This window comes from Lynx rufus, unplaced genomic scaffold (assembly GCF_022079265.1).
Source record: "Lynx rufus isolate CCGP_SWC_20201006 ecotype Redwood Valley unplaced genomic scaffold, mLynRuf1.p SCAF_2, whole genome shotgun sequence".
Lineage (NCBI taxonomy): Eukaryota > Metazoa > Chordata > Mammalia > Carnivora > Felidae > Lynx > Lynx rufus.
In genome coordinates this window covers 170,319,729-170,391,817 of record NW_025814834.1, presented here as the reverse complement: position 1 = coordinate 170,391,817, position 72,089 = coordinate 170,319,729, and the positions used below count along the sequence as shown (strand labels likewise).

Below are 72,089 nucleotides of genomic sequence, written 5' to 3'. Positions count from 1 at the left end.
TTACATGCTCTGAGCTTCTCTTGAAAACACTAAATATCATTTTGAGTAGCAGAGCTGAGAGATTGTATGTGTGGGGAAAGAGATAAACTTAGTAAAGCAGATAAGACTCAGAGAGACTTGATGTTATGCCAAATTCCTCCCCTAAGTTTGGGCAAATCACATAATCTCACTAAGCTTCATAAAGTTGATAATAATACTGGCCTGTAAACTAGTAGGAAATTTCTGAATGGAAGATAAAAATATCACTTACTATGCCAGTGCTTCCATTTACTTCTCACTATAATGTGATGATAATATTGCAAGAGCATTTAAAGGATTATTGAGTATGCTTATGAGATGCTTAGAAATCTTTTGATGAAAGGCATTGGCCAAATTCACATCCCATGTGACTCCTTTCGTGTAAATTGATATATGTGAAATGATTTATTTTCCATTCTATATATGAGAATGAAAAAAGAAGGGAGAAGAATCTCCTATATCCTTTTTATATTATTCCTTTCATTCAGGCCTGTGTTGTGTTCAACATTCATGGTGGTGATACAATAATTCACTATCACATATGGGTGAGCAGAGGGAAATATTACTCTATTACATGTAGAAATATGGTCACCATGTGAGAGCACCTAAATAAATGATTAATTCTGTATCCTTCATGAATAACGGGTCAAAACCATAACCAGTTATTGGGCGACATATTTGTGTGTGTGTGTGTGTGTGTGTGTGTGTCAACATCTTCCTTATTAAAAGATTAATAGTGAATTAGCTAAAGGATTCTTACAAAAGTAAAAGGATATATACGGGAATATTGATCCCAGAAGATAAATAGAGATGAGATCGTTATTGAGCTAAATAAAGTGAGAAACGCCATAACTTCATTCTTAAATGAGTATTCTCAGAAATGAACATTAATAAAATATTCATTACTATTTCTGCTTGTGAGAAACTTATATATACATATGTGTGTATTACCACACATACATACATATAAAGGACATAAGTTTAATCCTTTTAAAATCTATTGAAAGGGGCCAAATAGGTTTACCAGAATTAAATATGGAAAATGGGTAATCTTTTAATATTTTTGTATGTATTATATGTTACAGCATAAAACTTAATGACACATTGATGTCTACCCTTCCCCTGAGATTCTAGCACAATCATCTCTAAGTTTTCCCTGACACTGTCCACTTTGCATTAAGGACCTTTCTACTCTACAGCACTCTAGCAGTTCCTCTCACTAAGCTTATCATGTTGAAATAGTCCATTTCTATGTTTGTCTTTTCTCCCTGTACTAGCACCTCTCTGGTAACTGGTAGGTTAAACACTCTTGTTAAACTATCCTTCTCAAAAATTAAAATTCCTAGGGGCGCCTGGGTGGCGCAGTCGGTTAAGCGTCCGACTTCAGCCAGGTCACGATCTCGCGGTCCCTGAGTTCGAGCCCCGCGTCGGGCTCTGGGCTGATGGCTCAGAGCCTGGAGCCTGTTTCCGATTCTGTGTCTCCCTCTCTCTCTGCCCCTCCCCTGTTCATGCTCTGTCTCTCTCTGTCCCAAAAATAAATAAATGTTGAAAAAAAAAATTAAAAAAAAAATTAAAATTCCTAGCAAACACAATATCTGTTCATATTTGAATCCCCAAAGCCTGACGCAGTGATGGGCACAAAAGAGTTATATAATGATTTAATTCACTGTATTTATTTTGAACTTAAAGCTTCAATCTCAAATATTTAAGTCCTTTAATTGTTTATGATTCTTCAATCCTGTTTAAGGTAGTTAAATACAGGTTCCTAAAAGATGTCATATTGACAGTCTTATCTCTAAGGTAGTCTCTTGTATGGATCTGTCTTAAGAGTTCTGGAAAAATCTAAACCATAATCTCTTCAAATATTGACTTTCCTTCATTCTTCCTTTATATACTTCATCTAGAAGTAATTTTAGACTTTCTAGTTCCATTTCCCATATCTCTACACTCTTATTTCTTAGATTTCTTGCCTGTATAGTGAATTTGGGCAATTTCTTCAGATCTTTCTTTCAGTTGTCTAATTCTTTCTTCAATTGTATCTAACTTACTGTTTAATCCACCCATTGGTGTGCGTGTGTGTGTGTTTAAAAACAACTTGATGAGGTTTTTGCAGGTAACTTTTAATTTTTACCTAATTTTAAACAAAAAAAGTCTAGGAAGAAGAGTTCTTGTTATCCTTTACCCAGACTTGTCACTTATTTACATTTTGTCCTATTTGTTTTAATCATTCTCTCTCTATACATATATATAAACCTTTCTTGACTTATAGTAGGTTATGCCCTGATAAACCCATCTAAGTTGAATGTATCTCAAGTTGAAAATGCAATTAATACACCTAACCTAACAAATACAATAGCTTAGTTCAGCCTAAGCTTACATTAACCTAGAGTTGCCCCCCACCCTCAGGCTTGCTCTCTCTCCAAATAAATAAACTAAAAAAAAAAATTTTTTTTTAATAAATAAAGGGGCAGGTTTTAATAGGTCCCAGAGAGTAGGGGGTGGGGAGGTTCAGAGGAAAAGGGAAGTTTGGTGAAAGGATTACCATGGGGGAACAATAGATGAGGTGGGGATGGTGAAAGAAAAATGGCACCAGAGGTGGAACCTGAGCACAGGACAGCTGCCACATGTTCAGAGTCAAAGAAGATGGGGAAGGCAGAAAAGAGGCTTTAGAAGCCTTTGTTTCTCTCTTTAATTGTTTGTTTGCCTCATTTAGAAACTGTATTTTGCAGAGAGGCAATTTTAGATTCCCAATAACTTTCAGAAGCTTCAAAATACTAATCCAAACAGGTATCCCATTCAGTTTTTATTTATTTATTTTAATTTTAGATATAGAAAGAGCACAGACATGCAATAGGCAGGGGGGCGGGGAGGGAAGAGAGAGAATCTTAAACAGGTTCCACACTCAGGTGGATCCCAATGAGGGGCTCAATCCCACAATCCTGGGATCATGACCTGAGCTGAAATCAAGAGTCGGACACTCAACAGACTGAGCCACCCATGCACCCCCCCATTCAGTTTTGACAATTTTATTTATTTTTTAAGTGTTTATTTGTTTTTGAAAGAGAAAGAAAGCATGAGCAGGGGAGGGGCAGGAAAGGGGGGAGGGGGGGAGAGAGAGAGAGAGAGAGAGAGAGAGAGAGAGAGAGAGAATCCTAAGCAGGCTCCATGCTGTCAGCATAGAGCCAACATGGGTCTCAATCCTATGTACTCTGAGATCATGACCTGAGCTGAAATCAACAGTCAGATGCTTAACTGACTGAGCTACCCAGGCACCCCCAGTTTTGACAATTTTAGAGCGATGGCTGTCCAATTCAGTTATGAGAAAAGTAATTTTGGAGAGATAGAAAGTTTCCCATAATGGCCACTGAAGTTCTTAATTACTGTTGTTAAGTCATTCCATTTAGTTAGAAAGGTACTTAAGGAAAGACCACAGTTTTTATTTTTTTTTAATTTTTTTTTTTAATGTTTATTTATTTTTGAGACAGAGAGAGAGACAGAGCATGAATGGGGGAAGGTCAGAGAGACAGGGAGACACAGAATCGGAAGCAGGCTCCAGGCTCCAAGCCATCAGCCCAGAGCCCGAAGGCCCACAGTTTTTCCTTTTTTTTTTTTTTTTTTAAGAGACTCTTTTAATTTTTTTTTTTTCAACGTTTATTTATTTTTGGGACAGAGAGAGACAGAGCATGAACGGGGGAGGGGCAGAGAGAGAGGGAGATACAGAATCGGAAACAGGCTCCAGGCTCTGAGCCATCAGCCCAGAGCCTGATGTGGGGCTCGAACTCACGGACCGCGAGATCGTGACCTGGCTGAAGTCGGACGCTTAACCGACTGCGCCACCCAGGCGCCCCAGGCCCACAGTTTTTAAACATAAAACCAACTGGGGTCCTAGAAGTCAGGGCGAAGGGTACTCTCAAATCATTTTGATCACCAGGATCCCATTTCTTAAAAGATTTTTTTTTCCCTAGAGCAAAAAAGAAAAATTCCTGAACAGAACAGTTTTCAACTGGAATAGTGTAATTCCAAAATAGTAGCTTTAAATCGAAGTGCAGTAAAGACTACAGTGAAAAGGTAGAGAATATCAGAATAAAGTGTACATACACACACACACACACACACACAAAATCTTAAGTGTATACACAAACACACACACACACACATACACATACACGTATTCCAATTCATTCAATCCTCACAACATTGATACTACCTAACCTGATACCAAAATATGGTAAAAGAATTGTTAAAAATTTACTGACCAATATATTTCATATTTAGGTCCTTAATCCATTTTCATGAACATGGAATCAAAGATCCTTAGCAAAAGATTAGCAAATCTAATTCAGCAACATATGAAAGCAACAAAACATATGTCCAAGAGGGGCTTATACCAAGAATTTAAATTGTTTTGATATTTTAAAATCAATTAATGTTTTCAAAAAGAGAATAAAGGAGGTCATATTAGTAGTTGCACAAAGAATACACCCATTCATGATAAAACAAAAACTCAGCACACTTGGAGTAGAAAGGGAAATATTCCTATGAAAAACCTACACATATTGTACTCAGTACTGAACACTTATTCTAAGATCAGGACTATAAGATAAGATGTGCCCTCCCACCACTTCTATTTAACAAAGCTCTAAAAAAGAAAGGAAATGTGTAAGTGTTGGAAAGGAAAAAGTAAAATTGATAATCTGCCAGTGATGTGTCACGAACATGGAAAATCCTAAGGAATTTATAAAACAGCAATTAGAACTATTTAGCAAAGGTGCAGATCATAAGGTGAATATACAAAAATAAATTACATTTCTATGTTATAGCTAGAAACACCTGGAAACTGAAGCTTAAATTTTTCCATATACAATCACATTTAAAAACTACATAAAATAAGGGGCACCTGGGTGGTTCAGTCGGTTAAGTATTCAACTTTGGCTCAGGTCATGATCTCGCGGTTCATGACTTTGAGTCCCATGTCAGCTCTGTGCTGACAGCTTAGGGCCTGGAGCCTGGTTCAGATTCTGTGTCTCCCTCTCTCTCTGCCCCTCTCCCACGCACACTCTGTGTCTATCTCTCTCTCAAAAATAAATAAACATTAAAAAATGATAATTTTTAAAAATAATATAAAAACAGGGAGGGGGACAAAAACATAAGAGGCTCTTAAATATGGAGAACAAACAGGGTTACTGGAGGAGTTGTGGGAGGGGGCATGGGCTAAATGGGTAAGGGGCATCAAGGAATCTGCTTCTGAAATCATTGTTGCACTATATGCTAACTAACTTAGATATAAATTTAAAAAATAAATAAATATTCTTAAACTACGTAAAATAAGTTTAACAGAAGACACTCAAGATTTCTACAGTGAAGACTACAAAATGTTGCTTAGAGAAAAGAAAGATCTAACTAGGAGCAAGTTTATGGATTTGAAGTCTTGATAACTTTAAAAATGTTAGTTCTCCCGAGTTGATCTTTACATACATTGCATTGCCTGTCAATCCCAGCAAACATTTATTTTCCTATTGGAAAACCAAATTCAAAATCTTTACACAAAGGCAAAGGACTTATAACAGCCAAAATATTCTTGAAAAAGAATAAAGTTGGAGTACATACACTAACTAGACTTACTATAAAGTGGTTCTGAATACAGTGTGGTTTGGGCATAAGAACAGATAAAATGAAGAGAATAGAAAGTCCAGAAATGGAACCATAAAGGTGCCAAAGCAATTTAATGACGAAAGAGAAATCTTTCCAAATTGTTCTGGAATACCATATGGAAAAATAAACCAAACAACCTTGACTTCTACCTTATACTATATACAAATATTGATTTGAGATATAACATAGAGATATGTGGAAAAGGCAAAGTTTCTAAAGGAAGCATATGAGAATATTGTTACAACTGGGGTAGATAAAATTTCAGGTAAGAAACAAAAACAATACCCATAAAAGAGAAAAAAATGACAAATTAGACTTTATCTAAATTTTAATCTTCTGCTTATTGAAGGACACCATTAAGAAAATGGATTGTCAAAAGCTGCAGGTATCACAGTTCCAGATTTCAAGTTATATTGCAAAGCTGTAATAATCAAAACAGTGTGGCACTGGCACAAAAAAATAGACACACAGATCAATGGAATAGGATAGAAAGCCCAGAAACAAGTCCATGATTTTATGGTCAATTAATCTTTGACAAAAGAGGCAAGAATATGCAATGGGAAAAAGACAGTGTCTTCAATAAGTGGTGCTGGAGAGCTACATGCAAAAAAAATGAAGCTGGAACACTTTCTTACACCATACATACTAGAAAAAAGACTGTTACAAACTGAAGGGCTCCAGGTGCCTTCACGCCTTTAGCCAGACTTTCCAATGTCCTCCTAATTCTCAGTGGGGCTCCAAGGCTCAATGGGGCTTTTTCTAATCCTCCCTCTTAATCAACTTGGAGAAACCGCTCTCCAGATTAGGAATGAATCTCTCTACCCTTATTGATGTTGGAGCTATACTCTCAATGGTGAACTCCACTGCCATGAAACAGCCCCTGCCTCCAGGTACTAAAGCAGTTCAAACAGTGGGGGGTCTTTAATAAACCTCAACAGGTTCTTGTCTCTGAACCTATTTCCTTTTGTTTAGGTGCTTTAGAGCTACTGACCCTTTTCTTATTTCCTCTGCCCCTATTCATTTATTGGGCTGAGATTTCTTAGAAAAATATTATGCTGGAATTTCTTTCTCCCAAAAGGGGGAAATAATTCTAAAATTTGATAGTAGTAACCAAAATAGCCAATCAGTCAAATTAAATGACCCTTTGACATCTTTAATTTGCTCCATTTCTGATGGCACTATAGCTGAGTCTGGGGACAATGATCACTCATCCCTGTTGGATCAGCTACCATCCTCTTTATGGGCAAAATCTTCAACTGGTGTTGGTAGAATCTATATTGCACCTCCCATCGAGATTCAAACTGATCTCTCAAAACCTTTCCCCAGAATTAATCAATACCCTACAGTCTTCCAAGGCATCAAGTCTGTAAGATTACAAGCCTCAGTGCCTTATTATCCCTTGCACTAGTTCCCTGCAATACTCCTAGTTTACCTGTGAGAAAACCCAATGTCCAAGCATACAGGTTTGTTCAGGACCTCTGAGCAATAAACAACACTGTTATTCCTCAGCACCCTGTTTTTCCTAACCCCCATATGCTGTTCACATCTATTCCCACTGAAAGCAAAGTTTTTACTGTTACTCAGCTTTGCAGTGCATTTTTTTTAGTATTCTAGTTGATAAAGATATTTTTGCTTCCACTTGGGAAGAATGGTAATACACCTGGACAGTTATGCTCCAGGGTTACACAGACAGTCATTCTTACTTTTCACAAACCTTAGTTTGCTCAAACCCAGGTTTGATACTTAGGACACCTGATCCTGAAATTAAGGACTACATTTGGATCCAGGAGGTCTTCAGGGCACCCTGAACTTCCCCAAACCTAAAACAAAGCACCAATTATGAGACTTTCTTGGACAGGCTGGTTGCTGTTGGAATTGGACCCCAAATTCTTCTTATGACTCAGTCTCTATATGCTTTACTAAAAAATGACAAATTTGACCCTCTTATTTGGAAAGATTGGGAAGACAAGTTTTGGGGACTTTAAAGAAAAGTGTAATAAAGCCCCTGCCTTCAGACATCCTATTACCAACTTCCCTTTTTCCATTTTGTGTATGAGAGGGAAGGGAATACCCTTATTCACCCTAAAACATGGAGACCCTCACCAACTCAAAGGGTATTATAGCTAACAAGTAGACCCTGTAGCACAGGGCTATCTTCCTTGCCTCAGAGCCATTGCTGCCACTGCCTTTTGGTTAAAGCCACTGAAGGAATAGGGATTCCCCTTTAATCATCTTTGTGCCCTGTGCACAAGAAGCCCTCCTTAATTTTCATTACACTCAACACTTTTTAGTCATCTCATCTCCTATGAAATCCTCCTGTGACTGCTCCGTATATAATTTTCTCACTGTAGTAACTTTAATCTTGCTATTCTCCCCTCCTTCACTGACAAGACCCCTCACGATTGCTGAATGCTGACAGATCATCTTCTGACTCCGCGTGACAATTTATAGGAAACTCCCCTAACCAATACAGACTTTTCGTGGTTTCCTGATGGTTATTTAAAGGATGAAAATGGTAAGTATGCCGGGTATTGTTATTGCAACTCCCTCAAAGTCACTGAGTTAGCACCTTTACCTCTGGTACTTTGGCCCGACAGGCTGAGTTATACACCCTTACTCGAGCTTGTACCTTAGCCAAGGGTAGAACTGCAAATATTTATACCAATAGCCCGTATGCCATCAGAGTAGCTAATGACTTTGGAAGGTTATGGAAACAAGGTTGCCTTACCTCCAATAGGGATAAAATTAAAAATGGTTCCTATGTCTGAAATTTATTAGATGCCATACTTTTGTTGGCTTCTCTGCCTATTAAGGTCCTGGGCATTCTAAACTTGACTCCCTGGAGGCCAAAGGAAGCCATCTCGCTGATATTTCTGCCAAAAATGCTGCTCTCAAGGAAACCAATAGTCAAATCTCTGTCATGGTCCAAAGGGACGTTCTCTTAAATGATAATTTTGAAAAACTGACCAAAGATATCCAACAGTGGGCCCCAGAACAGGAAAACAATTGGAAATCTAACAATTCTTGGTTTGATAAAAAGAGAAAACTCTGGCCTGAACCAATTAGCAACCTGGCCTTACCAGAAATCCTAAAGTTTCCACTACTTACCACTGTGCACACATGAAATCATTGGTCTACTAATGAAATAGTAGTGTTAATGAACCAATATTGGTGGGGATATACCAATAAGGTCACAAAAAGTGCCTACCCTCACTTGTCTCACCTGCCTAAAACACAATGCAGGGAAATCTGTTTGCATGGCTCTCAAACACTTTAAATTACCTCACAGGCCATTCAATTTTCACAAATGGATTTCATACAGCTTCCCCATCTCATATCTATAAATATGCTTTAGTCATGGTTTGTATGTTTTCTCACTGGACTAAAATTTTCCTTTGTAGACTGGCCACTGACTCTTCTCTGGCCAAAATTCTGTTAGAAAAAAATTATCCCTACCTGGGGAACCCCTGTTGAACTTCATAGCGATTAGGGAACCCATTTTATCATTTAGGTACTTCAACAAGTCTGTGTTGTGTGGTCAGTTTTACACCACTTTTATTGTGCATACCATCATCAATCCTCAAGCTTAGTGAGACACACTAATGGCACTATTAAGACTCAACTGGCAAAATTTGTAGAAATCCTTTAAATACCTTGGCCTAAACCACTGCCTTTGTTCCTTCTAAAGTTCAGACTCACTCCCTGGGGAACTCATAGACTTTCACCCTTTCAGATAGTCACAGAACATCCAATGCACTTGGCTCATGATTCTTTTGATCCACAGTTGACAAAAGGAGATATACTTCAATATCGTAAAGTCTGTTTCTATTAAAACTAACCATGCTTTGGTACAGCAATCTTTTCACAGTGCACTCACTCCCAGGAGATGAGAAACTTAAGCATCACACCTTGGAGCTTGGAGATTTCATCTACTGGAAAAAAACAGCTCCAGAAAGACTCTCTTCAACCTTGCTGGAAAGGACCCCTATCAGGGAGTGTTAGCCAACCCTTCAGCTGCCAAACCTGAGGGAATGGACTCTTGAATTCATGTGATACATCTAAAGGAAGTATCAAACCCTGACTGGACTTGCATACCATATGATCAGAAAGATTTCCTGGAATTGAAGTAGACAACATCCGATGTGACAGTTTTCCCAAAATGTCTGGACCAGGCCTGTTAGAAGATTCAGGATTCACAGAAGAAACTCTTTTTCATTGGGACTATTAACCGACTCTGGATTCTTGTCCAAAATTCATGGCTTCTGAATTTTCAACTTGACTGTATTAATAACACATTTGGTTCCAACAGTTCTTCTGAGATAATAATACTTTTTAAAGGTCTTTAAAGTTTTGCTGTTTTGCCACCAGCTATTGTTTCACATTTACACCTGCACTGTATCTCCCCAAATGCATTAGGTTAATTCTTTCATGTGCTCTTGCAGTAATCACCATTCTGCTTTCATAACCACTTTGAGTAGGGACTTTCAGGAGGTATATATGACTCTGGGCTTGCCTCCGTATGGGGAACTCTTCTCCCCTACGTTGGAACAAGTGCCAATAAATATTTCTGGTTGCCTACTTTCAGATCGAGGATCCTGGTTTAGAACCATCACACAATTTGGCATTGTCATTTTGATTCTGTACTTACTGCCTATCAAATCTTTGTGAAAACAATGTACCCAATAAGATTATCTCCAGTGCTTACAATCTTGATAAATATGGACTACAGACAGTAAATGCCTGAGAGTGCTCCCTACTACCCCTCCCTGTCACTCAAATTTGACCTCAATAGGTTTCCAATCTATATAATTCCCCTCCAGAGTGTGACATCACCCAGGAAAGATCTTTCCTGGCACTAAGGGTCAAAAGTCCAGCAAATTAAGAAAACCTCTTTTTAATTTTTTTAACGTTTATTCATTTTTTGATAGAGAGAGACAGAGTGTAAGTTGGGGAGGGGTGGAGAGAGAGGGAGACACAGAATCCGAAGCAGGCTCCAGGCCCCGAGCTGTCAGCACAGAGCCCGATGCGGAGCTCGAACTCATGGATGGTGAGATCATGACCTGAGCTGAAGTCGGACGCCCAACCAACTGAGCCACCCAGGCACCCCTTTTTTAAAATTTTTAAATGTTTATTTATTCTTGAGAGAGAGAGACAAAGTGTGAGCAGGGGAGGGGCAGAGAGAGGAGGAGACACAGAATCCAAAAGCAGGCTCAAAGCTCTGAGCTGTCAGCACAGAGCCCGACATGGACCTTGAACCCATGAACTGTGAGATCATGACCTGAGTTGAAGTCGGATGTTTAACCGACTGAGCCACCCAGGCACCCCAAAAAACCTGACTCTTGATCAGCGATGACTTTGGAGAAGGATCTTGACCAAAAGGAAGAAAAGTGAAAATTAATAAAGGGAAAGCCAACTAAAGTTGAATACAGAGGACATAAGGGGAGGCTACAAGGGGTACTCAAACCCTGAACATTGGTTATAGGAAGAACTGTCAACTACAGTGTTACAGCAAATAATCAGCACACAGAAAGAGACAAGTGACATACACTCGGGAGAATCAGAAAAGACTGTTTATTTTGCACTGATGCCAGCCCAGTGGAGTCACCTTCAAGGGTTGAGCCCTGAGCGCTGGCACTGGCCTTCTTTTATGCCTGGCTAGCTTCTGGGTACTTGGAAACTTTCTATCAGCTGCACAGGTGGGCAGGAATGCAGGGGGCTCAAGGAAAAACAGGGGGTGGGGGAGGGGCACTATCGATTGTGCTATGTGGGCAGTTGGCTGATGCAAGAGGCAAGCAAGATTACAGAAACCAAAAGCATGCAAGGGGGGTATCCGGCCACGGACATCTGGCTAGCCTTCTTTATGTGCTCTTGTCGGCTTTCCTTCTCATTCCCCCCTCTTGATTCTTAAGCTGCTGTAGCACTCTTAGAGAAATTCAGTTTGTGGGGGCCGGGGAACCCCTTGCTGCCATGGGAGGAGGGGCAAAGACCGTTCTGGTTCCTTTCTGCTGGACAGGGATGTCAAAGGGAGGAATGCGATAGCTAGGGTTCTTCACCATCCAAAGGAATACCAGAAGAAATCTGTACACTCCACTGGGTCTTATTTCAGTATCTACCTCCAAATCTTCGAAGGGTGCCTGACCAGTGTTGGATTCCCATGGGCTCAGTAGAGCCTTATTTGGTGTTATTTTGAGTGCAGAGTAGGCACCTTGAGAGACTGAGGCACAGAGAGACGGGAGCCAAGCAATTACACAGTAACAGCTCAATAAGGTTTCAAGGGCAGTTTTTCCTTCGTGGATGAGCTAGCTCATGCTGTTGGAGACGCACCTGGTGGGCTAGTTGCTCCAGTATATGGACCACTTGGTCTGGAAGTACGCACCATCCTTTTTTGGTCTGGCTTCCTTTTTCCTGTTGTACCCATTTTGTTTCTTGGATTGTGTACCTTGGGGAAGTTGGCAGTTCTAGGACCACCATGATTTTTGAGGGTGTTGTTTGTTCTCCCACTGTTTGTTTAGCTGCAGCATCTGCCTGTTGGTTATCTTCCGACACTGAGTCTTTTTCTCATTGGCGTCCTTTGCAGTGGATGACTGCTATCTCCCTTGTTCCCAGGCTGCCCTCAATAGTTTTAGGATTTCTTCCCAATTTTTTCTTTTCCTCCTGCAGTCAAAAGTCCTCTTTCCTTGTATAGAGCCCCATGTATATGTAGAGTGGTGAAGGCATAGTGCAAGTCAGTATATACGTTGGCCTGTTTGTCTTTACTGAGTTCTAGTGCTCTCATTAGGGCCCACAGTTCTGCTCTTGGGGCTGACCATCCTTGTGGAAGGGGCTTTGCCTCTATGACCTCAAAATCAGAGATGAAGCTGCTGCTGTCCGTAAACCAGATGAGTTCAGGATTTTGTAAGGGACTGTCTGATAGATTGGGTCAGCTAGAATAGACCTCATCAAGTACCTCTAGGCAATCATGCTCTTGGGGCCTGCCACAGTGGGCAAGAAAGTGGTAGGATTTAGGGTTTTTATGGCTTCTAATTTTACTCATGGGTTTTCACATAGTAGTCCCTGATATTGTATCATCCGAGCATGAGTTAACTAACCAGTGTTGCCCCCTGGCATCCATCAGGGTAATTAATAACTGAATGGGGAACTTTAACATTTAGATTTTGCCCCAACGTGAGTTTGTCTGCTTCCTTGATTAAAAGTGTGGTGGCTGCCGGGACCCTCAAACAAGGTGGCCATCCTGCTGCAACTGAGTCAATCTGTTTTGAAAGGTATGCCACTGGTTTCTGCCAAGGTCCAAATTCCTGGATTAGAACCTGCAAGGCCACCCCATTGTTTTTATGGTTGTGAATGCCTTTTCTTGATTAGGGCTCCAGACACTCTGGAAAACAGTGTGGAGTTTCCTCAAAAAATTAAAAATAGACCTACCCTATGACCAAGCAATAGCACTGCTAGGAATTGACCCAAGGGATACAGGAATACTGATGCATAGGGGCACTTGTACCCCAATGTTTATAGCAGCACTCTCAACAATAGCCAAATTATGGAAAGAGCCTAAATGTCCAGCAACTGATGAATGGATAAAGAAATTGTGGTTTATATACACAATGGAGTACTACGTGGCAATGAGAAAGAATGAAATGTGGCCCTTTGTAGCAACGTGGATGGAACTAGAGAGTGTTATGCTAAGTGAAATAAGCCATACAGAGAAAGACAGATACCATATGTTTTCACTCTTATGTGGATCCTGAGAAACTTAACAGAAACCCATGAGGGAGGGGAAGGAAAAAAAAAAAAAGAGGTCATAGTGGGAGAGAGAGCCAAAGCATAAGACACTCTTAAAAACTGAGAACTGAGGGTTGATGGGGGGTGGGTGATGGGTATTGAGGAGGGCACCTTTTGGGATGAGCACTGGGTGTTGTATGGAAGCCAATTTGACAATAAATTTCATATATTGGAAAAAAAAAAAAGATCCCCAGAAAAGGGATGACCTTTCTTACTCCTTCAAGTTTTTTTATTTATTTTTGAGAGAGACTGAGACAGCGTGTGAGTGGGGGAGGGGCAGAGACAGAGGGAGACCCAGAAGCTGAAAAGGGCTCCAGGCTCCGAGCTGTCAGCACAGGCCCAGATGCAGGGCTCGAACTCATGGATCGTGAGATCATAACCTGAGCCGAAGTCAGATGCCCAATCGAGCCACCCAGGCGCCCCCTTTTCTTACGCCTTTAATGTCTCGTATAGAGGTCTGGCCAACTCTGAGAAGCCTGGGATTCATATCCAACAGAATCCTTCTGCTCCCAGAAACTGGGAGCGGACCTGCCCGCAGGTAGTGGGAACCAGAATGGCACAGACTTCCTGTTTCCTTTCGGCTCCCAGCATCCGTTTGCCTTGGGTAATTTTGAAGCCTAAATATTTAATTTCCTGTTGGCAAATCTGTGCCTTTTTCTTTGACACCTGGTATCCTGCCTCTGCTAGTAGCCTGAGAAGGGCCCTAGTTCCCTCCCAGCATTGGGTCCATGTGGGACTGGCTAGCAGGAGATCATTCACATATTGGAGGAGGACACATCCTGGGTCCTGTCCCAGAAACCTGGCTAAGTCAGATGCCAGCGTCCCACTGAATATGGTTGGTGAATTTTTGAATCCTTGTGGCAATCTAGTCCAAGTGAATTGTTCTTTTGTCCCTGTGGTAGGGTTTTCCCATTCAAAAGCAAATAGGGATTGGCTGTTAGGTGCTAGCTGGAGATAGAAGAAGGCGTCCTTTAAATCTAGACATGTGATCCATCCTGCCTTAGAGGGTATGAGTTTTATTTTTATTTATTTTTTTTTTAATTTTTTTTTCAACGTTTTTTATTTATTTTTGGGACAGAGAGAGACAGAGCATGAACGGGGGAGGGGCAGAGAGAGAGGGAGACACAGAATCGGAAACAGGCTCCAGGCTCCGAGCCATCAGCCCAGAGCCTGACACGGGGCTCGAACTCACGGACTGCGAGATCGTGACCTGGCTGAAGTCGGACGCTTAACCGACTGCGCCACCCAGGTGCCCCGAGGGTATGAGTTTTAGAAGAGTGTATGGGTTAGGCAACCCTGAATGCAGCCTGATGACTGCTTCTTTAATGGCTCTTAGATCCTGTACAGGGCCGTAATCATTTGTCTCAGGCTTTTTCACCAGCAGCAAGGGAATATTCCATGGGGACTGGCATCATTTTAGAAGTCCCATTTGAGTAGCCTGTCCAAGTGTGTCTGGATCCCCAGACGTGCCTTCCGTGGGACCATTTATTGGCGTATTTTGACAGGTTGGGCCCCAGGCATTAGGTCAATTAATATTGGGGGTGGTTTTTTGACCAGTACATTCTTCCCATGGTATCGTCAGGGACAAAGTCATGGGTTGGGCCTTTTCATTTAGGTGCAATTGCATCTGTCCATCCAAAGTGAAGGCTATTTTTGCACCCATCTTGGCTAGGAGGTCTCTACCTAACAATGAGACCAGGAAGTCGGGTGATACAGGAACTCATGAACTATTTGGTGACCTTCCAGCTGGCATTGTTGGGGACCACAAAATAGCCTCTGGGTTTGCATCCCAGTGGCTCCTATGATGGTGACTTCTTGACCCAATAGAGGTGCCACCTTGTCACCACAGAGTGTTCAGCTCCAGTGTTGATGATGAAGTCTATTGTCTGGTCCCTTACCTTCATTTTGACCATGGGCTCATGGGGGCCCAGTTGGACAGAGCCTGGTCTTTGATAATCAGAGTCTGCTCCTGCCAGTCCGATCTGGTCAGCTGAGGCTGACCAAGCTGGGATGTCCATCTCAGATGTCTAGTTGTCCATCTGGTGCCTGAGACTGGAGCTATTTTCTGGTTTTGGTGACAATTTTTCGGCTCTTCTGTGTTGAAAAGGGTGAGCAGAAGTTGCTTACAGTTGACTCAGGCAGGGTGGTGAGTCTGGAATATAGATTCTAGGAGATCTATCATTGCCTGTGGGTTCTCAGAGTAGGGCAGCATGTGGTGTCCCCAGTTGAGGAGTCAGTAGTACAGACCAGTTGGTTGCAGAAAACTGATCCCCCCCTCTTGTAGGGTCCCATTGCAGCCTATTCTCGGTGACCCCTAGTCTCCTGCAATGGCATCTGCATTGCCATTGGGGCCTTGGACCTGGAGCGGCAGACCTAAGGTGTCTCTACCAGTTCAGGTATCCCTGGTTGAAGCAGACTGGCTGCTGGTAGAAGCAAGACTGACAGGGGGTGACTGTCAGGCAGGTGAGGTTCCCCTCCCTTGATTGATGGGGCACTGGGGGCATATGGTGGCAGAAATGGAAGGACTTCTGAATTTTCTTGGAGGATGGGGGGGTGGGTTTTTTTTTTCCTGCAAAGTCTTCTTTCCGGCCTGTGCCACTAAGACCTTACATTGTCCCTTACTATTAATGCAGAAACGGACCCAAAGAGGTTTGACCTGGGCTATTTCCAGCCATTGGTCAATGAATGGGAATTGATTCGGATGGCCAGGGTCCCCTGTAATTACCTTATAAACAGCTCAGATTGTGGGGACATCTACGGTGCCCTCAGGGGGCCAGCTTACACTGAACATAGGCCATCTGATTCACAGAGCGTGCGTAATTTCCCGGGGATGGGGTGGGGTGGGGTGTCAATTTGACCCCATAGTCACCTGAAAATCCCTTTTTAAAATTCTTAATCATACAATCCAGAACAGTTGGTTTTGAGGAATTTTCCCCCATCCTGGTATCCAAAATGGGTCCCTCCCAACGTATGATGTAGCAGGACAAATATGAGGGAAGAGGTTGTTTCCTTCACCTGGCTGCTCCCCTCAGGGGTATTAGATGCCTCTTAACATTGGCAAGTCAGTATAAACACCTGACTTGGATCAGGCCCCTGTGGACCTGATTCTGCCTCCAGTCATTTATGAGGTCTTCACAGAATGGCACGGTAGGACACACTCAGGCTCCGTAGCCAAAACCGTGGAGCACGGGCACTCACACATACATTCAAACAGATTGCACACTTCCACCCAGGGCTTCCCTGTTCTATGCGGGGTGATCAAGTTCCCCTTCTGCCTCAGGGTCTGGCCTGAACTCAGTCTGAAGTCCCTGGGGACACTTACCGATCCGACGTCCTGGGACAGGCCTTTTTGTTCCACCTGGAGTCCGTTTGAGGGCAGCGGTGGCCGACTATTGTCGGGCCCAGCGAGGGCAGGGGTCCAGTGAAACCACCTGCGGCTCCCCCTTCCTTTCCATCGCAGGGGCCCGATATGAGTGGCTTCTCCGCTGGCCTTCGACAACGGTGGCTCAAGAGGCCAGTGCGGCTGTCGGCTTCCAGGCCAACACTTGGCACAAGTGACAAGCGACACGCACTTACACCGGTGCCGGCCTAGGGGAGGCACTTCCAAAAGCTGAGCGCGAGCTCTGGCACTGGCCTTCTTTTATGATTGGCTAACTTCCGAGTACTTTGAAACTTTCTATCAGCTGCACAGGTGGGTGGGACTGCAGGGGCTCAAGGAAAAAGGTTGGGGCTGGGGTGGGGGGGGGCACTACCAGTTGTGCTACGTGGGCAGTTGGCTGATGCAAGGGGCAAGCAAGATTACAGAAGCCAAAAGCATGCAAGGGGGGTTATCCGGCCTCGCACATCTGGCTTTCCTTCTCACAGACCCCAATAGAATAACTTCAACACGAAAATCATTAATTACAGGTCTTAACAAAGAAAGATGTACACTGCGTCTCCTACAAGATACAGACCACTCCTGCAACTAAGCCAACGAGAAACCGTCATCATCACCTTGAACCTGAATTGGCTGTTCTCCAGTAGACTTTGGGTCAAAATAACCCCTCCCACCTTCCTCCTCCTTCTCCATAAAAGAACTTCTCTCCTTTGTTGGACTTACCTATGGTTTTGCCATAGTTTGCGTGCAGCGAATTGCAATGCTTTGTTGCTTTAGAATAAACCCATTTTTTGGTAGTAAAATAACAGACTTTTATTTTTAACAACATAATATCTACTCTTCTTACTCATAGAGGGGCCCAAGAAAACAACCATGGGTTGGCTCAGGGTAGATACCTACGGCATTTCGACATTCAGGAGAGCACCACTGCGGGATAAAAGGAACTAAGCAACGCCTTCCTAAAGCAGTTTCTCCGGAGGGAAACGCTGGAGTCCGAAAAGCGCGGGCCTACGGGCGCCAGACGCTGTGTCACACACAAGGTGGACCGCTGGAAACACCCTCCCTCTCTACGAGGGATCCGAGTGTTTGAGGGAAGCGGGGGGTGGGGGGAGTCTAGCTATGGACCTAGGACCTCATCCAGTCCCTGTCAGTGCAGCAGAGAACCCTCTCTCTCCACTCTGGCCATTCCAGACCCCGACAGATGAGCGGCACAGCCGTCTCTGTCCTCTCCGGATTTACCGCCCTAGATTTCTACCCGGACTGTTTGGGGAGGTGCTCTGGTTCTTATTTCCGGTGGCGGAGAGGTGCCGTTGCCATGGCAATTAAAGTAAAGGCCGAGGTCTGTTGAGCTGCAGTGAGAGGATCGCGGAATCCGTGGAGAGAATTGCCTGCGCTTCCTCGTTTGTGAGCTGGAGTTAGGTAGCGAACAGCTCGCGGTCTCTGTCCCTGCAACGCGCCCTGCCTCGCTGTCCGGCTTCCTTTTCTGTCACCTTTTATTTCTCTGTCCTACTAACGCTTGGTCCGTGTGTACCTCAAATGTACCCCGATACGCAGTTTTGTCGTCGTGAAATACAAAAACAGAGAGGTTGCCCGCGATCATCTGTGAAATGTATTTCACGGTGTAGGGCCGGCAACTGGGCGGCTCTGTTTTCACTTGGCCCTTTAGAAGCCTTAGGCGCTTGTTAACAGTTTATTTTTCTTGGTATTGTGTGGCGGGTTATTTATGGAGCCGTTTGCTACAGTGTGCTCTCTAGGCCCCTGTGTTGGTCTCGCGCTGGAGTTTTAAATGAGGGAGGTTTCTAAGCCTGAGGGGTGCAGTTATATATTTATTTAAGCTTCCGTTTCGTCTCTCGTCACAGAAAGGGAAAGAATAGAATTCTGGAACATTTGTACTGTGGGATTTCCACGTGAGGGAGTCACCTTATTTGGAAAGAGTATTCGAGGACGAGCCTAAAAAAATACTTAAATTTTAAAATTGCTTGCTGCAAAATGAACATTCATTCTTCCTTTCTTATTGGAACAGTTTTTCACCCCCCACATTTGTGAGGAGATGTGTGCACGCATATGTGTTTAAAACTGATGCTTAATTATAGTGATATCAATTTGCAGTAACCAGACTGTGACACCACATCCCTATGGGGTCCTTCTAAATCTGGTGTAATATGAAAGTGTCAGGCAGGCAGTCTGTGTATTATAAATAGGGTACTTCATCCATGATAAGCGATTATTATCTTTCTTTCCCAAGTGTAAAAGACCTATATAATTCAAGAAGGTGCAAGTGATTTAGGCCTCCTGAGTAAGAATCCAATGAGTCCTGAAGGGGACCCTACCTGTGTCGTCTTATTGTTGAACTTGAAATATTCAATTTATTAGGTTGGAATGTATTTTTAGAAGTCAAAGCTGGGTAAAATAATGTTGGAAGCTGTTAGACCACCAGCACGATTTAGCGCCTCACAGTAACTGTTGTACAAGAAGCCTTCATTCACGTTAATAAAGAAGAAACTGTTATCAGAATTTACTGCCTCTTGTTACTGCTAGCTGGGTGACATCTCTGTCCCTCAATTTCCTTATCTGTAAAAGGGGCAAAAAAATACTTGACCACTGTAATAAGGATAAATTGAGATGTATGATAGTTCTTTAAGCCTTATGAGCAGAGGTGCTATATAATGCCACAACGTTATTATTAGGGATGAATGCAGTAAAATCTCACAATAATGCTATAAATGGGATCTTAAAAATTGAGTTATTCAAAATGTGGGCCTACATTATTGAGATGTTGGTGGAATGACCTCGTTGATCCTGCTGAGGGGAGGGATGCCAACTGCCAATCACATGACATCCGAATTCTCCGTGTTGTGGAGTTCACTCTTTCTACAGTTTATTTAGCACTTATTATGTGGAAGGCACTGTTCTGTATGTTCCCCGTGTATTATTCAGTCCTCATGACAACCCTATGAAGACTTAACTTCAGCTATCTTATTTTGAGAGAATAGATGTGTGCTTTTCCTTTGCTGTATGATACTTATTTTGCATTTATATTACATCTTTGCTTTGGCTTTTTCTTTTGGCTCCCTCATATACATATATATATTTTTCTTTATATAAATTTTCTTATATATAGTTGATTTCTAAATATACATGTATGTATAGCTCATATATATGTATGTATACATGTTTATTTACATGCATATAATTTGTATATATGTGTGTGTATATACAAATATACATACACACACACACATATATAAATTGCTGAAGGCTTGTTCTAGTTTAGCATGTGATAATACAAGCATATGCATATTATATTATTGGACTTTTCCCTGGATATGAAACCTTTAATGGCTTGATTTCCTCTCCTCCACCCCCACCCAATTTGAGAGGCAAGGTTACATTTGCATTTTAGGGAATTAACACTGACTAAAATTTTAAAATTATTTTCTAATAGAATGGCCATCAGTCCAGGAAGAGATGCAGCTTTCTCCTGTCAGAAGTCAGCACTTTCAGAGAGTCTGCGAACAAAGAAATTTCCACTAACTGAAGAAGAAATATTTTATATGAATTGTAGAGCTGCCTACTTAACTGTTTTTAAAAGCAGCTTAGAAAACATTATTTCTAAAGAACAACTTTACTTGGGTAATTTTTTCTTTAAAATTTAAGTATTTTGCCTTATTTGTTGAAAGGTAATAGATCAGAAAGACAGGAATAAGAATTACATTGCTGAATCATTCCAGTTTCTTAGGGAAGCTTGAACAGTGAAACTACATTACGCTATTGTGTGATTTTATATATTTATATATTCTAGTAGCTTCCAAATAAAAGCATTCAATGTTTATACAGACTAGATTAGTATTTTTTTTAAGTTTTTAAATTTATTTTGAGAGGCAGGGAGAGAATTCCAAGCAGGTTCCAAGCTGTCAGAGCAGAGCCTGACATGGGGCTCGAACTCACGGACCATCAGATCATGACCTGAGTTGAAAACAGGAAACACGAGTTGGATGCTTAACCGACTGAGCCACCCAGGTCTCCTTATATTAGTATTTTTAAGGCTTCCATCAATTACTTGCATATTACTTATGATATAATATATTATATATATATATATATTTATTTTTGAGAGAGTGCATGAGCAGGGGAGGAGCAGAGAGAGGGAAGGAGAATCTCAAGCAGGCTCCACACTATCAGCACAGAGCCCAGTGTGGGGCTTGATCCCACAAATTCTGAGATCATGACCTGAGCCGAAATCAAGAGCAGAGTACTTAACTGACTGAGCCACCCGGGCACCCCTTAAAAATATATTTTTAAAAATTCTTATTTGGTACTTTAAGATTTATAATAATAGAATTTAAAACATTTTGGTATCTGAATCACTAGGCTGAATTTGACCTCTACTGAGGAAAATGTAAAGAATATATAAAGATGGGTTGAATGATTACAAAAAAGAAATATTAGGAAACAGGTAAAATTTTAAATTTTTTTTTTCAACGTTTATTTATTTTTGGGACAGAGAGAGACGGAGCATGAATGGGGGAGGGGCAGAGAGAGGGAGACACAGAATTGGAAACAGGCTCCAGGCTCTGAGCCATCAGCCCAGAGCCCGACGTGGGGCTCGAACTCACGGACCGCGAGATCGTGACCTGGCTGAAGTCGGACGCTTAACCGACTGCGCCACCCAGGCGCCCCTAAAATTTTAAAAGAGAAGTGTGCTGTTTTTATTTTTTGGGGAGGGAGGGAGAGTTGGTCTTTTTTTGCTTCTTTCCATTATATGTAAAATTTCTCTGGTTGCAAATATCCATCAGACCAATGAATTTTATCCTTGCCAGATATGTCAAATAATTTGGAATTCTTTACTCTTGAGTGGTAAACAATAGCCGATAACACTGAATACTCCTGTAAGTTTCATCAAGGCTAATAACTTTATGGGTAGAGAAACAGAGTTATCTTGCCAACTTTAGAAGAGGTTTCCTTAAATAAAAATTCTGACATTTTTGCAACAGTGTCTTGGGTTTGTATGCAATAAGATCTCTATTTGAGGAAATCCACATTGGGGAATATGAAAATTGAAAAGATTAAATTTATATTTTATTATAAGCTATAATTTTAGGTTTTTTCCTTTATTCTTTTGGATGTCTCTTTGTAATGTTGTAATGATTGAGTTCAGATAATCTAGATTTTTGAAAAGTCGTGTGAACCAGTGATATCTCTTTCTTACTATGTCTTTCATCTATATCTTTCTGTCATTTATGCATATAACATGTGCTATGACATTCCATTTCAAGGTTGGACAGTGCAGTACCATTGCCAGAGCTATAGAGTTCCTTTTTTCCCCAACTTATAAATAATATAGGTATTATAGATTCATGTCACAGCTTAAAATAAACTCTGGCAAAAGATCGGTATTTTGGTGTTAACCTTTAAACATTTACAGTTACGTGTTCTTATTGCTATCAGACATAATAATGGGCTCCAACTAATTCTAAACTTAGAAAGTAAATTAGATTAGTAACTACTAAATTATACCTATTTCTTAGATATGAGAATATCTACTTACTGAGTGCATGTTTAGGCACAATTAATTTTATTCTGAGAAAGTTTTTTTTTGTAATTAATAGTACATCAAAAAACCATTTTGTTATTGAAGATAGCAACAAGTGTGTGCTGACCTGCCACTTGTGGCAAAGAGTTACACACCTGTTTTCCCAAAGCTGTACAGAAAATAGCATTTTCTTTCTTTCTTCCTTTCTTTCTTTCTTTCTTTCTTTCTTTCTTTCTTTCTTTCTTTCTTTCTTTCTCTCAAGTATTCTCTACTCCCACAGTGGGGCTCCAACTCCCTGAGATCAAGAGTTGCATGCTCTACCCACTGAGCCACTCAAGCACCCCAGCATTTTCTTTCACATGGACTTTTGACTTCAAATCACAACTTCATTTAGGTCCTGTTTATAGTCTTACCTTTTAAAGGGTGGACATTGGCTGGGGATGGAATCCTAAAACACATGTACCTTTTTCCTGACTCTCTTTATAGATGAGTTATAAAATGGTCTATTTTTATGCTAGGCAAAATACTTGAGAAGTGTGCATGCAAGTAGGGAAGGGGCAGAGAGAGAGAAAGGGAGAGAATCCCAAGCAGGCCCCACTCTTAGCATGGAGCCTGATGTAAATCTTATTCCTACGGCTGTGAGATTATGAGCTGAGCTGAAATCAAGAGTGGGATGTTCATCCCACTAAGCCAGATAGGTGCCTACAGCTGCAACTTCTGTTAACTCTACAAGTCACCCTGGATGATGATCTTGTTTCCATTTCTGTCTCAAAGTTTAAATTATCTAGGTATGATTCACTGTCATAATCTGGAGGATGGGAACATTTCTTAGTCTGTGGACTTCTAATATGTTACTAACTGTGAATCATAACCACAGGTAGCAATTTTACCCTTCAGGTGTGGACTTCCTAGTTGTATTATAAACCTTAGGAACCAAGAAGTTTGAATCTCTGAAAAAAACAAAACCCTGTATTATGCTCACGCACAATGAATGTTCAAAATAAGGGACTCATAAATGTCTACATTTACTGCCCTGATCTGGTTTTTATTTCCTTGCAGATTTTTTTTTTAGTTAAATTATTTTATATGTATTAGTCCTTTTTCATTAAATTGTAGACCATCCAGATTATCATTTTTTTAATGTTTATTTTTTTTAAATTAATTTTTTTTCAACGTTTACTTATTTTTGGGACAGAGAGAGAGGGAGACACAGAATCAGAAACAGGCTCCAGGCTCTGAGCCGTCAGCCCAGAGCCCGACGCGGGGCTCGAACTCACGGACCGCGAGATCGTGACCTGGCTGAAGTCGGACGCTTAACCGACTGCGCCACCCAGGCGCCCCTAATGTTTATTTTTAAGAGAGAGCATGCAGGCAGGGAAGAGGCAGAGCAAGGGGTACAGAGGATCCAAAGTGGGCTCTGTGCTGACACCAGTGAGCCTGATGTGGGCTCAAATTCACGAACTGCGAGATCATGACCTGAGCTGAAGTTGGACACTCAATCGACTGAGCCACTTAGGAGCCCCCAGATTATCATTTTTTATAGTGCTAAGTGTAATGCAAGATCTTGTGAAATTTCACCTATGATTGTTAGAAATATCCAATATAAGGTTTTATAATAGAAGTTGTAGCACGATTCAAGACAGTTATACGTTTTAAAATTCTATTAATTCCTTCTCTAGTGTTTAGGAAACTTACCATGGGTTCATTTTAGATAGTGTTAGGTCTTAATATGCAGAGATTTGTTTATGTGCAAATTACCCATTTGCTGCTTTTAAACTGTACAAAGTACAATTGTTTAAAGCCATTATGTTTTAATGTGTATGGCATATGCAAATACAAAAGCCTTTCTCACATTGTAATTTGTTGCCTTTCATAGATATAAGAGCATACCTTTTAAAACAAGAATGTCTCTAAAATAACCAGTTAAAGGACTGTTTGTAAAAATTCTGGTTAAAAATCGAGTGATTTGACCATTGCGTCTCTATAATGCATACTTCTCTCAAAGTATGTTGACATTCTTGGGGCGCCTGGGTGGCTCACTTGGTTGGGTGACTGACTTCAGCTCAGGTCATGATCTCACACTTTGTGAGTTTGAGCCCCGTGTCGGGCTCTGTGCTAACAGCTCAGAGCCTGAAGCCTGTTTCAGATTCTGTGTCCCCCTCTGTCTCTGCTCCTCCCCTGCTCATGCTCTGTGTCTCTCTGTCTCTCAATAGTAAATAAATGTTAAAAAAAAATTTTAAAAAGTATGTTGACATTCTTGATCTTTAGCAAGGCTATAACTGTAAATAGATACTTTTTGTGTATATATTTGACATTTGTGACTTGATTAATGATTAACAACTAATGTTCTTGAAGCCCTAATGTTTAGTAGTGATGAACATTTTAGATAGATACATGCCTTGTTGACAATAGTTTTCTCAGATTAATGATTTCCTCATTTCATTAAGGTATTTGTTGGGCCAGAAAAAGTAATAATTTATACTTTTTGTGGTTATTCTTATGTCCTCAAAATAAGTGGATGGTTGTCTTTAATCTTTTTTTTTTCCTCCAGGCACTTTTACAAAGTAAATCGATGTTTTCAGTTAGTTAAACTATGTAGGTTGAGAACCAACTGTCAGAATAGGAAAAATGAGTTTAATTCTGGCATTAAATGATAACATATGTATTTTTTTCATTTTTATAAGTCAGGCATACATTGATATCACTAGATTATCAACCCCAAAGGTGTATGTGTACTTGTGTATAATAGTGTAGTGTATAATGATTTTAAAAAATATATACTTAGGTACCAATTCCAAATGTTACTATAATAACACTTGTTTAATTGGGCAGCTCTACAGCATGCAGGAAGAAATCCATCCCAAAAGACCATTAATAAGTATTGGACTCCTCAAACTGCCAAACTGAATTTTGATGATTTTTGTATAATTTTAAGGAAGGAAAAACCTACTTCAAAAGCAGAACTACTAAAATCATTTAAGCAATTAGATGTAAATGATGATGGCTGTATTTTGCACACTGATCTTTATAAACTTCTAACAAAGGTAAGATTTGTGAAATAGTTTTGTAATATGCATTGCTGGCCAAACTATTTGGAATCTAACTTTGGCTACCAAGGCCACATTAAAAATAGCTATTTCATTGGCAGGTGAAGTGAATCACATATAGGTTGTTTATAAAGTACTTAAGGATCCTTCTGGATGAAAAGTGCTCTGTAAATAAAACATAAAGTATAAAATTGAACCCATGTTGCAGTCCCCTTGTGTGCCTTTGCAATTATTTGCTGCTCAGAACTTTTTGTAATTTAGGAATAGGTTCATATGTGATAAATAAAAGAGAAACAAAGTATAAATGGGATTGGGAATCCATTTTGATTATTGGTATCATGGGAGAATTATCATTACTCTAAATTCAGTGGTAGTATTATTACTGGATCTATAATATATATTGTTGAAATTTAGTAAACTGAAATTGATACTTTTACAAAATTTGATAAAATTTTGAAATTTTAATTTAGATGAATTTCATTATTGCTTGACATAATACTCGTTCTGAGGTTTATAATGAAACCATATATTCAAGTTGACTTGTAGAAAAGATTAAAATAAATTTTCACTCTCCTCCTGTCCCTCGCATAACAAAGTGATAGTCATGTTGCTTTAAAATAAATCTTGTTTTCTCAGAGAGGGGAGAAGATGACTCGAGAAGAAGTAAATGCTGTAACAAGTTTGGCAGATGTAAATGCTGATGGCAAATTTGATTACATCAAGGTACGTAAGTTCATGCTAATGTAAATTTGTGTACTGTGTAGAAGAATTTTTAAAGGGCACATCTTTTTGATATTGGCAATGATGTATTTGATATGTTGTGTACAAAGTGTACTTGACATTTAATCTGAAGAGTATTGTAACCTGATGACTACATTAGAAATAAGCAAGGTAAAATACATGCATGTGCTCACACATTACAGATATGCACTCAAACATAGAGACTCTTCTCAGAAATATGCCGTTTCTGGGGTGGAAGAATCATAAAAATTATTTAGAACAAACTCAAGTCTACACATGTCTTATAAAAAAATAATAAATCACTTCTCTTTGTGTAACATTTTATTTTCACTCAGAGTATGACCTCCTCATTGAATCATGGCTACATTTCACTAGGTCACTTGAGAGTGGTCAATCTGATTCAAGAAAATAAAATGAGTAACCTAGTTCAATAGGAAATATATTCCATCTATCAGTCTATCCCTTGCCTACTAATGTGCATTTGCCTTCTCCCAAATGTATGATTGAAGGTTTTACCCACTGGACTACTTTTTTGTTTCCTGTAGTTTTGTAAATTATATGTGACAACCAATGAGCAATGTCTCAAAACTACTGTAGAAAAACTGGAAGTTGACAGTAAACTGAGACGTCAACAGTTTGGAAACCACATTGAAGAACCTCCTGAAAGGGACCCATCATCAGTACCAAAACCATCGCCTAGAATCATAAGAAAAACTGAGCAGGAAACATTCTCAAATAAAGGTATTTACTTTTGATACTAAAGATTTCTTGAATAAGAATGAAGGGTCATAATCAGATAAGTTTTTCTTTCTATCTTAGCTTAACAATGATAAATGAGAATCCAACTTTTTGTTAGCTACGTTTCTAGACTCTCTCAGATGTAAAAATCTATTGAAGTAAAATTTTATTATGGAACTTGATTTGGCTGTGCTCATTATATTTTATTAAAACTAAAATTTCAGAGTAAAGAGTGACTGACATATTGAAATAAAGAATCTTATTAATAGAACCTACATTAGGGACCACTAAAGCCTGATAAATATGAAACTTCTGACTTTATTTCAATAGGAAGGAAAAAAAGAAGGAAATTAATACTTATGCCTTTTATGCTACACTATGTTTAGAAACAGACTTCCTATTGATGACTTTTGATAATGTGAGACCAAGTAATTAACTCTTACTTATTACAGGCGATACCAGGAGTTCTTCACTGGCAACAACTAGAAAGTTCAAAACATCTATTTCCTTCACAATTACCATGGGTGCTAATAGTAACAGAAACTCAAAGTTAACCGAGCCAAATTCAATAAAGGTATAGTATTTTAAATTAATAGGTAAGACTTTTTCTGCAAATATTTGACATTAGGTTTATTAATAACTATTTGGTGTCTACAGAGAACCAATAAAGTTTGTGAAGTAATTCTTTGAGATTTTTCTGTGGATTACAGTATTTCTACCAATAAGCCAGTTTTAATGATTTTAAAGTAAAAATGATGAATAAGAATATTATTAAAAGATCTTCAATTTGAAAGTCATGTCTTTTCAATTTTTGAACTTGATGAATTGATTGATTATGAACTTTGCATAGCAATTTTTTGGTTTTGTTTAACATGTTTTCCATAGGTATTTCCTATAAATACATCATTCATTCAATATCAATTCCTATGAGAGAGAGACAACAAAATCACCTTGCTAAGTCAATATTTGTGGAGTGTTAATATTGATCTTCTTCCTTTGTTTTCCCTTTTTAGACTCAACCTTTACTAGTTTTCTTTCAACAGAAAATAATAGCTACAGAAATATAAAACATTAACTGGAAACTGCTAGGATACATTAAAAATGTGTACCTAGAGACCTCTGTAAAAGGGGGAAAAATGGTTATGACCACATACTATAACTGCTGTTAGAAAACTGAACTGATTGTTCTCAAGGGCTACATTTTTGTTTCAAATAACAACTCTGTATTTGTTATTGAACTCTGAAGTCCCTTATATCTTTAAATTGCTAGAGAGTGACATTTGTTCTATATTAAAATTTTAAAACATTATCTCCAAGGAATTTTGTTCAGACTGTTTAGGAATCTCTACACCCTAAGCAATTTGGTGTGCATGTCCAACATGTTCACACACAATATTTAGTGTTCCAACAATATTATTTTCTACCAATGGTAGCTTTCTCTATTTTGCAACTAAATTAAAAGCTAATAAAATTAACTTAGTTAAATAATTGTGGTTTATCTAATTCAAAAGTGTAAATAATTTTAGCCAGTATATATAGAGAAAAATATTAATATGGATTATATTAAAACCATAATAAGACTTTTTCTCAGTGTCATGCTCCTGTTAATTGGGCCCTTACCAATACAATTTCTTTCTTTCTTTCCTTCTTTCTTTCTTTCTTTCTTTCTTTCTTTCTTTCTTTTCTTTCTTTCTTTCTTTCTTTCTTTTTTTCTTTCTTTCTTTCTTTCTTTCTCAATGTTTATTTATTTATTTTGGGAGAGAGAGAGAGACAACTAGTAGGAGAGGGGCAGAGAAAGAGGAAGAGAGAATCCCAAGTAGGCTCTGTGCTGATAGTGATAGATGCAAGGGTTCCAGCTCACAAACTGTGAGATTGTAACCTGAAATCAAGAGTCAGACACATCCGACTGAGCCACCCATGCGCACCACCAATACAATTTCTTTTTTTTTTAATGTTTATTTTTGAGAGAGAGATAGAGAGAGAGCGAGCAGGGGAGGGAGAGAGAGAGAGGGAGACACAGAATCTGAAGCAGGCTCCAGGCTCTGAGCTGTCAGCACAGAGCCCGATGCAGGGCTCGAATTCACCGAACTCTGAGATCATGACCAGAGCCAAGTCAGATGTTCAATGAACTGAGCCACCCAGGCACCCCAATAACATTTCTTAATGTAGTTCAACTCAACAAATATTTACTGAAATGGTAATATATACCAGCCATTTTGCTTAGTATAAAATACAGGTGTTGGGTGCCTGGGTGGCTCAGTTGGTTGAGCACCGACCTCGGCTCAGGTCAGGATCTCGCAGTTGGTGGGTTCAAGACCCGCGTCCGGTTCTGTGCTGGCAGCTCAGAGCCTGGAGCCTGCTTCAGATTCTGTGTCTTCCTCTCTCTCTGCCCCTCCCCTCCTCATGCTCTGAGTCTCTCTGTCTCTCAAAAATAAATAAATGTTACAAAAAAAATTTTTTAATACAGGTGTTGTATTAAAAAACCACAAAATTTACAGGACCGTTAGCAATATGTCAAGGTAATATAACATCGTATTTCATTTATTCATTCATTTATTCAGCAAGTATTTATTGAGTGGTATTTCTGTGCCAAGCACTGTTTTAGATGCTAATTAAGAGCTTTGGATAGAAACAAGCCTGTACTTGAATCTTAGTTTTTGTCACATAATAACTGTGGGATCCTTGGTAAGTTAGTCAGCAGCCCTTTTGAGTCTCAGTTTCCTTATCTATAAATTGAGAATAATTATATTTAGTGTGTTCCTAGCAGATTTAAATCATCTCACATGTATTAAGTGCATAGCATAGTACCAGGAATCTAGTAATCACTTTAATAAATGACAGCGTAATGAATACTATTACAGAACTAATAGATGACTGTAGGAAGTGACGAAAGTATAGTTTAAGAACTTATGCTACTATTGTATGTTGTGTATGAAGACTTCAATTTAGGGAGATTATCTGAAAGGCTGATAGAGATATCCTGATATAAAGTGATGACAGCTAAGCCTAGGGTAGTACCTGAACATACTAAGAAAGGGACAGATCTAACAGACAATGCCACAATTAGTCTATAGGCCACAGTGATTGTGTAACAAAAGACAACTTACATTTTGCACCTAAGACATCAAAAGCAGGGAATGGTGCTGATGACAAGTGGGAATTAGGTAAAAGATACTAGAAGAATTTAATGATTAAAAGAAGATGGCATACTTTGAATTTTAAAATTCTGTGACTTTTATATAAAATTTTATGTGTTTGGAAATACTTCAAGGCCTTCATATTACCTTCATATTATTTGCCTGACTTTTAATATCCTATTTCTGATCTTGATTTTGCCCACTATTGTTTACTATCTGATATTTCTTAGGTGAGCTGAAGTGATTTAAAAAAAAAATCTGTGAATTTAAAAAATTCTGGTTAGTCAGAAGGATTCAGTTCTTTGTTTGCATTTTACTTTGAATTCTTGAAATAAATTTCATAAATTTAAGTTTACAACAACTCTGAGAAGTACTTGTTATAAATATGGTTATTGTATAATTTGTTTTGAGATTGATAGAATAAGTTACTAGAAGAATAAGTTACTTCAAATACTTTAAATCTATTTTAAACAAGTTTGGGTCCCTCAGTTTCATGTGGAGTGGAGAATTATGGAATTGGGATGGAAAAAGATCTTTTCAGAAGTTAGAAAATTGTTGAAATGTATGCATAAGCCAGATTTTAAACTGTACATTCACACAATTAATTGGTAAAGGACATGAATTACAGGAGGAAAATAAGACCTTTTCTATAGACCACTTTTAGGTACTTTATCACTTTTCTTTTTTTAATACTGAATTCTGCTTGCTTAGGTTTTGTAATATGCAAAGAATGTCAGGAATTTTTCTTTGAAAGAGGAATAGCTTCAATTGCTAGTCATGATTACAATTAGAGAAAGCCCAAACCATGAGTTGTAAACTACAGAGATGTAATACTTCCTGTATCCAGACTCCCAATTAGAATGTGTTTTAAGTATATGTGTGGTATAAAACGCATGTGTTATATAAGATATGTATATGTTGTGTATGAATATGTTGTGTAACATATTTGTTTTGTATATGTCTATGTATAGACATACACAAACAATACAAACATCTTAAAGTAGAAGTTAATTGTCTAAATTTTTGTGAAGGCTCCAAATAGTAATTTTGTTACAAAAGTTTCTCATATTTTCAAAATGATGATCAATTCAACTTGTCAATTAGGTGGCAATCCATATAAATTTTTTCCTTTATAAATCATCTATTTAACTTTTTGTTTTTATATACATTTTATAATTCTTTAATAACAAAACATTCATTAACTCTTTAACCTGTTTGTCTTAATGAAAAGCAAATAGCTTTCTAATAAGTATGTGACATAGGGTATCTTTAAAGAACAACAGTGATGATGATGATGATATATATAAGTTCCTCCTCTACATTTATGCTAGATCTTTTTTTTTAATTTTTTAATGTTTATTCATTTATGAGAGAAAGAGACAGAACATGAGCAGTGGAGGGGCAGAGAGAAGGAGACACAGAATCCAAAGCAGGCTCCAGGCTCTAAGCTGTCAGCACAGAGCCCAACACGGGGCTCAAAACCACCAACCGTGAGATCATGACCTGAGCCGAAGTCAGACGCTTAACTGACTGAGCCACCCAGGTGCCCAAGTTCATGCTAGATCTACTGTTTAATAATTCTACCCCACCTAAAACTTTAATAATAATATAGAATTATATGTGAAAACAAATTATGTTCTCTACAGTGTCCCGAGAAAAATGTAACTTTACTGATACATTCAAGTTTTCTGATAGTAGAATTTTCAACTGAACTATTTTTAATTTGTGCTTTTCATTATTTCCTTATACATTGCGAATGAAAATAAGTAAAATTTGTATATGACAAATGAATTAACAGTTCTTTTTCTTTTTATATGAATTTACCTGAATTGGTAGAATATAGCACCACCTTATGCCCCGTATAAGAATTACAAGCTACTATTTTATTTCTGCTTTATATCGTTGAGAAAACTATATCACACATGGAATTTCTTACTCTGTCATTCAGAAATTTTTTTAAAAACTCAACATCCTTACATTTTTCTCATAATACTCAAACTGTCAACCTTAGTCTATAATCCTTTCAAACGGATTTATTTGAATGAGCCATTCACTTTATCAGTACTTTTTTCTTTTAATTCATAACATTTTAGTCTAGATTCTAGAGAAAAAGCTTTGTGTGATTGAAAGTCTATTTGTTTTAAAAAAAATTAGGTTGAATAAGCACTGTGTTGTTAACAACTCTGGCAGATCTTAAGAATTTCAGTGCTTTCTTTTAAGCAAGAGAGCTACAAATTCTCCTAATAATGTTATTTACTTAGTATTCAAAATAATCTGATTATTACCTTGAAATTTGGTTGATATAAATCATGTGACATTTATCTTCTATTTTGTAATAGCTGTTGTTCCACCACATTCTAGTCTTATTAACCATATATTGTAGTATCTAGGTTGGCTGTCTTTCCAAGGAAACATAAAAATTCTCTTCCTATACTTTCTCTAAAACTGGAATTTAGGAAAGACTTATGATAATAATGTTAACTCACTCCCCAGCCAAAGGCATCTCCTGTCAACTGTGGCACTGCCTCCAAGAAATACAATAAGCACGTGGAAAAATTCTCTCATCTTTGAGTTTCCCAAATGTTACAAATTATGTTCATTACCAGTGTACCAGGCAAAATGCATTACAGGCATACCTCGTTTTATTGCATGTCACTTTATTGTGCTTCACAGATAATTGCATTTTTGTAAATTGAAGATTTGTGGCAACCCTGTGTCAGGCAACCCTGTTGTTGCCATTTTTTCAACAGCATTTGCTCACATTGTGTCTCTGTGTCACATTTTGGTAATTCTTGCAGTGTTTTAAACTTTTCATTATTATTATATTTGTTATGGTGATCTGTGATCCATAATTATGACCTGCTAAAAGCTCAAATGATGTTTAGCATTTTTTAGCAATAAAGTATCTTTTAATTAAGGTATGTGCATTGTGTTTTTGAGACATAATAACTATTGCACACTTAGTAGACTACAGTGTAGTATAAACATAACTTTATATGCACTGGGAAACCAAAACATTTGTTCAACTTGCTTTATTGTGATATTCACTTTATTTCAGTGGTCTGGAACCACACCTGCAATATCTCTGAGGTATGCCTGTAGTTTTTAATTTGTTTAAACACCTTTTTAAAAATTTATTTATTTGTTGGTTGGTTTGTTTTTAAGAGAGAGAGATGAGAGAGTGTGTGCTTGTGTGAAGAAGGGGCAGAGGGAGAGGGAGAGAGAGAATCTTAAGCAGGCTTCATGCTCAGCACAGAGCCCAGTGCAGGGTTTGACCTCACTCCTCCTGGGATCATGACCTGAGCCAAAGTCAAGAGTCAGATGCCCAACTGACTGAGCCATCCAGGTGGCCCTAAACACTTTTATCAGAGGTGGGGGGGGGGGCTACTACACGCATGATTAAATACAAATTTAAGAAATTTCCCAGCTACTGAAATGTACATTTTTTTCAATAAGGAACCCAAATAATTATGTTTATCTTAACACTTCAATATATGGATAATTCCAAATGACAATGCTTTCTCATAGTCTATTGTAATGATTTCATAAGCCTGAACTTTCTTTAATTACTAGCTTTTGAAAAAATCATGGCAGATATTTAAATGTGCAAAAGAACAGAATTTTGAATATAGCTGGCAGTTAGGAGAGAAAGTAAGGAGACCTAGGAGACGTAGGTCCAGCTCTGGCTCTGCAGTCAGTGTAAGTTGTGACAAGCATATCCCTTTATTTTTCATCAATCAAAAGGGAAATCTGGACTGGATTGCTCCTCAGACTTCTTCTACCTTTAGTATTCTATAATTCTAAATGAGATTAGAGATTCCATTCCAGATGGGTGACTATAAAAAACATTCATAAAATATTTCAGATGAAGTTCCATTTGATAATGCTATAGTCAAAGTTCATTGAAAGGAAAACATGTTTTCCATTTGATGTCAGAATCTTAGCTCAAACTGTCTAAAAGTGTAGCTTGTCTAAATACCATGTGAGTGTCTTTCCTTTCTTCTCTGTAGCAATTGTCACCATCCAAGGTCATGTTGATTATATTAAGGCCAGCTGGCTTTGAGGTAATGTCAGCATCTGTTGTTAGTCCTTAATATATTACCATCCAAGGGATTTACAAGGAGGCTAAATGAAAATCTGTATATACTCTTACTCATCATTAATTGTTGAACTTGAACTTTTGGCTCAAGCCCCAGTTTGAACTTCATTGAGTTATAAAAATTTTGAATTTAGTACCCAGAGTATATTTTGTTTTGGAAACATGATTTAATGGTAGAAGGGTTGATCCAAAAGTCTTAGACTCTAGACCTAATATTTCTACAAACTCCTTGAGAAATTCTGATTCTGTATAACCTCTGGGTACCTCAGTTTATCTGTTTATTAAAATGACTAGTTTATATCTATCTATCCCTTATTGCCTCATAGAGATGTTGTTGAAATGTCATACATAACGACTCGTTTCTGTCATCAGCAATATCTTTACAAAGATGAATTCTAATAATTTAAGGTCACGTTTTAATTTATCAGAATTAAAAATACACATATCTTTTATATCCCAAAGGTATGACAGTGCATGTGATTAATGACTGAAAGCTTGAGTAATAGTTCAGCAATAATGGTAATTTCTTGAAATTCAGTTTAAGAATAAATCTCCAAAGAAAAGATGAATATAAAAATGGAAAACTAGGGGCGCCTGGGTGGCTCAGTCGGCTAAGTGTCTGACTTCAGCTCAGGTCATGATCTCGCGGTCCGTGAGTTCGAGCCCCGCGTCGGGCTCTGTGCTGACCGCTCAGAGCCTGGAGCCTGTTTCAGATTCTGTGTCTCCCTCTCTCTCTGACCCTCCCCCATTCATGCTCTGTCTCTCTCTGTCTCAAAAATAAATAAACGTTAAAAAAAATTTAAAAAAAAAGGAAAACTTACATAAATTGAAAACTAACCAAAACGAAAATAAAAGGAAACAGAAAATACATCAAAACTTACAAAGTGTAGTCAATATCTAAAACAGTCAAAACAATTTATTAAAATATGTAACAAAAATACCAAGTTGATGATAGAGCTACAAAAATAGATGAATAGGCAGTTCCCACAAAAAGAGACAAAAATAATAAACACATGGGAAAAAGTTCAACCTTGCTAATAATCAGAAAAATTAAAATTGATGCAAAAGTTATTACTGTACCATTTAATTATTACATTGTTTTTATTGCCTTAATATAAATTGACACAAAAATCAATGCAATACTGTATATAGACAAAAATTGTGGAACACTATAATATTATGTACCCACACATTGCTTAAGAAATCATTCCCTTGGGGCGCCTGTGTGGCTCATTCAGCTGAGCTTCCGACTTTGGCTCAGGTCATGATCTCATGGTCTGTGAGTTCGAGCCCCGCGTCGGTCTCTGTGCTGACAGCTCAGAGCGTGGAGCCTGCTTCAGATTCTGTGTCTCCCTCTCTCTCTGACTCTCCCCCATTCATGCTCTGTCTCTCTCTGTCTCAAAAATAAATAAAATTTTTTTAAAAAAGAAAAAGAAATAATTCCCCACCACCACACAGTTTTTCTAATGATAACACTGCTGACCAAGTTATGGTAGTGGAAAAATTATTACATGATACATTGTTGGTGGTATTGTAAAATTGGTATCACTGTTTTACAAAGCAGCATGGAAACACATGCTGCCTTAAAAATATGCTTACTTTTTTGTGTGGAACCAGAAAAGACCCCGAATAGCCAAAGCAATCTTGAAAAAGAAAACCAAAGCAGGAGGCATCACAATCCTGGACTTCAAGCCACACTACAAAGCGGTAATCATAAGACAGTATGGTATTGGCACAAGAACAGACACTCAGATCAATGGAACAGAATAGAAAACCCAGAAATGGACCCACAAACATATGGCCAACTAATCTTTGACAAAGCAGGAAAGAATATCCAATGGAATAAAGACAGTCTCTTCAGCAAGTGGTGCTGGGAAAACTGGACAGCTGCATGCAGAAAAATGAACCTGGACCCTTTCTTACACGATACACAAAAATAAACTCAAAATGGATGAAAGACCTAAATGTAAGACAGGAAGCCATCAAAATCCTTGAGGAGAAAGCAAGCAATCTTGGCCGCAGCAACTTCTTACTCAACACATCTCTGGAGGCAAGGGAAACAAAAGCAAAAATGAACTACTGGAACCTCAATCAAAATAAAAAGCTTCTGGGGGCGCCTGGGTGGCGCAGTCGGTTAAGCGTCCGACTTCAGCCAGGTCACGATCTCGCAGTCCGTGAGTTCGAGCCCCGCGTCGGGCTCTGGGCTGATGGCTCAGAGCCTGGAGCCTGTTTCCGATTCTGTGTCTCCCTCTCTCTCTGCCCCTCCCCCGTTCATGCTCTGTCTCTCTCTGTCCCAAAAATAAATAAATGTTGAAAAAAAATTTAAAAAAAAATAAAAAAATAAAAATAAAAAATAAAAAGCTTCTGCACAGCGAAGGAAACAATAGCAAAACTAAAAGGCAGCTGATGGAATGGGAAAAGATATTTGCAAACAACATATCAGATAAAGGATTAGTATCCAAAATCGATAGAGAACTTATCAAACTCAACACCCAAAAAACAAATCATCCAGTGAAGAAATGGGCAAAAGACATGAATAGACCTCCAAAGAAGACATCCAGATGGCCAACCGACACATGAAAAAATGCCCAACATCACTCATCATCAGGGAATTACAAATCAAAACCACAATGAGATACCACCTTACACCTGTCAGAATGGCTAACATTAACAACTCAGGTAACAACAGATGTTGGTGAGGAGAAAGAGGATCTCTTTTGCATTGTTGGTGGGAATGCAAGCTGGTGCAGCCACTCTGGAAAACAGTATGGAGGTCCCTCAAAAAACTAAAAAATAAAACTACCCTATGACCCAGCAATTGCACTACTAGGTATTTATCCACGGGATACAGGTGTGCTGTTTTGAAGGGACATATGCACCCCAATGTTTATAGCAGCACTATCAACCATAGCCAAATTATGGAAAGAGCCCAGATGTCCACCAATGGATGAATGGGTAAAGAAGATGTGGTATATATGTAAATGGAGTATTACTCGGCAATCAAAAAGAATGAAATCTTGCCATTTGCAACTACGTGGATGGAAGTGGAGGGTATTATGCTAAGCAAAATTAGTCAGAGAAAGACAAAAATCATATGACTTCACTCATACGAGGACTTTAAGAGACAAAATAGATGAACATAAGGGAAGAGAAACAAAATATAAAAACAGGGAGGGGGACAAAAGCATAAGAGACTCTTAAATATGGAGACCAAACAGAGGGTTACTGGAGGGGTTGTGGGAGGGGGGATGGGCTAAATGGGTAAGGGGCATTAAGGAATCTACTCCTGAAATCATTGTTGCACTATATGCTAACTAATTTGGATGTAAATTAAAAAAAATAAAATGAATTTAAAAAAATATACTTACTTTTGGCCTAGAAGATCTTTTGAAGGATATTATTAATGAAAAGAAAAATATTTAGACAAAGTAGTCTTCATTTTAGTATTATTTATGCTGATGAGAAATTAGAAATGACATAAATATCTAACATTTTAGAAACAAGTAAGTAATGGTATACAAACTCAATGGGTAATTATAGAACCAGTTAAATTGAAAAAACTTGAATATTGCTTAGCAAAATGGCTTTTTTTCTTGTGGTAAAATATACATAATATAAATTTTACCATTTTAGCTATTTTTAAGTATATGGTTCTGTTCATTAGATTCATTCATATGGTTTTGCAACCATCACCACTCTCCATATCCAGAACTTTTCATCATCCTCAACTAAATCTTTTTTTTTTTTTTTTAAGCTTACTTAAATCCACGTTAGTTAACATACAGTGTAGTATTGGTTTCAGGAGTAGAATTTAGTGATCCATCACTTTACATATTAGACCCAGTGCTCATCCCAACAAGTGCCCTCCTTAATGCCCATCACCATTTAGCACATCTCCTACCCACCTCCCCTCTAGCAACCCTCAGTTTGTTTTCTGTATTTAAGAGTCTCTGTGGTTTGCTTCCCTCTCTGTTTTTATCTTATTTTTCCTTCCTTTCCTCTATGTTCATCTGTTTTGTTTCTTAAATTACACATATGAGTAAAATAATATGATATTTGTCTTTCTTTTGACTGACTTATTTTACTTAGCATAATACACTCTAGTTCCATCCATGTTGTTGCAAATGGCAAGATTTCATTCTTTTTGATTGCTGAGTAATATTCCATTGTATATGTATAGCACATCTTCTTTATCCATTCATCCTTTGATGGACTTTGGGCTCTTTCCATAATTTGGCTATTATCAGTAGTGCTGCTATAAACATTGGGGTGCATGTACTCCTTCGAATCAGCATTCTTGTATCCTTTTTATAAATACCTGGTAGTGCAATTGCTGGATTGTAGGGTAGTTCTATTTTTAATATTTTGAGGAAACTCCACACTATTTTCCGTAGTAACTGCACCAGTGTTCATTCCCACCAACAGTGGAAAAGTGCTCCCTTTTCTCTGCATCCTCTGCATCCTACATCTGTTGTTTGCTCGGTTAATTTTAGCCATTCTGATAGGTGTGAGGTGGTATCTCATTGTGGTTTTGATTTGTATTTCCCTGATGATGAGTGATACTGAGCATGTTTTCATGTATCTTTTAGCCATCTGGATGTCTTCTTTGGAAAAGTGTCTGTTTATGTCTTTATCCCATTTCTTTACTGGATTATTTGTTTTTTGGGTATTGAGTTTGATAAGTTCTTTATAGATTTTGGATACTAACCCTTTATCTGATATGTCGTTTGCAAATATCTTCTCCCATTTCGTTGGTTGCCTTTTGTTGATTGTTTCCTTTGCAGTGCAGAAGCTTTTAATCTTGATGAGGTCCCAATAGTTCATTTTTGCTTTTAGTTTCCTTGCCTTTGTAGATGTGTTGAGCAAAAAATTGCTGCAGCTGAGGTCAAAGAGGTTGTTGCCTGTTTTCTCCTCTAGGATTTTGATGATTTCCTATCTTACTTTTAGGTCTTTCATCCATTTTGAGTTTATTTTTGTGTATGGTATAAGAAAGTGGTCCAGGTTCATTCTTCTGTATGTTGCCATCGAGTTTTCCCAACACTGTTTGCTGAAGAGACTGTCGTTTTTTCATTGGATATTCTTTCCTGTTTTGTCGAAGATTAGTTGGCCATACATTTGTGGGTCCCTTTCCAGGTTCTCTATTCTCTTCCACTGATCCATGTGTCTGTTTTTATGCCAGTACCATAGTGTTTTCATGATTACAGCTTTGTAATACAGCTTGAAATCTGGAATTGTGATGCCTCCTGCTTTGGTTTTCTTTTTCAACATTACTTTGGCTATTCGGGGTCTTTTGTGGTTTCATACAAATTATAGAATTGTTCTAGCTCTGTGAAGAATGCTGGTGTTATTTTGATAGGGATTGCATTGAATATGTAGATTTCTTTAGGTAGTATAGACATTTTAACAATATTTGTTCTTCCATTCCATGAGCATGGAATGTTTTTCCACTTCTTTGTGTCTTCAGTTTCTTTCATAAGCTTTCTATAGTTTTCAGCATGCGGATCTTTTACCTTCTTGGTTAGGTTATTTTTAGGTATCTTATGGTTTTTAGTGCAATTGTAAATGGGATCGATTCCTTGATTTGCATTTCTGCTGCTTCATTACTGGTGTATAGAAATGCAACTGATTTCTGTACATTGAGTTTATATCCTGCAACTTTGCTGAATTCATGTATCAGTTCTAGCAGTTTTTTCATGGAGTCTTTTGGGTTTTCCACGTAGAGTATCATGTCATCTGCAAAGAGTGAAAGTTTGACTTCTTCCTTGCCAAATGTATGTCTTTTATTTCTTTTTCTTTTTTAAAAAATTTAATGTTTATTTATTTTGAGAGAGAGACAGAATGTGAGCAGGGGAGGGGCAGAGACAGAGGGAGACACAGAATCTGAAGCAGACTCCAGGCTCTGAGCTATCAGCACAGAGCCCGATGTGGGGCTTGGACTCACAAGCCATGAGATCATGACCTGAGCCAAAGTTGGATGCTTAACTGACTGAGCCACCCAGCCACCCCTATGCCTTTTATTTGTTGTTGTTGTTGTTGTCTGATTGCTGAGGCTAGGATTTCCAGTACTATGGTGAACAACAGTGGTGAAAGTGGACATCCCTGCTGTGTTCCTGACTTTAGGGGGAAAGCTCTCAGTTTTTCCCCATTGAGGATGGTATTAACTGTGGGTCTTTCATATTTAGCTTTTGTGATGCCCAACTAAATCTCTTTACCCATTAAGCAATGACTCCTCACTTCCTCCTCTTTCCACTCATGGCAAACTCTGTTCTACTTTCTTTCTCTGAATTTAATCTAGGTTCTTCATTTAAGTGAAATCATGCAATATTTGTCCTTTTGTGTCTGGCTTATTTCACTTAGCATAATGTCTTCAAGGTTTATATCTGCAGCATCTGTTAGAATTTTAGTCCCTTTTAAGCCTGAATATTCCATTGTATGCATATTCCACATTTTGTTTACCCATTCATCCACCAATGGACACTTGGATTCTTTCCACCATTTGGCTATTGTGAATAATGCTGCCATGAAGATGGGTGTACAAGTATCTGTTTGAGTCTCTGCTCTCACTATATGCCCAGAAATGGAATTGCTGGATCATACAGTAATTCTGTGTTTAATTTTTGGTGGAACTAACAAACTTTTCCATAGTAGCATCACATTTTATATTCCTACCAGCAATGCACAAGGGTTTCAATTTCTCCACATCGTTGTCAGCACTTGTTATTTTATGTATTTTGGGGTTTTTGTTTTTGTTTTTATTTAATAGCCATCCTAGTGGGTATGAAGTAGTATCTCACTGTGGTTCTGATTTGCATTTCCCTAATGATGTGATGTTAAGCATCTTTTCATGTGCTTATTAGCCACTTGTGTATCTTCTTTGGAGAAATGTCTATTCAAGTCTTAGGACCATTTTTTTAAAAAAATATTTATTTATTTTGAGATGGGCGAGGGGAGAATCCCAAGCAGGCTCCTTGTGGCAGTGCAGAGCCCAATGATTCGGGGCTCGATTTCATGAACCGTGTGAGATCCTGACCTGAGCTGAAATCAGGAGTCAGGCATTTAACTGACTAAGCCACTCAGGTACCCCCTTATGACCATTTTTAATTTGGGGGGGGCTTGTTGTTGAGTTGTAAGAGTTTTAATATATTCTAGATATTAGTTCATTTTCAAATGTATGATTTGCAAATATTTTCTCCCATTCTGTGAGCCTTTTTCACTATGTTGATAGTGTTCTTTGATGCACAAAGGTTTTTAATTTTAATGAAGTCCAGTTTGTCTATATTTTCTTTTGTGACCTGTGTTTTTGATGTCATATCCAAGAAATCATTGCCAATCCATTGTCATGAAGGTTTTCCACTATGTTTTTTTCTTAGAATTTTGTAGTTTTAGTACTTACATTTAGGTCTTTGATCCATTTTGTGTTAATTTGTGTATGGTATAAGAGAAGAGTTCAAATTAATTATTTTGCACTTGGATATCCACGTTTCTTAGCTTCATTTGTTGAAAAGATTGTCCTTTTTCCCATTGAATGGTCTTAGCATCCTTATTGAAAATTACTTGGCCATATATATGTGAGAGTTTATTTGTGAGCTGTCTGTTCTATTCCATTCATCTATATATTTGTCTTTTTGCCAATATCACACCATTTTGATTACGGTAGCTTTCTATTGAGTTTTGAGGTCAGGACATGTAATTCCTCCAGTTTTGTTCTTATTTTTCAGTAGCAAAATATTTTGGATGTAACATTACATGGAGAAGACACAACATAGAATAATGTTAATTAGAATGTAAAACATAGGTTTTTATGTAAGGGTGGTATTAGGAATGATTATATAGAAATCAAACTAGGGTGGTAGAATTATGGGGATTTTTTCCATATTCTTAAATTTCTAATTTTAAATGTATTTTGATGCTATAAAATAATATAAAATATGAAAATAATTATCATTTATGTAATAGAAAAATGATGTGTAAATACATGTTAGGATAATGTAGCCTTTAAAAAAAGTGAATGAGAAATCAACCTCAATAGAAATTATGTTTGTTCTCACCTTTTTAGTACCATATTAGACTTTTCTATAATGAATTTATAGTATTTTTTATGTTATTGTTAACAGCTAACGTATACCTTTTTAGTGGTTATCTTAATATTATTAAGGCCTTGAGCTTATTATCTAACCATTCTTACAGATAATTTTTCAAAATTATCTTTTATAAAGTCATTTCAAAAACTTATACATATGGGTAGAGCAGAAATATGTTTTACATTATAGGTAGGCAAGCCCACTAATGATCAAGTGAAGAAGATTTTTGTACACATTTGTGGCAATGGCACAATTTCTCATATGTTCAATAGAGAATTTTCTACTTTCTCCATAAGGTGTCATCTTCGAGTTGTATTTAACTCTAGTTAAGAGATCCCATTTAGACCTGTTAGTTTGGACAAGAAGGAATTTGGCTAACCAGGAGATAGCAGAAACAATTGTACAGAAAAGTTTTTCGCAAAACTGATGTTTATCAGCATTGTGCTATGGCTGTAAAATTTATTCAGTGTTCTTTTAGTTGCCTGGACTTGAAACTGTTATTTTGGTTGTCACATTCTTTACCTTTTAAATACAAAGTCATCACTTTTCCTTTCAGCATCAGTTTTAGGAGTCCTTACTTAGTCATTTTTACTATGTTGCAAGCACTAATCCTGCCCTAGTTATTGTAGCAGCATATTTATTTGTTACTTTGTTTCACTGCTTCTCCCATTCTCACAAACTTTATTTTTTCTTATTTCTTCTTTCCATTATGTCTTTTCCTAACTTTTCATTATCTAAATTACACTTATCTTTCAAGATACAGTTTATATTGATGTCTACCTCCCCTCATTGGTCAGATATTAATAGAGTACCAACAATGTGCCAGTTACTATTAGGAACTAGGGTTATTATTTTGCACATATAATTATTTTTTGTTGTAAAAATTTACTACTGTCAATTATAATTGAATTGTGTCCTGACTGGTTTGTTTGTTGGTTGGTTGGTTGGGTTTTGTTTGTTTGTTTGTTGTTGTTGTTGTTGTTTTTATGTCGCAAATTCCTGGAGGTAAGTGGCTTTATTTGACATTTCCTTTATATCTTCCTTAGGTTTCTCTTTGTTACTCTACATGCTGGAAACATTTAATAAATGTTTGAAAAAAATTTTTTTCCTTCATTTCAGGAGTGGCAATGTGTACAGTCAAAAGGTTGCTTTTTTTTAGAAGAAGATGGTGAAATCATTAGTCATCAATATAGGATGCAGATAGCTCAGAGATCCATGGTTTATCTTACAATTAAACCACTAAACCTGAGTCAAGTTGAAGGCAAGTTTAATTTTTTTGTGTATTTTTTAAAATATCGAATTATGCCCTCTTTGAAAATAACTTACATATTTGGTAGCCTTAGTGAAGAAAATAATCTACCTAACAAACATGGTTACATACAGTAAAGAAAGAAAGCATTAGTTTATACTTTGTGTTATCATATTTTACAAAGCAAGTATGTTGGTTTTTGTGTATGTTTAAAGCAAGTTTTATTTTAATTCCTTTAAAAACAAGAACAAAGTGTATCCTGGTTTCTTCTTGATATAGAATTAACATTTTGTTTACTAATTAATTTTTAGCTTTTCCATTTGTCCATTTTTAAAATTAATAAGTTTAAGAGAAGTTCTGTAGGAACATAATTTGGGGCAATGTGAACTGCAAATAATTTTGAATATCTCCAAAGTCCTATGTCCTATGACTTAAACAATCTTTATTAATAATCTTTACATTCCTGGTAATGTTCCTTTTCTGTATATAAATGCTAGATACAAATTAATTTCTTAGTGTCTAAAATGGTTATTATTGGGGCGCCTGAGTGGCTCAGTCTGATCTCGGCTCAGGTCATGATCTCACACAGTTTGTGAGTTCGAGCCCTGCTTTGGGCTCTGCACTGTCAGAATTGTCTCTCCCTCTCTCTCTGCCCCTACCCCACTCGTGCTCTCTCTTTCTCAAAATAAGTAAATAAACTTAAAAAATATTTTAATAAAAAAATAAAATGGTTATTATTTAATTTTTAATTAGTGAAAATGTCTTTAAGGGTGCTTTCCCTAGAAATCTTTTTGTTTGTTTTTAATGTTTATTTTATTTATTTTTGAGACAGAGACAGAGAGTGAGCAGGGGAGGGGCAGAGACAGAGGGAGACACAGAATCTGAAGCAGGCTCCAGGCTCTGAGCTGTCAGCACAGAGCCCGACGCGGGGCTCGAACCCACAAACTGTGAGATCATGACCTGAGCTGAAGTCTGACGCTCAACTGACCAAGCCACCTAGGCGCCCCATCCCTAGAAATCTTTTTAATGTTGGTTGTTCTAAGTATCAATTTTAAAATTATTTTTACATAATAAGAAAATGTTTGTTTTATTACTAGAGGATTCTTCCCTGCTCCATTCTTCTTGCCTCCTAAAGTAGAGATTCTAAAAGTTTTAACTGTATATCTTGTGAAATTCTTACAACATTTGGTGGTTGATACTTTTTATTTATTTTGAGAGGGGAGTGTGAGACCGAGGAGGGAAGGGAAGGAGGAAGAGAGGGAGTGAGGAAGGGAGAGAGAGAGAGGGAGAGGGAGAGGGAGAGGGAGAGAGAGAGAGAGAGAGAGAGAGAGAGAGAGAGAGAGAATCCCAAGCAGGCTTTGCACTGTCAGTGTGGAGCCCGACCTGGGGCTCAAACCCATGAACTGCAAGATCATGACCTGAGCTGACAAGAGTTGGATGCTTAACCAGCTGAGCCACCCAGGTGCTCCAATGGTGGTTGGTACTTTTAAATGACAATTACAGTGATCATTTTTTCAGATATAGGTATCAAGATTGGCCTGCATATTCAATGCAGATGTTAATTCTCCATATTCTTAAGAAGATCCTTTATTCACATATTTATCAAATATTCATTGAGGGCCTTATATATCAAGTATCATTTTCGGTGCTTAGGATACATCAGAGTACAAAAAAGACAAAAATCCTTACCCTTATGAACTTACATTCTAGTGAGGGAAACAATAAATAATAAACATAATAAATAGTAAATGATGTGGTATGTTAGTAAGTGATAAGTGCTATGGGAAAAATACAGAGGGATAGGGCATTGTGAATGCTGAGGGAATATGAGTCGCCATTGAAATGGAGTGGTTAGTGTATGCTTCATTAAGAAGTTGACATTTGAGCAAAGACTTTGAAAGAGGTATATCAGTTATCAACTGCTACATAACAAATTACCCCAAAACCCACAGTGGCTGGAAACAATTAAACAACTGTTCACTCATAAGCAGGTTTACTGGATAGTTATTTTTGTTTGAGCTGGGCTTTGCTTTTCTCTGTAGGATTTACTTATGCATCTGTGATCAACTGTTGGTTAGCTCATAGCTGGCTTTACTGGTCTTGGCTGGGCTCTGTCCTCTATATGAGGTCTCAGCTGGGACGACTTGAGTCTGCCTCATATAGTCTCTTACGTTCTAGTGAGTTAGCCTGGGCTTGTTCTCTTGGTGTAATAGGGATCTGAAGGAAGGAGCAGAAGCACCTACGGTTTCCTAAGGCTTGGAATCAGAACTGGCACATTACTTCTGTTACATTCTGTTGTTCACAGCAAGTAACAAGGCAAGTCTAGATTTATAAGATAGAGAAATAGACTTGATCTCATGATGGAGGAGCAGATTCACATTGCAATGGGCTGTGGGTACAGAGCAGCCATTTCTGCTGTCTTCCACAGAAGGCAGAGGAGTAAGCTTTGTGGATATAGGGCTGGTGGAGGGGATGAGTGGAGAGTGGTGAAGAGTGCAGGTGGCAGAGCATTCCACATAGAGGGACTTCTCTGTCAGAGGCTCCGAGGTAAGAGTGTGCCTGATGTTAGAAGAATAGCAAGGTGACTAGAATGGCTAGAACAAAGTAGGAGATGGAGGACAGGGAGGAACCAGGACAAAATCAGGTAGAGTTGCTTTTATTTGTTTGTTTTGGCCATAATGAAGACTTGGGCTTTTACTCTGAGAAAAATGCAGAATCTTAGGAGGATTTTTCCCATGGCTGCCCTCACAATTTTCTCCATATCTTTAATTTACAATGATTTTAGTATTGTCTAGGTGATTTTGTTTTTCTTTTTGATGCCGTTATTGTGGGGTTGGTTGGTTTGTAATTATCCTGCTTGGATTTTTGGCTTATTGTCTTTCATTGTTTTTAGGAAAATTTCCATCTTATTCTTCAAATACTTCTTCTGCTCTCTCTCTTCTTCCACTTACTTGTATGGTACCTGACATTTTGTCGTCTGTGCTATACCACAGATAAGCCAATGATTGCATCTCATCTCTCCTTAGAAGAGTTTGCCTTTCCTTGGATTTCAGGCTACTTGGTTGCCCTGGGACCTTAGCGCTGATGGGTTCAAGAAAAAAATCAGAATTCTCTAGTTCACGTACTTTTTATTGTTAGGGTGGGAGCAATACTATTCCAACTCTCAACTCCATGAGAGAATTTTGAGTAGAAACAGGACATAATCTGACCTATTTTAACAAGAGCAGTCAGGTTGCTATATTGAAAACAGATTGAAGGGTACCCAAGAGAAAGAAGAGTTCTAGGAGGGAACTGATGATACTTTGAACCAGGAATGTAGACATAACACAATGGAGTACTACGTGGCAATGAGAAAGAATGAAATGTGGCCCTTTGTAGCAACGTGGATGGAACTAGAGAGTGTTATGCTAAGTGAAATAAGCCATACAGAGAAAGACAGATACCGTATGTTTTCACTCTTATGTGGATCCTGAGAAACTTAACAGGAACCTATGGGGGAGGGGAAGGGGAAAAAAAAAAAAGAGAGAGGTTAAAGTGGGAGAGAGCCAAAGCATAAGAGACTCTTAAAAACTGAGAACAAACTGAGGGCTGATGGGGGGTGGGGGGGGTGGGTGATGGGTATTGAAGAGGGCATCTTTTGGGATGAGCACTGGGTGTTGTATGGAAACCAATTTGACAATAAATTTCATATATTAAATAAATAATAATAATAATAATAAAGAAAATAAAGATCCTGGATATATTTTGATGGTTAAACCATACAATTTCTGAAGATTGGTTATGATATGTGAGAGAAGAAAAAAGTTAAAGGTGACTTCAAGCTTTTTGGCATGGCAACTGCAAGGATGAATTACTATAAACTGAGACTGAGATAGAGAAGAACATAGATGGACAGGTTTTTTTAAGGAATTGGGGAAGGTCAGTTTTAGATATAGAAATTCAAATGGAGATGTCCAATAGGTAGTTGATTATAGTTTAACATTCAGAGAAAAGTTTCTAGTTGGAGATACAAATTATGGAGTTGTCGGGGAGCCTGGGTGGCTCAGTCGGTTGAGCATCTGACTTCAGCTCAGGTCATAATCTCGCAGTTTGTGGGTTCGAGCCCTGCCTCGGACTCTGTGCTGACAGCTCGGAGCCTGGAGCCTACTTCAGATTCTGTGTCTCCGTCTCTGTCCCTCCCCTGTTCATGCTGTCTCACTCTGTCTCAAAAATGAATATAAACATTAAAAAAATTTTCAAATTATGGAGTTGTCAGCACATACATAGATGATGTCTAACATCTTTTCCTCCAGTGCCTCTCCACAGGTAAGCTAGTGCTCGAATCTCATCACTCCTTGAAAGGGTTTGTTTTTCTTTGGATATCAGGTTACTTGGTTGCCTTGCAACCTCAGCTTTCTGGTCAATTCAAAAAAAGTTATGAGTTTTAGAAAGTGTGAATAGAGAATATTTCTAGGAAGGATACTATATATAGTTACAAATGCTATGATATTTCTGTATAAAAATGGGATGTGCATTTCTAAAAAAAAATCCATAGGGGAAAGAAACCACTAACTTATTTTTTAAATAGGAAAGAGTAAGTAGTAATTGCTTATTTTAAGATGTTTGGGGTTTTTTGTTTGTTTGTTTTTAGGAAAACCATCCCCTTGGTTATCAATTGATACTGCCTTGTATATTCTTAAGGAAAATGAGAGCCAAGCAAATCTACAACTCATGTGTTTTACTGAACTACGAAATAGAGAAGTATACATATTTATTTCCTAGTGTTTAATTTGAAAATATGACATGAACTCAAGTTTGAGGAATATAACAGATTTTCTATATTTGTTTTTAACTTGTGTATCTTTCCCTCCAATTAGGGTATATACAGTACTTAAGCACTATGAATATTACATGTGTCTTTTTAATTGTGATGTATTTTCTCTTGATTGCTAAGAGCTGAGGATTAGCTTTGTAACTTATATGTTATGTGACATTATACTTCACTTTCTTCTCTAAATGCCCAGATGCCTCACGTGTGAACATTTTTTTTTTTTGTAATATGCAATTAAAATGATTGATGCCAGTGGATTTTTTTCCCTAAATACAGGCAATTCAAGACTTTGGAAAAGTTGCTTTAGATGTTTGTCTTACTTTATATTGCTACTGCAAAAAAGAAAAACTTCAAGATTGCTATCCTCAGGCTTGACTCATATTATAGGGTTCAAAAATAGATTGATCTGAAGAAATGCTTTTAAATGATTTTATATGTTGCCCATGGGGTTGTTCTGATCTTTTCTAATTATATATTTACTCAGAGGCCAAATATGTGAGGCAGATACATAAATGTGGCTATTTATTTTATGAGGACTACAAAATACATCTGCTACACAACAACAGGAATAATACTATTCAAGGGCTTACTGCAATATCATATTTAATCTTTATACAGGTCCAATGACAGACAAACATTTCCCTGATGGAATGTTATATAAAAGTCTTTATTGTAGGCTTCTGAACAGACAAGAATAGTTATAGGCAAGAAACAAATAAAATGACACACGTTAATGTTTTGACGAAACTCTTCTTCAGAACTGACTACAAAGTTAGGTTCAAGATAAAGTATTGTCTAAAGCAATAGTTTTTCCCATTTTGTATTGGATAAAATTACTTTCTTATGACACTGCATGTATAAAAATGTTAGTACATAGCAAGCCTGTAGTAAAGTTTGAATGAGTTTCTATTTACCTTTTTACTATATTGGCTTCTGTTTTTCTGTAATATGTCATATTTGCAAAGGATTTTTAGTTTTAGTTTCACAATTATTTTCTTTAAGAAGAGTTTTGTGTGCATGAAAGACTTTCCATTTGCCATCCACAGTGGAAATTCAAGGTTATATGTGGAGATAAGGGAAGTTCATGGGATAACATGTATTAGGAAGCAGCAAGAACTGCTTTTCACTTCTGGGTACCAGACTACATCTGGCCATTTTACAAGATTATGGTTTCCCAAGGAGGGATTTGTCAATCTTTAGTCTTCAATGACCCTAGTTTTGTTGGGTTGCTTCTTGTAGCAAAATAGAACATGGTATGGTCACTTTAGGATGATTATGGTTCCTCTGACTTGTGAGGGCAGAAATAGGACTGAACCCAGAATTCAGAAAAACAACTTTATTTTGTGTATGAGTCCCCAGGATGACCTAAAATACATCTGTGTTTTGAAAGTTTTTGGGCACAATTCCTGACAGAATTCCCTAGGGCTATTCTGTGCTGAAGGGCCAATAGCTGTTTGCTTAGCTTTTATACATGGCAAGAAAATGCTTAGATTTAATATATTTGACAGAGATAACCCCTAGGTTTTATAGATGGCTGTTTGTTTCCATAAAACAGCTAGAACATTCATAGAGAGATGTCATTATGCTTTCTTTTATGAAACTACAGAATAAAATGTTTCCTATACAAATTTCCTGTCACTCATTATAAATATACTGTGATGGAAAGAAATTTTGTATAAGGTAGGTTTATCTGGGATTCTGCCATCTTGTTTTATAATCCATATTAATTACATAAATAATAGTAGTATTGCAGTGCTTCTGTCTACGTAATTGGATTCTTACAAATACGGCTTACAAATATTACAAATAATGAATTCTTGAAATATATTTTTTACTTTGTGTTCTTGAAATCTGATTTACAAATCATGTATTTATATTTGAATCAAATTAGGGAATTGTAAAATTATTTTAAGATCTCTCTCTTTGCTTCCTGTTAAAGATATTTACATCACAAACATTTTTGAAGATTATTGGGAAAGCTTTAGAAGTTATATAACTTTTTACCTGTTACAGTTTTAGGTATTTGTTTTTAAAATATACTAAGAACTACATCTAATGGTCTTGTGCCAGGACTTCCATTAATAACCAGATTTTGAAGCCTGTAAAAGATTGATAGACGCATAATAGAGTTGGTGAAAATGGATAAATTGCTTCTAAAACTTCCCTTTCAGAAGAAAGATGAAAAGTCATTAAAACTCATGTTGGTTGTTGTTTTTTAATTCTTTTGAGAAAAGGTGTTTGGGTGGACTGGTGAACTAGGACCTGGAATTTACTGGTTAATTCCTTCTACAACTGGCTGTAGGCTGAGGAAAGAAATAAAACCAGTAACTGAAGAAGCCCAACTTGTATATAGAGATGAAACAGGGGAATTATTTCTTACAAAGGAATTTAGGTAAGTTTTGTTTATTAAGGTTAGAACTGTAAAATCTAGAACTGTAAAATCTAGTTTGTTAAGGTTAGAACTGTAAAATTATAGCTCAATAGCCTGTCTTCCATCCTTTCCTTTGGCCAGCTGCCAGACCCACCTGCAGATCCTAATTCAATAATTCAACTCATTCCCTAGGCATCTGAAAGTGATTTTCCGTTCATGAGTCTGGGATTGCCACTCATTTCTGAGTTCCAAACATTTGGCAAGTCAACTAGAGTCACACATTTACAGATTTCTACCTGATTAGACACTTCCTTAGAAATAGATACTGCCAGTTGCACCATTAACTTAGATAACGGTCAAATATGAAATCTAAATACTTAGGTAGTTCCCTTATACCCTAGATATATACAATAATATCTGGTAGAATAGGAAGAAGAAAGTAGATTGGAGAAAGGAAAAAAGAATGATGGAATTACCATTCATTGAATTACTACTATGTGTTGAGATACTGTGGTTGTTTTAGAAGCTTGTTTGTTTCAGACTGACTAAAAAATATATTTGGATATATTAAGTTCAAAAAATTGTTTAATGTCTTCAGATTACTTCCTCTTGAAAGTTGTCCTCATAGAAACATTCAGTCCAGTTGCCATGGAGACAAATAATTTTCTATTTATAATTTTAGGTCAACTTTATCAGATATATTTGAAGTAATTGATTTGGATGGAAATGGTCTTCTTAGCCTTGAAGAATATAATTTTTTTGAATTGAGAACAAGCGGTGAGAAATGTGATGAAGATGCTTGGGCTGTCTGCCGAGGTAAGCACTTTTCTTCTCCTTAATGCATATATAAAAAAAATAGCACCCTTTCATTTTTAAGAAGTAAAATGTCAGACTTCTCTATAGAATATTATTATAGCAGTTAGGACAGTGAAAAAGTAGTAGCATTGTTTATAGATCATAAAAATGTAAATATTTATTTTCCTTAAATTTATAGTTGGTATAGTATTCAAGTTAAAAGAAAATATGAATTACTTAAATGTCACTTCATTTTTAGCCTATGTTCTTTGGATCTTAGAATGGAAAAAACTTTGTCTTAGCTCTTGATACTAATGAAATGGAAATGGTCAAGAGCCCCAAACTGTGCCCAGGAGAGGGCAGCAAAGAGCTAATAGGCTAACGTTTGACTAAAAATTAAGCAGTTTCCAGCAAGTTCTTTATACATGTTAAGAATTCTTTAGTTGTTTTTTTGTTTTGTTTTGTTTTGTATTTGAGTTGAATTATGAAAGCACATCCATGGTGGTATGGAAACCAAAAACATCATGATTGGCAAAGGAAACTATTGAGAAGGAGACAATTTCTGTTGTCTCTTAGGAGGAGTTTGGGAAGATGGTAGGGCTTATGTATTTAAGCCAAGGACTAAAAGATCAAAGGGGAAAACCAAAAGCCATAGCCAACTATAGATCACAGAATAAGGCCAAAATGCAGTCAGGAAACAAATTAACTCACATATTGCTGTCACTGGGGTAGAAATGTGTCCTACTCCTTTGGTTCTTAAAATGGTCTAAGCTTGGCAAAGTCAGTGAGCCAGGTGGGAGTTTGATAAATCTGTTTATCTAAACAGCAAGTAAGGTAGAAATATTAATACAAAGGTTTTCAAAAATGTATCTATTTTTAAATGAAAGAGATATACTATATAAACTTTATATATGGTATACTCAGCAACAAGAAATGAATATTGATTTACACTATTAAACTTCAAATAAGAAGATTTGTAATATACAGAATATTATTCTTAGGAAGATATAATCATCTTATAACGTTAAGAATACAATCTTTTGATTCTTTATTGTGGCACTAAAACATATTCAATAAGAATGAATCATAATAAGACTTTTTTATGGCAAAGTTTTTGATAAATAAAATTTTAGTTTGATAATTTAATTGGTAGAATTGATAGTTAACATTTTTTGAGAATTTACCACATGTCAGTTGGAAGCAGTCTATACAGCAACTCTCTGAGGTATGTACTATTGTTATTCTCAATTTACAAATAAGGAAACAGAATCAAAGAGGGTAAGTCACTTGATCAATGTTATATACCAAGAAAATTTCACAGCTGAGTTTTACACCCAAGCAGTTAGACTCCAGAACCTTGAATACCCTGCTACAAAAAAATCCCCAAGAATGGTTGACTTAAAAAATGATTTGAAGGGAGAATGTCCCCTTCACCAACATCAGTAATACTGCAAAGAATCAGGCCTTTTAGGTTCTGAAGTTTTTATTTTTATAGTCATACATAATATTAATTTTATGCAACTTTCTCCTTGATAATAAGAAAATGTTTTATCTACTTGTAAGATCATTTTAATAAACTTTTTTATACTTAAAGTGCCTTAATTTTTTCATTTTTTATTAATATATTTTATTTTTAGAGCAGTTTTAGGTTTACAGTAAAGTATGAATAGATTTTCTCCTCCCCTCTACCAATTTCTCCTATTTTCTGACATCTTGCATTAGTATGATACATTTGTTAAAATTGGTGAACCAATGCTGGTGCATTTTTATTAAGTAAAATCCATAGCTCTGTTAGGGTTATATTGTGCTGTACAGTTCTCTGGATTTTGACAAATACATAATGCCATATACCTGCCCTTACAGTATTATACAGAATAATTTCATTGCCCTCAAAAATCCCTTGTGCTCTACCTATTCATCTATCTATTCGTCCCTTCAAACCCCTGGCAACCACTGATCTTTTTACTGTCTCTATAGTTTTGCCTCTTCCAGAGTGTTATATTGTTGGATATCTTGCAGTAGATAGTCGTTTCAGACTGGCTTCTTTCACTTAGCAGTGTGTATTTAGATTTCCTCTTTTTGTTGGCTTGATAACTCATTTCTTTTTAGCACTGAATAATAATTCCATTGTATGAAGGTATCAGTTTATTTATTCATTCACCTGTTAAAGGACATTTTGGTTGTTTCCAATTTTTGGTACTTATGAGCATAGCTACTATAAATACTCATGGGCATATTTTTGTGTGTACGTAGTTTTCAGCTTGTTTCAGTTCATTTAAATTCAATGATCACTGCTGCAGTAAACCTATGTTTAACTTTGAAAGAACTGCCACATTGTCTTCCAAAGTGACTACACCCATTTTGTATTCCCACAGGAATAAATGAGGATTCTTAGTGCTCCACATCCTTGTCTGCATTTGGTATTATTAGTCTTTTTAGATTTTAGCCATTCTAATAGGTGTATATCTTGTTTTAATTTGCAATTCCTTCATAACATTTGATCTTTTCGTATGCTTGTTACCATCTGTATATCTTCTTTGGTGAGGTGTCTGTTCAGCTCGTTTGCCTGCTTTTTGATTGAGGTATTTATTTTCTTACTGTTAAGAGTTCTTTGTATATATTGGATACAAGTCTTATCAGCTGTGTTTTGCAAGTATTTTCTCTCAGTCTGTGGTTTGTCTTTTCATTCTCTTAGTAGTGTCTTTCACAGAGGAAAAATTTTTAATTTTAATGAAGCCCCACTTAACCATTTTTTTCCTTTCATGTGTCATGCTTTTGGTTTGTGTGCTTTTGGTGTTGTATCTAAAAACACATAGCCAAACACAGAGTCACCCAGATTTTCTCCTGTTATCTTCCAGAAGTTTTATAGATTTGTGTTTGGGGTCTGCAACCCATTTTAGTTAATTTTTGTGAAAGACATAACATCCTAGCGTACATTTATTTTTTTTTGTCTGTGGATGTCCAGTTATTCTAGCACCATTTACTGATACAATTATCCTTTCTCCTTTGAATTGACTTTGCTCCTTTGTCAAATATCAGTTCAGTATATTTGTATGGGTCCACTTCTGGGTTCTCTGTTCCACTCATTATTTGTCTCATCTTTTGCCACCACCACACCGTCTTGATTACTATAGCTTTAAAGAAAGTCTTAAAGTTGGGTATTCATGAATTTATAAAAAATTAATGGAGGATTGAGAATTTTAAGTTTTAAAAGTCTGATAGTTTGATAGTCTTTATAGTATAGTATTAGGTATATTTTCCTTGATAGTAATAAAATTTGTATTAATATCAAATATTTCTTTCATCTTTCTTTATTACATGCAAGCTCCATCCTCCAGTTTAGTGGCTACTATTTCTATGATCTAATTTAATCTACATTTACTTTTTTCCTTGCAAAATTCTGTGTCACTTCCTAAACTCTGTAAACTTTTTAAACTATTAATCAGTCAGTTTTAAATGGCTGTGTCTCTGCTGCTTTTTTCATAATGATGTATACAGAAGAGATATATCATATAAAGAGTACCCATTTCCTTTGGATATATTACAATTGGAAGCAAGAAAATAAAATCTTTCTTGTTGGGCAGTTAACAGAATATAATCCATAATGAATAGCTATTTATTATCTATAATAGACAAATTCAGTAATTACACATGTATAGATACTTTGAGGTGAGTTTAGTTTTGCTTACAATGTTAAAATGGATTTATTAAATTTATTAAATAATAATATTAAAATAGATTTATTTGTCTAGGACATTCATAGAATCCAAAGTGTTCCCCATTATCTAACAGATTTTTAAGGACCAGGGACAATTTGGTTAAAATTAGAGTAATTAGGCATATAGCAGTCCCCTTAAATCTGGCACCATCCACATCTCCCCTTTGAAACACCATTAATTTGGGGGATGTTACATCAAATTCATCCAGGTTCTGCTGGCTTTAAGGGGTAAACATATATGAAGCATTTTAATTTTTAAAAATATATAAATCAGTATATACTCTAAGCAAGTAGGTTGGGACTTACCCAGAAAAATTACAATTTCCTCTAATTTCAGAATATATTTGCAATTTATAACTTCCGATTTTTTTTGAAAGTTCCAAAAATAAGGCTTCCATTAAATAAGGCTTCCATTAAAATATTTATGAAAAATAATATAGATCTTTTATTAAATGTATGAGTTTTAAAATTATGTAAGAAAGAAACTTTTGGTTACTTTAACAGACAATTTTGATACAAAGAAGAATGAACTAACAAGACAGGGCTTTATGGATCTCAATCTAATGGAAGCCAATGATCGAGAAGGAGATCCTCGTGACCTTTGGGTAACTCTACACTCAATGGGCTACAATAAAGCTCTGGAACTGACAGAGGTAAAGCAATCTGAAAGTTTTGCAGTGGTCCTAATACACATAGTATTTTACTCCACGAACACTTTCCTACCACCTGACTTTTGAATTGGGCACTCAAATCCTTGAACTTTAGTATACGAATGAATTGTGGTTGCACTGGTGTGTTTCTGCTAGTTTGTGCAAGTTCCCATTGTTACCTGAAATTTAGTTACTATCAGTATTTAAATAATTCAGGAACAAAGGAGTTTGAGCATATAATATGGGGGGAAGGTTTGGTGGTTAAAAAAATTATATTTTTTAATTGGTGATGGCTATTTTAGTTGCTGGAGTCTCATTTCTATAGGGAAACTCTTTGTCCTAATAGAATAAGCCTATCTTAGAATAAGGGGGACGTGTCTGTATGAGAATTGGAATTCTGATCTTTTGATAAAAGATACTCCTTGGGTTATTATTTGTAAAATACTTGGGATGGTTCTTGGCTAATGTATAGCACTGTGTATGTGTTAGCTATCATTATTAAGACTTTCAGTAAACTGGAGAAATAATAAAAATGAGGCCTTACTTCTTAAAGTCTATATTTTGTGTCAGGTTTAAAATAAAGAATTCAAGAGTTTCAGGCCATGTATCACGTAACACTACATTTGTTGTTTATATTCTTAAAAATAATATCTGTCCTTTCTCTAAATAAATCAACTTAGGAGGGTAACACTAGCTTCAACACACTTTAAATTTTGGGTGTATTGAGACTTTGGCTTAATTCCTAGCTTTGACATCATTGAAAATCCCTCATAAACCTCTTTTCTGAGAAGTTCTGAGAATAATTTTTTTTTGCCATTTTTATTAATAAGAGGTTAAGAGTTACAATAACTTTTTATATCTTACTTTATTTTTTAATGTTTATTTATTTTTGAGAGAGAGAGCAAGCACGAGCAGGGGAGGTACACAGAGAGAATCCCAAGCAGGCTCCACACCATCAGTGCAGAGCCTTGTATGGGGCTTGATCTCATAAATCATGAGATCATGACCTGAGCCAAAATCAAGAGTCAGATGCTTAATCGACTGAGCTACCCACGCACCCCTATGCTTTCACTCAATAAGAGAAATTAGTTAAGAGCAATTTAAGACATTTTTTTGCATTTACTTATGTCATTGACCTTTGAAACCATAGGCAAGAAGTATTTCTTAGATAAAACTTTTTTAAGTTTGTTTATTTTGAGAGAGAGAGAGAACAAGAGAGCATGCTCATGAGTGGGAGAGGAGCAGAGAGAGAGAGGGAGAGAGAGAATCCCAAGCAGGTTCCACGCTGTCAACGCAGAGCCCGACATGGGGCTCCATCTCACAAACCTTGAGGTCATGACCTGAACCGAAATCAAGAGTCAGACGTTTAACCGACTAAGCCGCCCAGGCATCCCTGAGATGAGGCTTTTTAAATTTAAAGTTTATTCTTCATTTATTGAATAAGTAATACAGAAACACCATTGAAAATGTAAAAGGTAAACATATATAGTGAAAATGTCAAAGGAATAAGAAACCACTTCTCAATAACAAATAAAAAGACAAAAATGAATTGATTATTTACTACAAGGGAGTATGCTCGTCAGTTATAGCCTGCACGACTATAACTGGAGCAGTTATAGTCTCCACGACTATAAGTGGGGCAGAATGTTCCTCTTATTTATTAGGGGAGGGTTTTGAGGAAGCATGGTTACTGAGGTGAGACTGTTGATTGGTTGGCACTCAGCAGTGTTATTTATTCACACGAGTCCTTGATTGTTTGACTTTCAAAAGTGAGGAACTGATACTAGTGGGCTTACAAAAATGTGTTTATTGAGATGAGGTTTTCTAGATCTTTTGAACAGGTTTAAAACCAGTTCTGATGACTACTCATTATCATGACAACAGAAGAGTCAGTTGTTTCCTAAGTTTGTGAGAACTTTTTAATTCCCAGCCTTCCCTTTTGATTTTCATTCAGTTAAAGTTGTAGAAGAAACTTTCAAAGATTCACTCAACCACTATTGTTGGTTCTTTTCGAAGAGGTTTCATCAGAATTTTCAGTTTTGCATTTATCATGGTTTCATCCTGTTTCTGTCTTTAAGTCATTTGTTGGGACAGCGACTTCTACAGAAGCATTTGAAGACTCTAGACAACATTTAAACTCTGAGGCAAACAAGTATACTAGAAGTATTATAAGAAGGGAGTAGAGAGCACTCCAGAGTCATAACCCCGGGTTTTCCAGGCTTGACCAAGAAAAGTCCCAAGGACTCTTTAAATCTACTTTGTATATGACCTTTTGTATTAACTCTTTTAATTCATTGTAGGTGATTTCACTTGCAGTGTTAATCCAGTTACAAGAAGTATTAGCAGCAGTGCAGATTCCTCCCTGGCTGGTCAAAAGAAAATCAAGGCTTTTTTATTATTCATAACTGCTTGAGTTAAAGAATTTAAACTGGTTTGTCATGCCCCCAACAGTTAGGCTATATTAATTACTATGTCAGCCAACAAGAAGGAACAATTTTTTTGATGACCATCTGGAATGATGTAACTGCTATGAATAGGATCCGTGTCTTCAGCAATCTTTTTCCAGGAAGGGTTTTAATTTTTTATGGGTATATGTAAGGAAATATAACCTGTTGAGGGTGTTCGGGAATCTTGCCCTTGGAATGGCCTAACAGTTGTACAGAATAATTAACTTTGATTCTGAGTTAGCATTAAATAGTCTGATTTCCACATAGTAGCTGCATAAGTAATCGTCCTTAGTGGAACTGTGGGTGTGTTGTTTCTTGGTGTTGTGACAAATAGTATGTGTTGCATTTTGTATTTCTCATACTTCAAACACATTTCTTTCCTTTAAAGCCTAGACTTAGGCAAATTATTGCTGCTAATAAGGAAAACATGATAGGCCAAGTCAAACATATATAGCCTTAAATCCACAAAGAGTAAAGCTATGAATAAATAAGAGTGTGCAAAGAAGAATGGAACCCATAGAAGAATCTTGTTCCAGTGTCATGAGAGGAAGCTGCTCCTGTAATGTGGTCATATGTTGTACAAAGGTTCGTGGGTTAGCAGTTAATTCTGTGCACTGTCTGCTTCTGGAGATTCTCTGGAGAGTTGCACTTTAGGATCTTTAAAGGATGTACCTTTCCAATTCTGATGTACCTTTCCAATTCTGTTAAGGCCCTTTGCACTTTCCCAGAGGTTTGGGAATTATAAAGACAAAAATGTTTTTGAATAAGAAGCAAGCCTTAAAAAGAAGAAGAAGAAGAAGCAGCAGCAGCAGCAGCAGCAGCAGCAGCAGCAGCAGCAGCAGCAAGCCTTTACTTAATCTAAATCCATGAATAATTGTTCCAGTTAAATGTGTCCCTTGTCATGGGACCAGTAATTTGGAAGGCCCTAGGCGGTCATGATGGTTGTAGCTTTTTAAAAAATGATGTTTTCTTTGTTTGTTGTTTGTTTTGTTTTGTTTTTTAAAGATTTTATTTTTAGGTAATCTCTACACCAGATATGGAGTTCAAGCTCACAACCCTGATTTCAAGAGATACATGCTCTACCAGCTGAGCCAGCCAGATGTCCTGGTTGTGGCTTTTCAACAGTGAAATATTTTGACCCATCCTGAAAATAAGTGTACTATATTATTAGTACATATCCATAAACCAGAGAGAGTCAACTGTATAAAATCAATTTGGAAATGCTTAAAGAGTCTTTTGGTGTGTAGTCTCAGTTCATGTACCATAATTTTTCCAGGTTAATTTAGTTACAGATAAAACATTGAATAACCACATCCTTCATTTTCTTAGGAAAGTTTTTCCTCAGTGATTGATATTATAGCCAGTTTATCACTATTGGAATGCATTGTTTCATGGAAGATTTTATCTAGTGTCCAGGTGGCCATTCTGGTTTTGCCAGATCTTATCCTCATGGTTCTTAGGACACAGTGTTTCTTTCAGAATTTGGCAGGCCAGGTTTTGCATATCTACAATGGAATCCCTAAACTTCTCAATGGATTTGTTTTATTTTGTTCTTATTTTATATAAGGACTTTAGTCAGAAGAGTCTGTTTGGTATACAGATCTGTTAAAAGTATTTCTGTAGTATTTCTAAAGTGTTTCTGTAGTACTTCTAAAGTACTTGTATAGTATCATAGATACAGTATATCATAGATATATCATAGATACATATATCATAGATACATATATCATAGATACAGTATATTGGCTTCCATAAAACTTCTTTTATATTGAGTCTCTTCCTTTGTGGCCATTATTTTAGTTATCAAATAATGTATTTATTGTTCCTTTTTTGTTTGTTTGTTTTTTAAGTGAGCTCTGCACCAGGGTGGGACTTGAACTCATGACTCTGGGATCAAGAGTTGCATGCTCTACTAAGACAAGTGCCCCTTGTTGCTCATTTTTAAAGGGTACTTGATCAGAGAGGGAAAATCCCTCTTTTTTATATAGCATTTTTAAAAAGTCAATTTTTCTAAAAGCGTACTAGCTATTAGTTTATATATTTTACTCTCTTATGTCTTAGAGCCACAGTTTAATCATTTGAACATATTTCCTGGTAAGGATACAGATTTTACAAAAGATACTAGGCAACTTACTGTATTTCAAGTTATTGTTACTGTTATTGTTTTTCATTTCTTTCATTAATATAAGACTCCTCAGCAAACAATATTGAGTCAGAATTTGGTACTGGAGCATCCAAAAATTCTCTTCTTGGCATGGATACTTTTGATTTACAGAATCACAGTGAAGACATTCTCCTCGTTCAGTAAGGGTTACAGCATTTTTGGATTGAAAATGTTACACAAGCAAATGGTAATACAAGAAGGAGAAAATAACAATTCAGAATTAATTGGTATAAAAATGTTGGATGGTTCCCATTAGTGATAGGGATTTTTATATATGGTAACATTTGATTTAAAGGATTCATGTGAGGGGAGGTGGGGAAAGGTGCATGAAATAGGTGGTGGGGATTAAGGAGGACACTTGTGTGATGAGTACTAGATGATATATGGAATTGGTGAATCGTGATATTTTACACCTGAAACTAAAATGACACTGTATGTTAGCTATACTGAAAATAACATAACATAACATAACATAACATAAAAACATAAAGGATTCATGTATGACCTGAAGTTGTTTTGACTGATTTAGTTAATACTTGTAATTGTTCTGAGACAAGGTGGCTATTTAGTTAAGGTATTAGCTTTAATATGCAGTGATTCTTTGGTGTGTGCTATTTTACTGAGTTAATACAGCAAGAGGATGATCTAACATTTTCATATTTGAAAAAAATAAAAGTTTATGATGACCTGGGAAGAATCAGTCTGTAGTGTTATGAATGTTCTGGTTGGTTTGAATATACATGGAGAGTATTTTGCTGATAGGGATCTGGAAACCTTTGGTACTTTCTTGAATCATGTATAATGAAATTTGATGTCTAGATGAACTATAATTTGATCCCCCCTGTTAAATTAGTAGGTATGGTGTCACAAAGAATCACCAAAGTATCAGTTACAGGTTAAGATTTGGGAAAGGATTTAGGATTGTTGGAAATCTCATTATTTGAATGGTTTTAGTAAATCAAGAAAAATTTGATGAGTTCTTTCTGTAGCCTTAAAGTTAGAAAAGGAAATTAAATAACTAATATGACATATATTAGCTTTAAACCAAATGGAGGAGTGGTACTGTGGCTTAAAGGAGGTATTACAGATTTGCTTGAGATTATAGTTTTCTTTCCTTTTCTGTGAATATTATCAGTTAATATCCTAGTGAAAAAAAATCACAATTTCTTGCTTTTTAATTATTCAGTTCATAGTACTAAAATCTTCTAAAAGTATATGAGGACAAGCTAGAGGGTACATCTTAAATCATATGATAGACATATTAATAACAAATAATTTATTTTTAATTCTATCAAAAGGCTAAGACAACGTTTACTTTTTCTTTCATATCAGGCATGCCCATTTGTCATTGATATCTATGCAGACAAATGCAAGCCAAGAATTAAAGCTGTCCATATGGAGGCATGCAGTGGGCAACTCGAGAAGGCCATTTGTAAATCTGTCCTTAACAAAGGCGATGCAAGAGTAATGGATGGTTATGAAAATATAATTGTACATACTTATAAGCGTGACACCTGGATAACATCAGTTATTGAAAACAAGGTATTATTTATGAGGTGGTTCTCCTTAGAACTGCAATGTTTACTAGTATGTTCCATCTTCTTTCTTATTCTATTCTTGCACAGCAATTAATACCACATTATGTTAACAAAATTTATAATGGGCAATTATTCCTTCTCAGGTTTTTAATTCAAACTAAGCAAGATAATTTTTATGCATTTTTAAAAGTTTGAGATAATTGTTTTTCTCTTAAAATATTATGAAAATTAAATATCTGGAGATCTCTGAAGAAAGAGTATAATCTGGGTATAAAGTATTTTATTTAGTTTGTTACTAAAAATCTTCACACCTACAATTAAAAAAAATTTTTTTTAATGTTCATTTATTTTTGAGACAAAGAGAGACAGAGCATGAACAGGGGAGGGGCAGAGAGAGAGGGAGACACAGAATCTGAAACAGGCTCCAGGCTCTGAGCAGTCAGCACAGAGCCCGACGCGGGGCTTGAACTCACGGACTACGAGATCATGACCTGAGCTGAAGTCAGACGCTTAACCGACCGAGCCACCCAGGCGCCCCTACACCTACAATTTTAAATAACAGACATCGAGTTTTAAAGAAATATAAACAAAATAAAGAAAAAAATTAGCTCAACTTTGTTTTACATACCTTGCAATTCAGAAATTTTATGGGCTATCATCATTTTATCTCATATATTCCATTGTCTGGGACCTATTTTTATCAAGCCAATTATTGCTAGCTTTGGCTACCATCCCTCCTACTACTGATATTGCAGGTTAAGGGAATACATGCATAAATGCTTAGAGATACCCAGTTTTCTAGAAACGTAAATTTTCATAAAACCTTACTCAAAATGGCTGGATTCTTAGGACTGTTGGCTTATTTCTTTTTAGTTCCTGGGTGAGACTTACGTTATTTTTCTGCCTGCCATAAATTCCTTAAAGTGTTTAAGGTTTGGCTGAGTATTGAGTCAGTGTGAGTCTATATTATGTAACTAACTCTTCTAGTCACAATAGAAGCCTCTAGAAGTGTAATATGGTCTCTGGTTTCAAAGAGTTTATGGGCCAGTTGGGAAGACAAACTGTATACTCTTGAAAGAGATGCGTGAAAATTAAATGTTAAATTATACTGTTTATATGTGTAATAGTTTTACTGTATCTGCATCTCTTGTAGTTGATGTTAGTTTGGACTATCGAAGTTGGGGAAGGACCTGTAATGAGGGGGAAGGGGACTGTGGTGTGGGATTTGGAGACAAACTAGGATTAGAGATGCAGAGACACACACAGCTGTTAGTAGCAGAGAGACAGTGTAAGGAGTAACACGTGAGAGGGTTAATGTGCGATATAGAGGAAAGAGTGAGAATATTCGCTATGCGGAAACAGAGAACTTTACTTAGTGGAGTAATATGAAGGTAAATAGCATAAGTAGGATGGGTCCAGATCATATATATTATCTTGAAAATGAGGTAGAGGAGTTGGACTTGACCAAAATAGCCAGGGTCCCCAGCCAGAGATTCCTGTCTTCAAGTGGATCATAAAGCTTTGGAGGGTGATTCCTAAAAGAAAGGAGTGTGCCTTCCTTTCTGCCCTCTATGTTTTACTAGAATTAAAAGGGTCGACGGGAGTCACTGCCTTATCACAGTTTCTCTGTTCTGCAGCTACCTATCATTTCTTAGCCCTGCATTTCCTTCCTTTCCCTAAAGGAAAATTAAACTTCCCTTCACCAAAATGATGTAATAATATTTTAGAACTTCCTATTTGCCAGGCACTTTACATTTATTAATGTGTTTACTTTTCACAACAACCCAATGAGTTAAGTACTATCTGCATTTTACACACAAGGAAACTGAAGCATGGGGGCATTCGATAACTTGGAGAAGGTCACATGCTGAGTAATAGGGCTGAGAAATGAATCCGGTAGGCTAATGTTATATTGCCCCTTTGTGGTCATTAGGGAGTGCTCGTAGCTTCTTTAGCAGGGGAGCACTTTGGCTCCTACATTTCTTTTCATTCATCAGCTTCATACTGCTTTCTCTTGCTTCCTATCTATCCTAAAGGCTGTCTATTATCTGTGACCTATTATCTCAAGTATCACTTCTTCGGTAACGTATTCCTTTCTAGCCCAGACTGAGCTAATGTTTCTGTGTTTCTATAATATCTTCTATGTTTCTACAGAATCCTGCGAACACCTCTTTCACAAGACTTACAAAGTGTTTTGTAATAATCATTTTGTTTGTATTATTAAAGACTAGCAACTTATGAAATTTTTTTATAGTCAGATAATAAAGTGATTATTCACATCAACAACGAACTAAGTAAAAACTGCGTTAACAACAGAGGACTCAACATATTTGCAGTAGAAGTGGCGCCAAAGTCTACAATGGTAATGCATTGTTTTCTAATTAAACCTTTTGTTTTATCAATTAAAAAAACCATTTTTGCTATTAATACTATGAATAAGTGGAAATATGAAATAAAGTCTAAAATTATTTTAAGTACGATATTATATTATTATCATCCTATATTGCGAGTAAGGAGATTTTGGTTTTAGTCCAGTTCTTACTGTTTGGTTGAGTGATTATGGGAGATTCAGTTAACCTCTCTGCTCCTGCCCCTTTAAATGTAAAATTAACATAGTATTACCAGCTTTAGGTTCTTTAGGAGGTTAATGTAAAGATGAAAATAAAATGATGTACATGAAAGCACTTTGTAACATCATATAGAAATATAAAGTGGTGTTTATAGTAAATGGGAATTTTATAATATAAAGTATTTTTATGTACATTATTAAGATTTTCTAATGTAACCTGAAAGAGAAAATGCCTCTAAGTTTTAGATAGCCATCTAAGTCAAGAGCCAGGAACAGTCATAGTTTCTGGTGTTAGCAGAACCATGGGTTTCTAATTTAGCCAGGGGGTCAAAGACATGGACCCTGAAACTGGTCTAGTAAAGGGAAAAAGGAAAAAGCCTTCTATTCCTTTCCTTTCTTCCTCCATTCTGTCCGTGACATCCAAAAACACTTTAGAACCAAATAAAGAGAGATTCTACAGAATCCCAATGAAGGGTTTAGAAAATGCTCTATGCTTAGTGAAAAAGGGGTACTTACTCCTCTGTCACTCCTCTTTACCCACATTTACACATACCAACTATCAACTATTATATTTCAGTAGAATTTAGACTGGATTATCCTGTTAGACATCAGATCATAGATTGTAGGTCCCTGCTAAGGACAAATGTTACAGAAGTTTATCTTCACAGGGATATTTTTTACATAGGGTCTAGAAATCTTATCTTGTTTAAAAATTAGTTAAAAATAATAATATGTATAAGGAAAGTAAAATTTTTCTATTTTTATATGCAGGTTTGTCAACATGTAATGCCTGTGAATGAACGACAAGAATGGATATATTATTGTGTGTATTCCCTTATATCTTAAATATTGCTTTCTATTAGAGACTGTCAGGCTAAGAATTATTTCAGGTTTAGTCTTTATTTGTTGATCAACTAAATGCTGATCAATTTAACTGATGTATATAAACAATAATCTATTTAATTTGTATGTATTTATATTTTATGCCCATGTTATATACTTTATTATTAAAATATAAATAAATATAAAATATAAATAATGTTTTTAATATGGGGCTTTCTTATCAATTTAATGGGAAATCTGGGCACATTTCACTTACCAATAGTCAATCAAAGTAAAATTATAGGTAAGCTTTTAAAAAGTAATAGTCAGTGAATTCTACAAAATCCTGTATACTTTTGGTTTAATCTCACTCATCAAAACAAACAAACAAACAAACAAACAAAAACCCTCAAAGAAAATGTTAATGGGCCAACTGCAGCTAGTGCCCTTGACTCTCACCCTGGATTCTCACTGTTCTGTCCCAGAAACCTGACAGGTCACAGACTCCTGTCCATGCCACTGTGATCACAGGCATGTGACTGTGGGAGGACCAGGGGGTGGCCTTGGCCCCTTCTCTTTCCTCCTTCGGCTGCTGCTGCTAGTGACACACAGCCCCTTCAAAACCTGCCTCTCCACCAGCAGCCTCTACCTCCTGTTGCACCTTTCAGCTTTGAGCTGATACTGCCTCCTCCAAACCTCTGTGGGCCTGTAGGTATTCAGACCCCGGAAGCTGTTCCACCATCACCCATACTCGCGGTCATTCAGCAGGCAGGTAAGATCAGAGGAACAGGCCTGGGATTGGATGTTGAATTTACCCCTGAGGGGACTCTTGTCTTAATGCACTGTAGCACAGTAGATATGACAACTGATGGTAGTGGCTGATGAGTGGTTTCACATTTGAACAAATGAGAAAGCTTAATTCTGTAGCAAATCACAGATTCAGGAACGATTTCCCTGAAGACAGGATCTCTAACCTGAACCGTAAACTGATAATCCTCTTAGATGTCAAAGGTCATGCACATATACTACTGGTGCCCTAAATAATGCAGTTTCTTCAGCTATACAATCTGTTTTTGTATCATCTTGCCAAAAGTTATTTGTAAGATGAGACAGATCAGAATGTAGTATTAATGGCATTAACTCAGAGAACTTGGAGCCTTAGCCATCTAGGAGATGGGAAACCACACTAAGATATTTGTGTTTCAGTCCATGTTTGTGGTAATAGACATTTTGCTGGATTAGGGCATGCATAATATCTTGTGATATCTGTATGGAATTTAAGCTTTCTTCATACAAAAGGATATTGTATTCCTGGACTCCTTAAAGAAGTGGTGCTGAAGGCATTCAGGTTGTTGCTGAGGAAGATTTTTCCCTTCTTACATTTGTTACCGAACAAAGGGAGGAAAATTTTTTCCCTCTTCCTTTTGTTCCTAAATCCAAACTTATCCCCACACCCTATGCACAGTAAGCCAATGTCTGAGACACCAGTTTTTAAGTAAAGAAACCTTTATTATCAGAAGAGCAGCCCAACAAAAAGGCTGGGGATCATCCGCAAAGCTGCCTTGCTCTCTTGAGCATAGGGACAGCTTATATATATTTGGGAAAGGAAGTGAATATATGAGAGGAGTGTGAGGAGTTTCTTGAAATCACGAAGTGAGGGGCCTCGAAACCGTCTGGAGGTGTGCATTCTTCCAGACAATGAGGTGTCGTTTGAGACCTGGTACAATCAGATACATCATATAATTTCAAGACAAATGTTACTGTCCAGTCCCCATTAGGTTTTTACAATCAGTGGGTAAACAGGGAGTAGGGCAGAAAAGGCAAAGTTAATGACTGATTGTGCATGAGGTTAAAGGATGCATAAAACATAAGTAGGGATCAAAACAGAATGTGGAGCTAAGTTAATAATACAACAAATACAACTATAGTCCTGCTTCTGCTTTCAAAACAGGTCCAGGAATCAAGTGTCAGCCTTGCTTTCTAGATTCATTGGCTGTTCTAATAATTAAATAGACATAAGGCAGATTAACAGGAGTAAAAGAAGTTTAATTGTGTGCATATGGGAGCCCCACAAAGACATGAGACTCATAGACAGTCAGCCAGTTGAGGCTAATATACCATCCTGAGCAAAGGAGAGAGGATAGGAGTCTGGGCTTCAAAGGGGAGGAAGACGATTCACAGGAAGATGAGAAGAGTGAATGTCTGGTAAACAAACATCTGCCACACTGTGCAGATAAGTCTTTCTGATTTAAAAAATTATCTCTAGTAATAACTTTCTTCCTGGTACAGGCCGACTATCTAAATTCTTTTAGGCAGTTAAGGGAGAGGTAATAAGCTTTTCCCAAGTCAGTTGGCTCTTAATTGCTTTCAACTCAAAACAACCCACATGTTAAAGTGGCACATTTTGGGGTGGCATATTCTGCTACCCCTCAATACCTTTGATAAAGATGTTGCTATGAGTCCCATCTTGGTTCCAGCTGTATGTCACTGATGCATGTTGGAAGACTACAAATCTCTAGTTCTAAACTTTTCCCCTGGGAAAAGTGTATACAGAAACTGCCTGCTGGCCGTATGCGGGGATATGAAAATACTCTGTGCTAACCCAAAACTTGGGGCATCAGGTGGCTCGCACAAGCGATAGTCAATAATTGCATTTTTTATTTGACCCAAAGCAAAACCCAGTGTTGCCACCATGTTCCATGGAATACCTGAGTTCTACACTGTTGCTCTTGATAATCTGGGTCTACAAAAAGACACACATCTTCTGTCTCTGACCTCACTGAGGCATATATTCCCAGTGAAGATAAGCAAAGATTGAGTTGTGCAGTTGGTGGTTCAGATGCGAATGCGCAAGAAATGCATGATCACTCAGAGTTGACATTTTAAAACTTGCCACAATTATGTAATTTACTTAACATTGTATTCAGTTATGTTACCAATGTACTGTAGATGTCAAACTTGTGACCATACTAATGCAATCTTAAAAGGAAAAAAAAAAAAAAGAAAATGCAAATGCAGAAATAGTCATTTAATTATATATTTAGTTTTCCAATCAGAAAATATCGTTAAAGCAAGGGCACCTGGGTGGCTCAGTCGGTTGGGCGTCCGACTTCAGCCCAGGTCATGATCTCGTGGTTTGTGAGTTCGAGCCCCGCTTCAGGCTCTGTGCTGACAGTTCAGAACTTAGAGCCTGCTTCAGATTCTGTCTCCCTTTCTCTCTGCCCCTCCCCTGCTTGCACTCTGTCTCTCAAAAATAAACATTAAAAAAAGAAAGAAAATATAGTCAAAGCAAAATTTGGAGAAATTCATTTTTTATATTAAAGAAGCCAAAATCTAGGGGCGCCTGGGTGGCTCAGTCGGTTGAGCATCTGACTTCAGCTCAGGTCATGATCTCGCTGTCTGTGGGTTCAAGCCCGGCGTCGGGCTCTGTGCTGACAGCTCAGAGCCTGGAGCCTGCTTCGGATTCTGTGTCTCCCTCTCTCTCTGACCCTCCCCCATTCATGCTCTGTCTCTCTCTGTCTCAAAAATAAATAAACATTAAAAAAAAAATTAAAAAAAAAAAAAAAGCCAAAATCTAATCACAGTGGTAGGAGTACAGTTGATCCTTGAACATGGGTTTAAACTGTGTAAGTCCACTTAAATGGGCAGATTTTTTTACACTACAGTATTGTAAATATATTTTCCTTATGATTTTCTTGATAACATTTTCTTTTCTCTCACTAACATTGTAAGAAGAGAGTTATATGATACATATAACATACAAAGTATGTGTTAATTGTTTATGTTATTAGTAAGGCTCTAGTCAGCAGTAGGCCATTAGTAGTTAAGTTTTGGGGAGTTAAAAGTTATACATGAATTTTCGACTGCAGGGGGTCATTACCCCTAACCCATGTTGTTCAAGGGTCTACTGTATTTTGTTCTGACAGCAAATAATTTTTTATGAGTTTACTTACGGATTGCTTTTAATTAAATGTGTTTAAAAATAATAGGACTTAAATCTAAATAGCATTTAATGAAGACTAGTACAGTGCATGAAAAAATATATTAAGTAATTAAGAACTCTATAACCGTAACAGTAACAATACTTTGACAGCTAGTGTCAGCTTTTAAATAGGAATACCAGTATGGCAGTATATTAGTTTTGCACCCAGTACATGCTAGCCCATTGTTAAATGTCATTTGGATTTTTGGCCCTTGATTTAGACACTTGTAAACCAGGTTGTCGTTATGTAGCAGTTTGCATTGTTCAGATGATGTGGCTAAAAAAAAAATGCAATGTGAAAGCGTTTTACTAAATCCAGTAAACTATATATTCCATTTCACAAAGTACTGAGTTGCAGGAAAGTTTTATCTTCCACCACTGTCTCCACTTAGACATATTAAGCATTTTTTTTTTACCCCTTCCCATTACTCACTTGTTATAGTGGAAGAAAAAAAACTTTTTAGGGTAGTTTTGCACAGATGACCGTATTATTTTTAGAGGTAACCTTGCATGTGATTCCATTTAAAAAGCACAAGGATCCTGCTTACCAAGAAGACCTCTAGATGCTTCAGATCTCTCCTGTGTTCTAAGTCCCATTCCTGCTTGTCTCCTTAGTATTGGCTCCCTTGAATTTTACCTACAAACACTCCCTCAATATTGACTTTTCCCCATTATTATTTAGACTCTTCATCTCATTCCCTATCCCTATCATTTCTGTCTTCCCCTTCTCAGCGAAAGGACTTGAAACAATTGCCCACATTTGCTATGCCCACTTTTTTTTTTTAATGCTTTTTATTTTTGAAAGAGAGACCAAGCATGAGCAGGGGAGGGGCAGAGAGAGGGAGACACAGAATCTGAAGCAGGCTCCAGGCTCTCGGCTGTCAGCAGAGAGCCTGATGCGGGGCTTGAATTCAGGAACTGTGAGATCCTGACCTGAGCTGAAGTCGGACACTTAACTGACTGAGCCACCCAGGCGCCCCTGCTGTGCCCACTTCCTTGGCTTTCATTCTTTCCAGTTAATTCAACTAGTGATTGTTCCCCCAAGGATATCAGTAACTTCCTGTTCACTAAATCTAGTAGATATTTTAAAGTCTTCTCTTTGGCATTCTTCAGATTTTCTTCCCACCTCTGCATTTCTTTTTAGGCTTGTTTTTTTACGCATACTGTAGCCTTTCCCACTTTCCACATTCTCTCTCACCTCGGGCCTTTCTGCCTACAAATAATAATTGTTTCTCTACTCCCTCTTCTTCCTTCAGGTCTCAGTGAATATGTCACTTTTTCTAAGAATCTTTCACTGATTACTCCCTGACCAGGACTGCTTTGGTAGCCCTAAAACCTCATGCTCACTCTTTGTTGTAGTACTCATCATACTGTACAGGAATTACTGTTTATTTTACCCTCACTAGGCTGAAAGCAGGGAGTTAACAATTCCAGCATATATCATGGAACCATAATATGTAATAAATATCTGCTGGACAGTTGAGTAAAGTGGGCAGAAAATTAACCTGTGGTATGAATTTTTCCTAATTATTAGGGCTATTTGTAAATTAAAAATAGACACATAGGAAAATGTCTCCTTACTATTAAATTCTGTTTACCCAGATTTTGTTTTTCATGTCATTAACAGATGAAAACAACTACACTTAATATTTTGTTGATATTTCATTAGATATTCTAGTAAACCTGTTTTCTTGTGAAGCCAGCAGTTTTCTTTTAGATCTATTTTTGGTGTAGGTCAAATATGATGCAGAAATTTAATACACCATACTAATCATATTTTGGATACAATCCAGGAAAATGAAAATACATTTCTGATTTTAGCCACCAGAGGGTGAGCATATTATTTATTATTCATATTCTTCATTAGATAGAATGAGAGAGAGACAGACTGACTGATAATATTTCTCAGCACTGGGTTAAGTCCTTTATGACTTCTAAGATTGCTTTGGTGAAATATATGGTATACTAAGGATTTACCTATAAACAGGCATATACACCTATCTTATCAGAGAATATATAAAAATTATTTCTAACTTGTAAAGTGGATACTAAGTCTTCTGCTCTTAAAAAGGTATTGACTCAAAAAAAAAAAGGTATTGACTCACTTCCTCATGAAGTTACAAGTATAAGGACATATTAAGATGGTCTTGCTAGCTTTATCTAGTAAAGCCTATCTTTGATACTCAGCCTAGCTTGATTTGGGGGTGGGAAAAAGAAACTGCTTAGTGATTAGAGGAGAAACATGGCAAACATGGAGAAACATGGAAATGATTTAGGGAAAGTAGATAAAATTAATGTGAGAGACAGTTTAGAGGCCAGGACTAGTAATGGTTGCTAAAAGTCTAGGGGGTAAAGGATTTTGGCTGCTTAAAAGTGTCTGTACTTGTTAACTGTGGTTAGTTTTGTCTAAGGAAGATGAAGAACAGGCATTCTCAGTTATTATGAATAATTCACAAGCTGCCTTCATTTGTGATATTTGACCAAAGTCAATTTGTACTTTAATTTTTTTTTTAATTTTTTTAACCTTTATTTATTTGTGAGATAGAGAGAGACAGAGCATGAACGGGGGAGGGTCAGAGAGAGGGAGACACAGAATCTGAAACAGGCTCCAGGCTCTGAGCTGTCAGCACAGAGCCTGACACGGGGCTCGAACCCACAGACTGCGAGATCACGACCTGAGCCGAAGTCGGACGCTTAACCGACTGAGCCACCCAGGCGCCCCATCAATTTGTACTTTAAAAATAGGTTCTGGGGGCACCTGGTTGGCTCAGTTGGT

At 37.2% G+C, this 72,089-nt stretch overlaps 1 protein-coding gene and 1 pseudogene across 1 annotated transcript; both read left to right on the top strand.

The window, feature by feature from the left end:
* The first annotated feature begins 18,155 nt into the window (after nucleotides 1-18,155).
* Nucleotides 18,156-65,502, top strand: EFCAB7 (EF-hand calcium binding domain 7). Its single transcript, XM_047085554.1, has 14 exons — nucleotides 18,156-18,241; nucleotides 20,268-20,455; nucleotides 25,188-25,399; nucleotides 26,039-26,125; nucleotides 26,689-26,884; nucleotides 27,334-27,455; nucleotides 43,318-43,459; nucleotides 48,078-48,187; nucleotides 50,492-50,649; nucleotides 51,311-51,444; nucleotides 55,646-55,794; nucleotides 61,735-61,944; nucleotides 64,195-64,302; nucleotides 65,281-65,502. Exons 2-14 carry the CDS (start codon nucleotides 20,269-20,271, stop codon nucleotides 65,353-65,355), a joined length of 1,890 nt encoding a protein of 629 aa, XP_046941510.1. The 5' UTR covers nucleotides 18,156-18,241; nucleotide 20,268; the 3' UTR covers nucleotides 65,356-65,502.
* A 666-nt stretch (nucleotides 65,503-66,168) lies between these two features.
* Nucleotides 66,169-66,799, top strand: LOC124514341 (glycerophosphodiester phosphodiesterase 1-like; annotated as a pseudogene).
* The last annotated feature ends 5,290 nt before the right edge of the window (nucleotides 66,800-72,089 follow it).

What these genes read in the sequence shown, in the direction of transcription:
- EFCAB7 (XM_047085554.1), top strand. Translation starts at nt 20,269, where the DNA reads ATGGCCATCAGTCCAGGAAGAGATGCAGCTTTCTCCTGTCAGAAGTCA. An exon ending in AAGCTCTGGAACTGACAGAG is followed by an intron (nt 55,795 to 61,734) that starts GTAAAGCAATCT and finishes CTTTCATATCAG; the next exon opens with GCATGCCCATTTGTCATTGA. An exon ending in TGGCGCCAAAGTCTACAATG is followed by an intron (nt 64,303 to 65,280) that starts GTAATGCATTGT and finishes TTTTATATGCAG; the next exon opens with GTTTGTCAACATGTAATGCC.